Source organism: Helianthus annuus, chromosome 16, assembly GCF_002127325.2.
Source record: "Helianthus annuus cultivar XRQ/B chromosome 16, HanXRQr2.0-SUNRISE, whole genome shotgun sequence".
Classification (NCBI taxonomy): Eukaryota; Viridiplantae; Streptophyta; class Magnoliopsida; order Asterales; family Asteraceae; genus Helianthus; species Helianthus annuus.
Window position 1 is genome coordinate 198,459,859 of NC_035448.2, and position 72,089 is coordinate 198,531,947.

At 36.0% G+C, this 72,089-nt stretch overlaps 3 protein-coding genes across 3 annotated transcripts; all 3 read left to right on the forward strand.

Annotated features, from left to right (window-relative positions):
• The first annotated feature begins 20,878 nt into the window (after positions 1–20,878).
• Positions 20,879–22,114, forward strand: LOC118488043 (dehydrin Rab18-like). The gene is made up of 2 exons (XM_035985091.1): positions 20,879–21,548; positions 21,696–22,114. Exons 1-2 carry the CDS (start codon positions 20,976–20,978, stop codon positions 21,903–21,905), a joined length of 783 nt encoding a protein of 260 aa, XP_035840984.1. The 5' UTR covers positions 20,879–20,975; the 3' UTR covers positions 21,906–22,114.
• A 19,916-nt stretch (positions 22,115–42,030) lies between these two features.
• On the forward strand, positions 42,031–44,538 carry LOC110920350. Its single transcript, XM_022164563.1, has 2 exons — positions 42,031–43,026; positions 43,273–44,538. The coding sequence occupies exons 1-2, from the start codon at positions 42,031–42,033 to the stop codon at positions 44,536–44,538; spliced, it is 2,262 nt and encodes a 753-aa protein (XP_022020255.1).
• Positions 44,539–54,094: 9,556 nt separating this feature from the next.
• LOC110915367 (peroxidase 72-like) lies at positions 54,095–57,137 on the forward strand. Its single transcript, XM_022160046.2, has 4 exons — positions 54,095–54,346; positions 55,338–55,529; positions 55,611–55,776; positions 56,514–57,137. Exons 1-4 carry the CDS (start codon positions 54,137–54,139, stop codon positions 56,924–56,926), a joined length of 981 nt encoding a protein of 326 aa, XP_022015738.1. The 5' UTR covers positions 54,095–54,136; the 3' UTR covers positions 56,927–57,137.
• The last annotated feature ends 14,952 nt before the right edge of the window (positions 57,138–72,089 follow it).

Consider the following 72,089-nt stretch of genomic DNA (forward strand, 5'->3'; position numbering starts at 1 on the left):
TTTACGCATCAGTTTGCGTATAACTTTCTAGAAAGCGATATAGAGTTCAAAATCGATCAAAAGTCAAAACGTGCTAAATGTCAAACATAAATAACAAACATTGGGATCAAAACACATTGTTTTATTAATATTGAATTGTTCAGAGTTTATACAATGATTACACAAGCACAGATGTCATAGTCTCCCCTACTTTTGGAAATTTCGTCCCGAAATTTATTTAGAGGAAACTTGTGAGAATAAATGCGGATATTTCGCTTTCATCTGATCTTCACGTTCCCAAGTAAATTCTGGGCCACGTTTAGATTCCCAGTGAACTTTGACAATAGGTATGCGCTTGTGTTTGAGCTTTTTGACTTCACGGTCCATGATTTCCACAGGTTTCTCAATGAAGTGCATCGTGTTATCAACACGAATTTCATCAAGTGGTATGTTGAGATTCTCATCAGCTAAACACTTTTTGAGATTGGACACGTGGAAAGTTGGATGAACATTTCCAAGTTCAGGAGGTAGCTCAAGTCTGTAGGCTACTTTTCCGATTCTTTCAACGATCTTGAATGGTCTAACATAGCGTGGTGCAAGTTTTCCTTTCTTTCCAAATCTGATCACACATTTCTAAGGGGATACCTTGAGTAGGACGTGATCACCGACTTGAAATTCTAAGGGCTTGCGTCATCGATCCGCATAACTCTTTTGACGGCTTCTAGCTGTCTGAAGGTTATCACGAATCTTCTTGACCGTATCTGTAGTCTCTAGAATGATTTCAGGTCCAGTAAGCTGAGCTTCACCTATCTCATTCCAGCAGACCGGTGAACGACATTTTCGACCGTATAAAGCCTCGAAAGGAGCCATGTTAATGCTAGAGTGATAACTATTGTTGTAGGAGAATTCGATCAACGGTAGATGCGAATCCCAACTACCACCAAAATCAATCACACAAGCTCTAAGCATATCCTCCAGTGTCTGGATTGTTCTCTCAGATTGACCATCCGTATGCGGATGATATGCTGTGCTCAAATTAAGTTGGGTTCCCATGGCAGATTGCATGGTTCTCCAAAAGTGAGACGAGAATCGAGCATCTCTGTCAGATATGATATTCAAAGGAACACCATGTCGAGATACAACCTCATCAACGTATATCTTGGCAAGCTTGTCAGCGGATAGATCCTCACGGATTGGCAAGAAATGTGCTGACTTTGTAAGACGATCAGCAATAACCCAAATGGCATCATGACCTCTTTTAGTACGTGGCAGCTTGGTAATGAGATCCATAGCAATGTTTTCCCATTTCCAAACTAGTATCTCTGGTTGCTCCAATAATCCAGAGGGATGTTGATGTTCTGCCTTAACCTTGAGACAAGTAAGGCATTTGGAAACATATAAGGCAATGTCTTTCTTCATACCAGGCCACCAATACTGGGTTCGAAGATCCTTATACATTTTATCTGCACCAGGATGAATAGAATAACGAGACTTATGAGCTTCATCCATTAGCAAGGTGCGAAGATTGTCTATACTTGGAACCCACAAACGGCCCATGAAATAAAATATCCCAAAGTCCTTCAGTTCAAGCTCAGGTTTAAGATGATATGGTAATTCCTTACCCATCAAGCCTTGTGCAACACAAGTATGCTGAGCCTGCGAAATGTGGGTTTGAATATCAGATCGAACTTGAACACAGTGAAGCTTGACACGTTCCTTACGACTTAATGCATCAGCCACGACATTCGCTTTACCAGGATGGTAGCGAATTTCGCAATCGTAGTCGTTTAGAAGCTCAACCCAACGTCGTTGCCTCATGTTAAGTTCTTTCTGATTGAAAATATGCTGGAGACTATTGTGGTCAGTAAACACTACACACTTTGTACCATACAGGTAGTGTCTCCAGATTTTGAGAGCAAAAACTACTGCACCTAACTCAAGATCATGAGTCGTATAGTTTTTTTCGTGTACCTTCAGCTGTCTCGATGCATAAGCTATGACTTTGTTTCTTTGCATAAGAACGCAGCCAAGGCCTAAGTTGGATGCATCACAATACACAACAAAATCGTCGTTGCCCTCAGGTAAGGTTAAAATTGGTGCATCGCAGAGCTTCTGTTTCAAGGTCTGGAAAGCTTCTTCCTGTTTGGATCCCCACTCAAAAGGTTTATTCTTTTGAGTTAAAGCAGTGAGAGGAACCACAACCTTGGAGAAGTTTTCAATGAAACGGCGGTAATAACCCGCTAGACCAAGAAATGAACGAACCTCGGTAGGAGTAGTAGGTGTATCCCAATCCTTAATCGCACTAATTTTGGCGGGATCTACATGAATACCTTGTTCGTTGACGATGTGCCCTAGAAATTCAACTTCCTTAAGCCAGAATTCGCACTTGGAGAATTTGGCGAAAAGCTGTTCTTTCTTTAGGAGCTCCATTGTAAGACGGAGATGTTGCTCATGATCAGCTCGCGTCTTAGAATAGATCAGAATGTCATCAATGAAAACAATGATGAACTTGTCCAAATAAGGCTTATAAACCCTATTCATCAAGTCCACGAAAACAGCAGGAGCATTAGTTTAACCTAAAGGCATAACAGTGAATTTATAATGTCCATATCTTGTTCGAAAAGCTGTCTTGGGAATATCTTCTTCGATTACTCGAAGTTGATGATACCCAGAGCGTAGATCAATCTTTGAAAAGCAAGTAGCACCCTGTAGCTGAACAAAGAGATCATCAATGTGAGGTAGGGGATATCGATTCTTGATGGTAAGCTTGTTAAGCTCACGATAATCGATACACATCCTGAAAGATCCGTCTTTCTTTTTCACAAATAGGACAGGAGCCCCAAGGTGAAAATCTCGAACGAATGAATCCTTTGTCAGAAAGTTCCTGAAGCTGCTTAGACAACTCTTGCATCTCAGACGGTGCAAGACGATAAGGTGATTTAGCAACAGGATTTGCACAAGGTACGACATCAATACGAAACTTGTTAGTGCATTACGTCTATTGACTTCGTCTTGCATCATGTAATAGAATAGGATAGATTAGAATAATCAGTGCACGAGGTTCGAGAGTCGAAGATGAGTGGTTATACAAGAGGTTTCGCTCATATGGACAATGTCCATAAAAGCGAAACTACTTGTAACAGGTTTCGCTCATATGGACTTGTCCATATAATCGAAACTATCCCATCTATATATAGGTGCATGTTTAGTTCATTTGGCAATGGATCTGGAACTTGTAACGAAGTGCTGCCAAATTGCTTTCAGGTTGTAAACATTATCAAATCAATCAAAAAAGCATTATAATTAGTTTGAGCGTCCGTTTCACTGATTCCGCCTTTGAATCAGATTCACAACTCTTCTGATTGACTCATTCGGGTTCAACAACGATCCTACAAGTGGTATCAGAGCACAGGAGGAAGAGTTTAGCTCAATTGGATCTGTTTTCTGTCTTCTACACCTTTTTTTTCGACCTGAACAAGTTTCCACGGTTAAAATCGGCCAAAATTTTCACAGAATGTGTATTAGTGGACAATAACAAACCCTTGAAAGTTTCATATTAAAATTCGACCTAAAAATGGACCAAATTACATTCGGATGTGGTTCCGCTTATTCGGACATTGTATGGTTTCGCTTATAGATCCACATGGTTCCGCTCCAGTGAACAAAATTTCAAAGGGTTTCGCTCTTGTGACACTTAGTTCATTGAGGTTTCGCTTGAACGAACAGTGTAGTTCCGCTTATACATACATTGTAGTTCCGCTCCAACGTACATAGTTTCGCTCATTCGTACATAGGATAGCAGGAGGTTTCGCTTATTCGGTCCAATAAGGATTCGCTTATTTGGTCCAATAAGGTTTCGCTCATTTGGTTTAAGAAGGTTTCTCTTATAAGTTCTATCAGGTTTCGCTTTTACGGACACTAGAGTTTCGCTCATTTGTCCAACTTGGGTTTCGCTCATACGTTCAATCTGATTTCGCCCGTGTGTCATATTTCGCTCGATAGTGAACTTTTTCGTGTCAAAATCATTTCACGACAATCTGATTTCGATAGTGTGTTTAAACTGATTAAGGTTGTTTGTTTGCTTTCAGGTTATTGACTTTCAGGTGATTAAAGATGTCAAACAACGGTGAAGAGTTCTACAACACATTCTACAACGCGTTCACTTCCGAATCGACAGATAGAAGATCTGAGTTGAAAGAATATTCAAGAGAGATTTCGGAGAATTTGAAGTTTGAGAATATGTACGGAAGCCAACAGAAGCCACCAAAGTTAATGAAAGTTGAAGACTATAACTGGTGGAAAAACAGATTTGAGGGTTGGGTAAAAGCTTTCGCTCCTAAAAGCTGGTTAAAATTGACAAATGGATACATTGAACCAGTGAAAGAGGGAGGAGAGTTAATCGATCCAAAAGATTTTACAGACATAGACATAAAAAACATTGTGGCTGAATATAAAATGATCACATTAATCAAACAGTCAGTGAGAGAGGATATTATCTCGTTACTTGAACATGAGAAAACTTCAAAGAGTTTATGGGAAACGTTAGGGAAAAAGTGTACAGGGAGTAATGAAATTGTCAAAAACAAAAAGAAATTGTTGCGTAAAGAGTTTGATTTATTCTGTTGTATGAAAAATGAATCTGTTTGTAAAATGATCCAGAGATTTGGACATCTGAAAATGGAGCTGGCTAGATATGAAATCAAATATTCTGAAGAAGCGATGGTGGAGAAATTGTTTGATTCATTGCCCAATGATCAAGATTGGCAATACTTCGCTCTAATGTGAAAAATACAATCAAGCCTGATGATTTAAAAGTGGATTTGCTGATTGAAAGGCTTGAAAGCCATGAGTTGGAGATAAAAAGATCCAAAGTCAACAGTCCAGTTAATCAGCAGAATGTGGAACTTTACTACAGAGGAAGTGCACCACAGGCTGGATCGCCAAGAACAGCGTTTTCCGCAGAAAGTTCAAGCTCAGTAAACAATGAGAGTCGTCACAGTGGTTTTCACAGTGGATCTTCTTCAAACACTTCAGATCAATCTACTTCAAAGAATCTATTCCAGTGTAATATCGCAGTTGATTTGAAGAATGGGCAGAATTTTAGCGAAGAATCGGCGAAACAACAGATGGTTTTCTTGGCATCTGTACTTGAATCATATGAATGCCTCGTTGCAGGGAAGATTGGCAACACCAACTTGACAAAAGAAGATTATGATCAATTGGACCCCGAGGAGATGGAACTAATGGATATAAGATGGTGCATGGCCAGTGCGGTTCGTCGAGCACAGCGGCTCATGGAGATCACGGGGAGGAAGTCAATTGGTGGACCATCTACCAAACTGGGATTTGATAAATCCAAAGTGACATGCTTCAAATGCAAACAAAAAGGTCACTTCAAGCGCGAGTGCAGAAATGCGTATGCTGCTGATGATTCTGAAAACCCGTTCAACGAAGATTATTACAAGAAAGCGATTTACCATCAGAACAAGTCTGAACCACCAAGATTGAAACAGCCTGAATAAAAGTCAAGGGCTCTTGCAGTCATATATGATGATGAAGGTTACGACTGGAGTCAAGTTTGCCCAGAAAAAGATGCTGTTGGGTATGCATTTGTGGCTGATGCTGATCCTGATAGATGGTGGAAAGCAGACTATGCAAGATGGGAAATTGGAAAATTAAACGAACCTTTCAAAGAAGCCTAGAGAACCAAACGATGGAATGAAGAATTGGAATGTTACATGGATCCACGGGGTAATCCAGTTGCTGACCCATCAAAAGTGGATTTCAAAGCTGTAACAAATCTGCTTCCAACGCAAGCTACTTTCAACACACGAAGGTTATCTGATAAAGAGTATTTGCCTGATTTGAAGAAGAAGATAAGAGAGGTTTGTGAAGCAAGTCTACCGAAGGTGGTAGAGATGAAGAAGAGAAAAGAAGAAGAATTGAAGAAGATGATTGAAGAAGTAAAGACTGTCGCAAAGCTTGCTGCTGAAGAGGAACAGAGAGCTGAAGAAGAACAGAAGATCGAGGAAGCAATTAAAGAAGGAAAAGAGGAGAACAAAGAGGAAGTTCAGAAAGCTAAGATAGAAGAATCGGTGCTGGAAGAGAATGAGGTAAGAAAATCTTCTGACTTATCGAATGTTGATTTAGTTGATGAAAAAGAAAACAAGTGCAGGAATTGCATAGAAATGTGCAAAGCCTGTACTGAAAAAGAAGAAATAATAAAAGCAAAAGAAATTGAAGCAACCAAATTTGAAAAAGTTTTCAAAACGAAATGTAAAGAAATGGTTGAAACAGAAGAAATTTTGAAATTAAAAGTCGAAAAGCTAACACTAAAATGTCATGGTCTTGAAGAAGAAAATAAGGTTTTGAAAGAAAAGTGTATAGCTAAATGTGTTGATTGTATTGAAAAAGAATCTAAATTTCAGGATTTACAAAAACAGTATGATTCTTTAAAGTGGTCGAGTCAGAGAGTACAAGAAGCTTATGATACTTTGAAAAGCCAAGTCAAAAGTTTTGCTCAAAGATTGTCAGAAACTTTAGTCACTAAAGAAATGTATGAAAGAAAGTTTAAAGAAAAGCAAATTGAATTGAACAAGTGTGTTGATGAAATTGCTAATCTTAAACAAGTCTTGGCTGAAAAAGAAAAGATTGTTACAAAACTTCAAAGTTATCATAACTCTTCGTACATTCTCAAACGCATTTTCAACATCACACCAGATGACAAAGATACTGATAATTGCAAAAAAGGTATTGGTTCAGAATTTCATCAGGTACCACCACCATTGAGAAACAATTATACTTTTTATGATGAGGAAAAGGTGGCAAAGGGTTTGAACATAGCTGACCAATTACCTGAAAGTATCGATGTGACTTACACCAAATCTGATGATGCTGATGATTCAGAGGTGGTAAGTAAGGTTGTTGATAGCGTTTTGAAAGATGAGTCCACAAAAGGTAAGTCTGAATCACAGGATGAAGATGAAGGAAATCTGTATGATGGATATTTGAAAAACACTAAATCCAAGAAATTTGAATGATGATTCAAAGGGATTGGTTTATACCATGATTGGATCGGACAAATTGTTCTTAGATATTGTATTCCCGATTCAGAATGTGATTTCAGAAAAGGTTGATAAAGTTTTCAAAATGGTTGAGATTGAAAAGTCTGAGATTCCAAAGTTTGCTGGTAAAGGTCATAAATCTTTTTATAACAAACCTGGTTCTAAGATGAAAAACATGAAGGCTGGTTTGGGTTATAAAAGGAAACAGAATTGGAATCAAAGCAAAAAACAAAATTTGCAACAAAAGATGAATTTTGTTCATAGGAAAAGCTTGAAAGAAGAGGAAAAACTCAAATTTGGACAACAGTCTAATGAGGAGTTTGATGCTATGAAAAAGAAACAGCAACAGGCCAAGGAAGTTTCAAAGAAAGTGTGTTTTAAATGTGATCAAATTGGACATGTTGCACGAAAGTGTCAAAATCCAAAGCCTGTTGATGTTGAAAAACAGAAATCTGAGAGTGTGAAACCAAGGTCAACCAGATTTGATTCGAGACAAACTTGGAGGTATAATACAAACAAGTTTGCTTCAAATCAAAATTGGAAATCAAACCCGAACAGGTTCGATTCAAGACAGACCTGGAATTCTCACACACCTAGATTGAGAACAACACAAAGTTGAAAAACATCAGTTGATATGACAAAACCTCAACAGTTTTGGAAACCAATTGTTGTTCAAAATCAAAAGGTTCAAAAAGAAACAAACTTTTACAAAAGAGGTACTCCGAAAGGTCAAGTGTGGAGTGCTAAGAAACAAATGTTGTCGGTAAAAGATGTGAAAGTTGAGATCAAAGCTGATAAAGTTTTAAATGACATAGAATTTCCAAAATTGAATGAAAATTATTGTGTTGAAATGCCTAAGGTCCAACAGACCTGGGCTAAATTGTTCAAATGATTGATAAAGTTTGCATGTGCAGGTGCTCAATGAAGCTGAAGATTGTGAGAATGGTAGTTGGAGCAACCTGGCACAGGAAGAGGGTGCAGGACCCTGGTTTGGTTGAACAGGGAGTTTAGTTTGAGTGTTGTTTGTACATAAATAAACAATATTTTCATAAACCTAAAAATTTGAAAAATTAAAAACCAAAAATATGTTTGTTTTTAATTTTTGTTAGAATAAATGTTGATTGAATACGTCGAAACCCTCACGGATGAACAAACATGATTACATTCATCAGATTAAAAAACGGTTTTCAAACTGTAAAAATCAATGTGTTGTAAATCATGGGGGTATTTACTGCTTTTAGTGTAATCCAGTTCACAAGATGCAGAACATGGATGGCGAGACAAAGCTATCAGTATTGTGTTGTCAAATTTTTAATGATTTTGCATTTTAGGGGGAGAAAAATTGTCATTAGAAAATCCAAAAACATTAGAAAATTTGAAAAAGCCAAAAACATGATAAAATTAAAAAATTCTGAGTTTTGCGTAAAAAGAGGAAATGATAGTACATCAGTAGACAGTTACGGTATGCTAAAGAATTGTAATGATTAAATAGTGTTAAACAGTCTCACTGATGATATGTCGATAGGTTTTTATACATTTAGTAAACTTTTTCGGGATATAAACCTAAATTCAAACACTTGCTTATTTTGTGGGGAACACTACTTGGATAGATAGGTAACCCCTGAAATCTCGTTTGAAAGGTCCCATATTCTGAGATACTAGGTCTTTATACTCAGTGATATCTGGGGTATTATTCCGGGACTTCTGCTGTATGGAAGTACTGACCTAGTCCCCGAATAATACTTTCTGCAAATGCTTGAAACATAGCATCACCCTCAGCAAGCTGATGAAACAATAAAATTGATAGTCGCTGCTGTTGTAAATAAAAAGATCCTCTAAAGGGGACACACCAGAAAGTCGAAGCCGTCATCTCTCTGTTCGGAAGTATCGACCTGAGCTCTCACGGCCCTCGCATTTAACTCCTTACAGATATCATTTGTGGTATACTCACTTGTAAGACTGAATACCTGGGATTCTGGATACAGGAGTATATTCAAGAGGTGGGACACATGAATGAGCTAAGTTCCTAAAATATCTAATTCGTATCCTGAATCAGTTGAAATTTGTATGAAAATTTAAGTGGTTCAGTATATCGACAATCTAAGTGAATTGTTTAATTTTTAAAGTGAAATTAAGCTCAACGGTACTTGTAACTTGTCAAAAACTGATATGATCATCTGTCGCATACTCAAACAAAAATATTGTCTGTAAATATGTTTGTACATATTCTTTTACTGTTTTATATTTTTAGAAAATACAAAAAGATTTTGATTTCTGTTTTATTTTCGACAACCGATATCTGAGATGCTGAGTTTCAAAATCTGAGAAAGCTGATTGTGTTTCTAAAACTAAAACAGGTTCATTAATTTGAAACTTGATGTTAAAAATCAAAAATTTCAAAAAACAGTTTGTGATATCTCCAAGGTCATTAAGTTGGACTTGGATGATTAACTGTGGGGGATTTGGATGCTTATACTGTTAAAAATTAGTTTTGATCCTGTTTGATGAAATTGCAAAATAATTTGTAGTTTGATGATAGGGGGAGTGTTTAAAAGTTTGATTTGTCAGATTACGATATTTGGAAGTTTAAAATGTTGTTACTTATCAAGTGTATAAGTGTTTGCAGAAAAATCCAGACTACGATCCCGAGAGCAGAGTCTAAGGGGGAGTCTGAAGACAAGCTGGAAGTTAGAAAGAGCTTGTAGCTGAAAAGCTAGGTGTCGATCCCTAAAAGCACGGAAGCTTGACGAGAGGGGGAGCCTGCTAATGATGAAGCTGTTGATGATAAAATCAGTGATGAGATTCTGATGAAAGAGTCAAAGAGAGAAGCTGATCAAAGACAAAGATTGAAAGATGCTTACATTGTTACAACCTGTTTGAGAAGGCAAAATGATCAAGACTGAAGAGGTGTCATAACAGATATTAGTCACTGAAGACTTCGTCAATATCCGACGGGGAGTCTGTTAGTGCATTACGTCTATTGACTTCGTCTTGCATCATGTAATAGAATAGGATAGATTAGAATAATCAGTGCACGAGGTTCGAGAGTCGAAGATGAGTGGTTATACAAGAGGTTTCGCTCATATGGACAATGTCCATAAAAGCGAAACTACTGGTAACAGGTTTCGCTCATATGGACTTGTCCATATAACCGAAACTATCCCATCTATATATAGGTGCATGTTTAGTTCATTTGGCAACGGATCTGGAACTTGTAACGAAGTGCTGCCAAATTGCTTTCAGGTTGTAAACATTATCAAATCAATCAAAGAAGCATTATAATTAGTTTGAGCGTCCGTTTCACTGATTCCGCCTTTGAATCGGATTCACAACTCTTCTGATTGACTCATTCGGGTTCAACAATGATCCTACAAAACTCAACTTGGCGTACAGGGGGTAAACCAGGTAATTCTTCAGGAAATACCTCAGGATAATCCCGAACAACAGGGATATATTGGATAGTCTTACCCTTGCCTTTCTCCTCTACGACATGTGCCAAGAAAGCAACATATTTCTTTCGTAGGTATTTGCGGGCTTGGGTATAAGACATGAGTTTAAGGCTACTAGCAGGTTTCTCCCCATGAACTTCTAAGATCTCACCAGTCGAAAGCGGTATACGGACCAACTTCTCAAAACATACCACCTCAGCATGGTACTTGGATAACCAATCCATTCCTACTATTACATCGAAGCTCCCGAGTTGCATCGGTGTGAGGTCAATAGGAAAAAGATGGTTATTAAGGTTCAACTGTCAATTTTGAAGAACAGAGTCGAGTACAACAGGTTCACCACTAGCTACTTCTACTGTTAGGGGCTTCCCTAGTTTTGTTCTAGTCATCAAAAGCTAAGGACACAAAACTCTTATCGGCACCCTAATCAAATAGTACAGAAGCAGGATTGTTGTTAACAAAGAACGTACCGTTCACCACTTCGCTATCCGCACGCGCCTCATTTGCATTCAGGTTGAAAGCTCTACCACGAGCCTGTGCCTGATTTGCATTTGCCAACCTCGGGCAGTTTTTCCTGCAGTGGGTCAGATCCCCACAGTTGAAACATAAACCAGGCGGATAGTGAGGTCGTGCAAGATTTTGGGAAGGGTTTTGTGCTGCTTGGTTTTGAGCTGCCTAATTTTGATTCGGAGTAAAACGGCAGGTATTTGCAAGATGACCAGACTTGCCACAATTTGTGTAGATGCGGCATTGCACCTGTGGCTGGTGATGGCTGTTACACTTGTTGCACAGAGGTGCATTCCCAGCATACTGCCTCTTGGCGGTAGGTTGTGCAGGCTGATTAGGAGCAGCCTGATTTGCCTGAGTAGTAACAGCGTAGTTCTTGGAAGCCTTACGCTTCCTAGGTTTCTTTGAAGACCCAGCAGCCTTCTTACCCTTCTGCTCCTTGGTGCTATCAGACTGTTTCTGCTTCTTATCCCCCTTTCTGTGGAGTTTACCCTTCTTGACTTGAGAGTCAGTTAGGGTTGCAGCTAGCTTAATGGCCTGTCGGACGGTAGTAGGGTTGCTGCCAGTGACAATATCCTGAACAGGATCTGGCAAACCGTCTATGTACTTCTCAATAGCCTTATCCAAAGGCGTGACCATTGTAGGGCAGAGCAAGCTTAACTCCTCATATCTGTCTATATAAGCCCGGTGTTCACCACTGTCTTGCTTCAGATCATGGAACTCATTTTCAAGTGCCCCCTGCTCATGACAAGGGCAGAACTCTCTCATCATAAGAGCTCTAAGTTCCTCCCATGTCTGACCCAAAGCAACATCAGCACCTCTATCTCTCATTACCCCATTCCACCAGGTGAGAGCCCTCTTTTGGAATACACTCGAAGCAAACTCGACCTTACAATTGTTAGGACACTGAACATGGCGAAAGGTGCTCTCAAGACTCTCAAACCACTGTAGGAGCCCAATTGCTCCTTCAGCACCACTAAACTTGAGCGGTTTAGCCGAGTTAAAACTTTTGAAGTTGCACGGAGCAGGTGCATTATTGTTATTGTTGGCTTGGTTTATTTGAGTGATGAGATTAGGTGGCATAGCAGCCATCTGCTGTGCTATAATAGCTGCCTGTTCAGCATTGGGTTCCTGAACGTTACGTCAAGGAGGCATTCTATAAGAGGAAACATGAGAGAAAATGAGTGAGATGATGTGATGAAAAAAATGAGATATCATAAATATCAACAAAAATGAAAGGATAGTGGTCATTTGTTCATTACCTCGTAACAAACAGTCGACACACAGTGACAAATCAATGTAAATGAGTCATAATAATGTATCGCGAAGACATGCTCGCCTATAAGTGGATACTCACCCCAAGAGTTCCTAGGTAAGAGTGACTGGTCCGATACTGTGGATTTGTACGAACACTCTAGCCTTAGACAGAAAACTCAGGGTACAGGCACCCACCCTTCCAGTTTGCACGTGTTCACATAATTTAGACCCAAACTTTGACGAGATTTTGAAAATTTGGAAGGCATTAAGCCAAAAAGAAATCATCTAAGGATAGATGATTGATTTCAAAATCATTTTGGAAACTTGTGTTCATGTTTTGGTAATCACCTAAGGATAAGTGACGTGTATTGTTTTAAGATCTAAATACAAGAAAACTTGTGTTACGGTCCTAGAAAGTTATAGTCTAGGTCAAAGCATTACTAATAACCTAATTCCCTATAACCATTGGCTCTGATACCAACTCTTCTGTCACACCCCGACCGCGTAAAATAACAAACTACGGCGGAAACGTCGGGGAGTGGAGCGACAGAATTATTGTTTCAACAACCATGGTAATTAAAGTTTTGTATTATTAAGACTAAAGTTTACATTGTCTTAGAGTTCAAACAAATCATAACATAAATAACTGTCTTTTAAGTCACTAAAGCCCAAGTCCGCCTAAGTGAAGCACACACATCATCATTCATTAGCACCTGAAACACATGTAAAAATAGGTACTTCAGCATAAAAATGCCTGTGAGATACATAGGTTTTGTTTATGCAGGATTCATGACTTGTAGTTGAAAAAAGTGTTTAACAAAAATGTAGTCATGAACCTTGTAAAATGTTTTCCTTTATAAAATCATATGAAAATCGATGTGAAAATCAAATGATAATAAAAGGATAATGCATGGTTAAATGAATAACCAAGTGAAAGTGAATTTGTATAAAATATGTAATTTGTAAAACAATGTCGTGTCCTTGTATAAAATCTTTCATGTCTTTGTCGAAGTGCTTTAGATAACGCAACAATGTATAATATAATAAAAGCAATTATATATAGGAAGTACCAGCGGCGTATCCACCATGCTTTTATGATATAACACATAGCCTCGTTACATAAGTCACTTATCAATAACTAACCAAAATGTCTTGTTCAATGTCATAATTGTTTATGTGTAAACCATGTTTAATGTCATGTGTAAACTGTATCATGTAAACCCAAATGAAATGTATAGCAAGGAGAAAGTATCTACTCAAACTATATGATAATGTGAATGTGAAAACAATGTCATGTACGGTGAATAAAAGAATTTACTCAACCCCGTAGGCAAATGTACAAAACGAGATTTTGAATAAACCTAAGTTTAAATCAAATGGTATGTTTTGCAGAAAACAATGCTTTATGATTACAAACATTTATGCAGTAATGTTAATCGTATACATTCAAGCCTTGCGACTGTGGCGACAAACCCTTAAACAAATTAAAGGTTTATCTAAATTATGTACATCGGATTCTGTCATTCCCAACTTCCAAACAAACCTAGGAAGTCGAAAACGGGATTTGTCAACTCCTATGGTACCATTACATACTACCGAGCGGCGTGATCAATGTTAATGAATGTATTATTGTCCCGATTAAACATACCAAATGTCATAACCAATGTAGCATGTGAAAACCATGTACTAGGTATGCTAAGTAAACATGCATAGTAGAAATGATCATGTAAAACAATGTGCTAGCATGCTCAGTAAACATACATAGCAGAAATGTCATGTAAAACAATGCGTCCATATGCTGAGTAAACATATGCAACAAAAGTGTCTTATGAAATCAATGTGCTAACATGCTTAACATACATAGCAAAACATAGTTGAGATCATGTACTATATGTGCACTAGGTGAAACTAGCATATTTATGTCATAAAAGCATGAAAAGCACAAAAGTAACAAGTATGTACATGTGTATCACCCCAAAGTATTTGAAAGCGGTAAAAGAGGGGAACTATGTACTCACTTGGGATTGCTTGTTAGTCTTGAGAATAAGACCAATTTTAGCTCCAAGGATCACGGAATCAACAAGGCACCTAATATGGGTAACTATGTTAATAATCGGATCCTAAATCGGGAGATAGGATAGAATGAGGTTCTATAAATCAAATGAGTATTTAAACTCATATGGCATGATTCAATAGTCCCAACATTCTGATTTTAAAAGTCTACCTAAGTGCTTTTGACCCGTTTCGACCCATTATGGTAGTATAAGCTACTATAATGCGTCGTTTGCGTAAAACTATGATTGGATGGTTAACTATGTGCTATGTCAAGTCTTACATGCCCAATTATGCCTAAACATGTTACTAAATCAGATTATATGTCAAAAAGTTGATCACATAGGCAAAATACGGATTTATGCTTCAAAAGGGCATTTTGGTCATTTCCTATTGGCATATAAGCTAATTAACAAATAACTAACCAATCCTATGTGATCATAAGGTATAACCTCAGAGGTTATTCCCTATGCAACTATGATCACTAAACATGCTTTGTCGGATCCTAATGATCGACCAAACAGGTCGGGTTCGAAAGTCTAAGCGGTTGTTTAGACCGCTTAACTTACGACCCTAAACAAGCACTAAACTAGTAGTGATGAGTTAAACATGTCAAAACATGTTTAACTAACCTAGCAAACTGATTTGGTATCAAAACAAAGTGTTTTGATACCTAAAAGTAGTTCCGTCGCAAAATGCGCGCAAGTGCGCATTTTGACCGATACTTTGACTCGTCACTACACCTAGTTAACGTGGTAATCAGTAGGCATAATCGCTAAGGATTATAACCATCGTGATTACAATCACGTTGCAAAGTTAAATTGAACTTTGACTTGACCAATAGATGGCCAAAATCGAAAGTCAAACTGTTGGTCAAACAGTTTGACTTTCAACTCTATAAAGCTGAAAATCACTACTTAAGCCATGAAAGAACACTTACTTGGTGTTCAAAGGCTAGAAGGATGATCTTAGAACTCAGGTAGGTTGCTCCTTTGCAGGGATTCCTCCACTTAGAGTTCCAAAATGTGAATGAGCAAGGAAATCAATTGAATGGCCATGCTATTTATACTTGTTGTGAACTTGTGAGATCATTACAAGTGGTTATTTGGCCAACAAGTAATAGATCACAGCCATACAAGTGTTAAGGGCCAGCTAAAATTCCTTGGAGAGGTGTTACCTTGAAGATTAAGGTGTTAAAACAATTAAACAAAACCAACGACTTCAGCTGTATTGCCAAAACAACATTCTGTCCAGATCTGATGGTGGCGTGGCGCCATAGCACAGCCTCTAGGCTGTGGCGCGACGCGACGGGTAGGCCAGATGTTTCAAAGTTTGGCAGAAATGGTCCCTGCACGTGTTTAAACTTGTTTTCGATGTTTTTAACCTCCGTTAAGCCATTTTCAAGCTCTACAAGGTTTTCAAAGTGTAGGGGACCTGAAATATGCTTGGAAATATCACGGATGTCGGTTCGTTTGGTCGTATGGTCATGTTGTTTGGTTATTTACGACGAAACTCGAACGGACGCGAAAACGAACCAAATTAAACGACGAATGGTATTTTTTCATTCCGATCACTAAAATAAAAATATTTTAGTGTCTACAAAAATTTTGGATGTCCAGATGTGGTCAGATCGTAAGATATGCGCGTAAATGCAAACTTACGTCGGTTTTGACACTTTTAGTCCTTGCATGATCAATTAAGCATATTTTCGAACATCGAACCACTCAAAGCTTATTTCTAAGCTATGTTTAGGTTATTTATGGTATGTTTAGCTTTTGATCATGTTCCGGACTGTACGTTGCCATACTAAACGACATACTTTTGCAGTTGACGCAAATAGTCCCTGTAAGCGAACAAACTTATTTTTGCCATACCAAACCATTCAAAACTTATTTCTAAGTTATGTAAAGGTTATTTAAGGTATGTTAATCTTAGGTTGCTGTTCCGGAGTGTTTATCGCGTTAAACTGATTACGTTTACGCATCAGTTTGCGTATAACTTTCCAAAAAGCGATATAGAGTTCAAAATCGATCAAAAGTCAAAACGTGCTAAATGTCAAACATAAATAACAAACATTGGGATCAAAACAAATTGTTTTATTAATATTGAATTGTTCAGCGTTTATACAATGATTACACAAGCACAGATGTCACATATTCGATTTATGTTATTGATAAATTATGATGAGTACAAATCTAGGAAAAAATCCTAGATGAAAAATTAATGATTTCATGTTATAACTTAGTGAATTAAAGATTTATCATATGTGGGTTATATGGGTTTTGTGATAAATACTTGAATCATTGTGATAATTGATGTTATTTGATTATTATGATGCAAGTTCAAGTGTTGTTTATGATATTCTTGTCATATGAGTATGAAAATGATGCTTTGATATGTTTAACTAGTTAATCATGAACATGATAATGGTATTATAATGAATACGCCCTTAAGATGATCGACAAAATGTGTAAGTGATTTTGAAATATTGATTAATATGAAAGAAACACTTAAATTGATTAGCCATAGGCATTGATGTCGAATATTGAATTATGAATTCTAGGCGATATGTTCGGATTGGATTCTATAGGCAATTTGGGTGGATCGTCAAGTAATCAAGGCGGAACGGATAATCGGTTGAAATTTAAAGGTACGCGACTCTATGCTTCGTAATATTTCGTTAGTATCTTATGTTTAGTTACTTGAATGATAATTGAGTTGTTATGAAGTTTGGTTAATACTAAAACGGAGGATTCCGTATGTGTTAACCGATGAAAATAACCAGAGTATAGCGATAAGAAAAAAAAACATAGAAGTGGTGGATTCCACTATGATGTTCAAACGGGTCAAAATGACTCAAATAACGAATGTTTGGTAGTACAAAAGCGATGGGCTTTGCTAGTAAAGCTAAACTGGTCAAAACAACTAAAGTTATGATATTTTGGTTGTATAAAAGCGACGGACATCGCTAAAAAGACCGAATGGGACAATTGTGAGTCTTAATGTAAACCGGAAAGGTTTCATGTTAAACGACTCCGAAATCATTGGTGGCTATGGATAAAAAGTCATAATATGCATTATCTGAGAATAGGAAATGCAGGTTTAAAGTCAAAAACTCAGGTTGAGTATGACTAAAATTTCAGTAATTCGTAGAAAGGAAATGAGGAAATGAAGGTTCAATTAGTTGTAGTTGAATGGGTCAAATAAGTATCGTACTTATTCCAAAACGGGCGCATAAAGTTATGATTAACGCCTTAGAGATAGGAAATATCCATTGTTGTAATATTAGTGTAAAAATGAAAGTTATTTGGACTAAATGAACTTGAACATCAAAACGGGTCAAAATAAAGTAAAACGCAAATCGGGTATTGGGAGCGTAAACTATATGAATTATGGATCCGTGCAATGAATTACAACTTAGATATGTTAAGAAATGAACCCCAAGCGATTAAAATGAGTTTGGATATGTTTGGATGTAAAATGGGTGAAGAATAAACGTGCAGAGGTGACACGGCCGGGTGGACACTTGACACGGCCGGGTGAAGGTTCTGTGAAAAATATATGTTTAGCTGACACGGCCGGGTGGAAACCTAACCCGGCCGGGTGGAAACCTGATTCGGCTGGGTGAAGGGGCTAAAAAAAATAATTTCTTGTGTTTAATTCTTTTGTTCAAATGCTTTGATTTCTAATCGTTTGAATGAAATTGTATGGTAACTATGCACTTTAGACCTCGGAGGATGATCAAGCCATGTCAAGAACCGAACACACAATCTAACGAAGCTTCCGCTACTTTAATAGTCTCTTTTGTTACCAAACTTATGTAAAACTATTATAACCATCTTTTGGATGTTTTTAACTTTTGTAAATATCGTTTGAAGGTTTTGAACTTTATGTAAACATCCTTCATCGATGTTTTATTAAAAACGGCGTTTAAAATGCACTATATATTATATGAAATATTCAATAAATGTAAAGGTCTTACAAATTATATCAAATAAGGTATAAAAACAACCCTCTTAGTACTAATGTTGGGTAAAGTGCGTTTCTTTGCATACTTTTGATTTTCAGGATTAAAAGAGCTTAAATGTACAAAAGGAACAAATTAACAGCGAAAACCAACATAAATACGAAGAAGGGAAGTTGATACACTATACCAACCCTCTGAGCTTCACCCCAAGACCAAAAACAACAAGAGACACGAGGCTGTGTCTCATGGACACGGGCCGTGGTCAACTCCCAGATTTGCAAATCCGGGTTCGTACAGCAAGTACAAGGGCCACGGGGTCGTGCCGTTGACACACGGGAGCCGTGTTAGCATCTGGACTGACAAGTGCATTAAATGAAGACGTAGAAGGATAAGGACATGGGGTCGTGCCTACTAGGCACAGGGCCATGTAAACCCACTGTTTTCAGCTATAAATAGAGATGCTTGGTTCACTTGCAACTCATCACTTGGCAAATCACTTCTCTCACACCTGTCACCACTCCACCACCACATTACCACCATCATCCATCATCCATACTTAGAGTGTGTAGTAGTAGTCTCGTGATCCAAGATTGATCGTAAGAGTTTTTGTCAAACAAAGGTCATGCTTGGTTAATCTCTTACATTACTTGGTGAAAACAGATCATTTATGTATTACTTTTGATTTCCAAAAGCTTTGATAACTTTTTAATTAGTTATGTATTAATGACTTTAATAACTAGTTTTTTATATTGAAAGTAAACTTTATTCTATTATCTCTTCATGTTTTGTTGATTTACTCATTCGTGTCTTTACGGTCTATATAAAGCGCGTTAACTACCTGGAAGGGGGCTAGAAGGGTGGTTTGGGTAAAGTTCTTGCCTCGTTCAGTGTATAGATCCTGCGAGGAGTTGATTCAAACTTATTAGGACTTTCTTTGAGCCAGATAACATCAAATCGGGGGAAGTAAGAATGGCTAGAGTTCCTTATAAATAAACTACTATTAAAACTTTAAACCGGCCTTCCGAGACTGTATCCCTGCTGACTCAGACCAATATGGACGAGGGTATCGTTGCCTCCAAAAGAGGGGCATGCCACATTTTGCATTGATAACTTACTTAATTATCTTTCAATAATCCGGCCTTGCGGGACTCTATCCCTGCTGACTCAGACCAATATGGCTGAGGGTAGCGTTGCCTCCAAAAGAGGGACATGCCACTATAACTAAGATAATCTCTTAAAAAACCCAAAGTGCAGAAATTATCAAAGGATACATAAATTACGAGTCGGAACCAAGTGATTCTATCTTGTCTATCTGTTATTTATGTATTTAGTTTCTTTTGTTTTACTTGTTAAAAATCTTTACTCAAAATTTGGTTAGATTAGACGTCGACTATATTCCGGTATTAAAAGCTCTTGTGTACTTGGACGACCACGGTATCTTACCACATCACTATACTCGCCAACGATGGGTGCACTTGCTCTAGCGTTTTGTAGAGAGTGATAGTGATACATCGTGTTTTATAAATTTAAAACTTGATAAAAGAGTAAAAAAGAGTACTTATAAATATAGCAAAAATCCGTACATACTCCGACACACGTCAGACACCATACATTAATGTAATTATCATACACTATAACTGCAACGCTTATATTGATTTTACCGAGTTAGATCTGATACGTCGAAACACGCGTTTACATATAGTTAATAGATCAGATAACGTGTCACCAGCTATAAACAAATCAGACGTCGCCTTCGCAAGACGCTTAGGACAACAATCTTGTTTTACTTATATTTAAAAGGTTATAAGAACTCAAAGACAGACATGTATCATTCACTCTATTTGGGTACGTGTTTGGTGGCTTGTTCTGCCGACACCACCCGACGGAACATTGACCATGTGCCACAGCCTTATCTACACTTATGATAGGCTTTCGACTCCACAAAATGGATAGCACCGTTATTTTTTAATAAAAATATAAGGTTATTTTTGTAGAGAAAAAAGCTTATTCGTTAGTTTACCTTCAAAATGAAATGTATTCTTATTCTGATTTTGTCATATGCTTTACATATCTGTAAGACATAGCATAACCTTATACTAGTAAATGTGTAACCAAATATAAAAAAAATATAAAGTTGGTAAAACAAAATATCTGCTTCTACTTGATTTTACTTCTAAACAGATTTTTCAAATAGAGTTTACTTCTTACCAGATAATATGTAACCAAATAATTTATAATTACTTTAATTATTAAGATACACTTTTAAATATTTTCTTTCATTTAATTGTATAGTTATGCTCTTCATTCTATATGAATTAATAATTAGGTTTTCCAAATATAAATCACATCCCATTTTTAATACGAGAGATGGTTCTTTGCCGCTACAATTACCGTCAAAAAAAAAAGTTTTTAGAGTTTGTAGAAAATATCAGCCGACCTACAAGACACGTGGCCTCCTTTTAATACAATAGCATTTAATTCTGGTTTGCAAAATGTAACGTTCTGCCACGTGTATTGATATCTCACATGCAATCCATATCTATTCACCACGTATACCACCTTTTGATCATCTCACGTTCTCCTATATAAACCATTAGAATCTCATCATATTCACCACACAAACAATATAAAGTAACGAGTGATCAAGTGTACGTTTTGCAGCGATTGTTGTACTTTTCTGAATCATTTTCGACCGAAAATATGGCAAACTACGGAGGAGATAAGCAGTACGGACGTGAAACTCGCCACACCGGCGACTACGAGAGCCCAATTCACTCCACCGGTGGTCAGTACGAACAGGAAGTTCTCCAAACCGACGAGTACGGCAACCCGGTTAGGAGAACCGGCCAAACCGACGAGTACGGCAACCCGGTTAGAAGAACTGACGAGTATGGAAACCCTGTCCATTCTACGACCGGTGGGACCATGGGTGATTATGGTTCCACGGGGTTAGGTCAAGGAACAGGAACAGGAGGGATTGGGACAGGTGGTTATGGTACCACCGGTCACCATGGGTTGGGAACTGGCGTAGGTCATACCACCGGAGGTACAGGAACCGACTATACCTCCGGTGGTCGTTCCACCGGACAGACCGGTTACCAAGGTTTAGGTACCGAGTCTGAGTTCGGTGGAAAAACTGGAACCTTCCAAAACCAACCCAGTGCCACACCTGTAGGCGGTGTTGGGTTGAGCTCAGGAACTGGGGCCGGTGTTGGAGGTACAGGAACTGGAACAGGCATTCTGCATCGTTCTGGAAGTAGCAGCTCAAGCTCGGTAAGTATACAAAAAAACAAACTTGCCTATTATTTTTTATATACAAGGAGATAGAGAGGCTGCTTTTAGTTAAATATTTTTAATAGTTTTGAAAAAAAAACCGTTTATGTTTTTGTTTAATTTATGATCTCATTGATTGATATGTAGTCGGAGGATGATGGGCAAGGAGGAAGGAGGAAGAAGAAAGGTGTGATGCAAAAGATCAAAGAGAAGCTTCCCGGTGGTCACAGACAAGAGGAGCAGTATCAGAGCCAGACGACTACTACTACGACGGGTGGCGGGGCGGGTTATGGTGAAACCCACGAGAAGAAAGGGATGATGGAGAAGATCAAAGAAAAGCTTCCGGGACATCACTGAAGGAATTGTGTGAGGCGTATATACACACACAGAATAAAGATATAGAAAGAATAAAAGTTTGCATGGCTCCTGTTGTATCACCCGTGTGTGTTGTGATGGTAGATCTAGTGTGTGCTTCTGTTTTAATTTTCTTTTGTTTTGTATGTGGTTTCACTGTGGTTGTTTTTCGATATGGTCATGTGAAATATATACCTAGCTTTGTTACAAAATATGCAATTTATTGACTATGAAATACATACCTAGCTTTTAACTAAAACAAAACTAGATGAGGTTTCAGCTCATCCAGCGTAATCGACATTAAATAATGCCCTTGTGCATTTACAGATATCATTTGCGAGTTGCAAAATATGGATGAGTTGTGAATATTTAATGAACAAATGAAACAACACTTGAATCGTGTATGAAATCCATTGCGAGTTGTGAATTGACCCAATTACGAGAAATCATACCGTTTTACTATGTTAGAAATTAAGTTGTACAGAGAAAAGAAAAATTAAGTATAAGAAATATTTTACAAATAGGTGAAATCAGATGAAACGGATAATTTTTTTAACAAAAGTGACTCGTGATTCAGTGACTCATTATTTATTCTGGATATGAGTGGTTTAGTGAATAATGTATTCACTTCTATCTTTGGGCGTTATGTGTCATGTGGCAGTCCAGTCAGCATGGGGCATTATTGGGCGCTATTATAAAAGTGGCGTAGTGGGAATAATGCCTAATAACGCCCATTCCAATCATTGAACAATTATTTTTTTAATTAAAAACTTAAAATACTTCATTAAATTAAAAAAATACAATACTAGAAATAAAAAAAATAAAATCCGACTAAATGAAAAAAAATACATTAGTTTTCGTCTTCGCTTTCTTCACCCTCGCCAACTTCGTCTTCCTCGTCCTCCGTTTCTTCTTCACCCTTATGTGGCACTACAAGAAAACTGGGTTTTTAGTACGTGCAAAAGCGTCCTAAAATGCTATTTTATAGGACCTTTCATTTAATAGGACCGACGGTAAAAGCGTTTCATGTAAAGGGGTCGTAATAAGTCACGGAACTAAAAAAGCGTCCTAACATCTCAAATAAGATTATGAAACCAATTTTATGGTCCCGTAATATGTCTTTGAACAACCAAATTAGTGTGCTAATAAAAACATATTAGAACACTTTTACGATGTTCTAACATGTGCTTACATACTTTTAATTTTTTGATACACTTACAAGCGTCCTTAGAAATTAATTGATAGGACCCTTATAATGTAACATTATAGATAATTTATTACCAAGAAAAGGGTCCTAATATACCAAATAAGATTATGAAACCAATTTTATGGTCGCATAATATGTCTATAGACAACTTAAATAACGTCCTAAAAAGAACATATTAGGACACTTTTACAATGTTCTAATATGTGATTACCTACTTTTAATCTTTTGATACACATACAAGCGTCCTTAAAAATTAATTTATAGGACCCTTATGATGTAACGTTATAGCTACTTTAATATCAAAAAAATGGTCCTAATATCCCAAATAAGATTATAAAACTAACTTTATAAACAGACCATCTACATATAACATCCTAATAGTTATTGTATAACATCAACTAATGAAAGAATCATTATATTTCAAATAAATATGTAATCATAAAAGAACAAATGATGGTTCACGCATGTAATAGGTTCATATTACTAAGAACCAAAAACATAACTAAGAACCAAAGATAGGTTTGCATCAGGGATATGTTCTTGGATGATGATAGGCGCCATAGCATTCACAACACTCTTCATATGATGAATAGTTTGTGAATCCATCGAAGAAGCACCCTTTACTTTTTGGCTGGCATCTTTCCTGCAAAATGAAACAATAATTCTTTATTCAATATCAATTTAGACTAATCAGTCTCTTTGTAATCATTTCAAATCCAATCATCAGTTCACATATAATAAATAAATATTCATTATAAGCCCAAGCCTAAAATCAGGTTTGTTTAGTTAACAAGCCCATGCTTCGCTTATCGAGCTCTAACCAACTAACGAGCCTAAACGAGCCTACTATTTATATAATATATTAATTATATATAAATAATGATAGTTACTACTTATAAACTTATGAATAATAACTAAATTATATATAAAGTGATAATCATAATTAATATTAAATAACTAATAAATACAAAATGAGCCGAGCTCAAGCTTTAGAAACAAAGATCGAATCGAGCCGAGCTCGAGTTCGAACTTTAATAGCTCGAGCTTGAGCCTAGTCTAGTTCAAGCTCAACTCGGCTTGTTTGCACCCCTACTTATAAGTAGACCGCCTTGGGTTATGCTTTGACCTATCAGACGGAATATAACTATTTTAAAAGAAAATGGATCAAAAAACGATTAACACGCATATAAAATCAGTTGATATCACATACAATAACATTGAGTTGATATTACCATAGCACATCTGCTTCTAACTGAAACAAATTATAAAACAGTTTGGTTGTAGGAAATCATACCTTGGGCTACTTGCACAATCTCTACGGCAAAACCAATTAAAACAAACTTATTTCCTTTGTCAATGACAAGGAGTGAGATTCATGCTTTGTAAATTTTACCATCCGCTTCAAGTATCTCATCCTTCAAATATTACACAACAAAACTAATCAATATCCTATGTTTATTTGGTACATGTTACTATTTATATAACAAAGCGTAAATAATGAAATAACCTTCAACTCTTGAGAAGAAAGCTTGTGTGCATCTGAAGCATTAAAAATGCCAAAAAAATACTTGCAATATAAAAAACCAAATCATCATTCTTGGCAAAATGCCAAACCGTCATTCCTGCAACATATTATAACTTTCATTTTACCATTCATCTTGGTTTTACATTACAAACTAAATCATCATTCTTGGCAAAATGCCAAAAGACATTGCAATATAAAAAAATATTAGGCAAAAAGCATTTAAAATACATTGCAAAACAAAAGCAACTTCATTTTGCAAACTACAGTTATCTTTTTAGCATATTAGCAAATACAATGGACCAATGGTTACCTTGCACTATAGAAAACCTATCATGGTGAGTTAGAAATTTAATTATTCTACAAGACAATATGAAAACTACAAATAATTTCTATTTTCTAACGACCTTCATATATATCAGGGGATGGTAAAGTTGTCAAAAATAAAAGATAGTGGAGAACAAGGAAGTAATGAAAACCAGCTTCTTAAGTTAACCTGTTGCAGTACAAACTCCAGGTAGGTAGGATTTATACATCAAACTTTTATGATCTTGAAATCTTGTATGGACCCTTTAAATTGAAGTGACAACCTACAAAAAAAAAAATAACTTAGAATCACTTATACATTCAATGACACTCTTTGTAATGTAGTATGATAACGTTTTCCATTTTCCAAATTGGCTAAGGGTATTAAGCGCAAGGTACTTATCGAACTCTAAACAAATAAAATAGCCAGTTCATAACAAATAAAATAGCCAGTTCATCACAATATGTCCTCTAGGACCTGACATCCGTATATGTAGAAAAAATAATGAAGGTGTGACCTAACCCTAACCCTAACATAATTTCCTTTCAGTTCTTCTCAGATAAAGCAGATTATAATTCATTGACGACATATCAGTGATTGCTATATACAGACTTGTATCAAAGAATTTAACACGCAATTAGAACGATAATTGGTCATTTCACAAGCTGCAAATCAGTTACCACAAGCAAAACCAATTAGAACGATAATTGGTCATTTCACATTGTTCACTCTTTCTTCCATTGACGCCTGTGGATGCTCCTCTTGAACGGCTTCTGGCACATAATTCTGGCATATCGCCTTTCATTCGTCTTCCAAAATCATGTTGTGCATGATTATACAAGCGTACATAGCATCTCTCATTTTTTGCTTGGTCCATGCACGACATGGATTTCTCAAATATTGGCATCGTTGTTTAAGAACCCCAAAGCATCTATCAATGTCTTTTCGTGAAGACTCTTGAACCTTTTTAAAGTATGCTCTTTTTTCATCAATAGGATCACTAAACGTCTTAACGACAATCGAATACCTAGGATAAATTCCGTCGCACAAATAATATCCATGAGGGTAGTAGTTTCCATTTGCGTAAAACGACGAAGTGTTATTTAAAAAACGCCAAATACAAATTTCTCCAAAATAACGCCCAAAAACGCCGGGGTGTAGTGGCGAACGGGCGTGATTGGGCGTTTTCTTCAAATTTTTTTATAAAACACACCCCATTACGGGCGGTCTTAATAGATGTAAGTCTGACACATGAGAAATAAGATAACGATTTTTTTTTAACAAAACTGACTCATGATTCAGTTACTCATGATCTAGTGGTCAAGAGAAATTATTTCTTGTAGAAAGAGCAATGTTCAATCTTTGGAATGTGCAAATATTTAAAGATTAACAAAAGTGTGACATGAGAAATAAAATAACAAACTTTTTTTTTAACAAAAGTGAATCATGATCTAGTGGTCAAGAGAAACTATTTCTTGTGTAAAGAGGAAGGTTCAATCCTTAAAAGATGTAAGTATTTAAAGAGAGAAATTAGCAGTTTAAAAAAGAAAAATATTTATTTATTAGGACTTAGGTTATTTATTAGTGGTTAATAAATATTACTTATTTATTAGGACTTTGGATATAGGTTATTAACGGGCTTAACGCCTTAACCCTGAATCGTGGATGGAACCCTTCGAGGCCTTGAGTCCATTGCAAGTTGCGAATTAACCCAATAAGGATAAATCATTACTTTCAATTGACCCAATAAAGGACCCAACAAGAAAAAATCATCTCTCTATATAATATTATCCAAATTAACCCAATAAGGAAAAATAGTATGTGTATTAGTATATCTAATTTTATTTTCAAATTAGTAGAGACTAGAGAGCGTTTCGGTGTGCTAAATTGCAAAAAAAGTTCTCACGTACTTACATAAATATACTATTTAAGATATTGAAAGAAACACTATTGCGAATATAAATCTGCTACTAACAAAATGTATACTGAAACATGGTACCAATATTGTTTGGATATATAGGTTTGGATTGTGATGGTACAAAAAATCAATTATATTCGACAGGTTTGATTTTGAACAATTTTTTTTATTGAAACATAGATAAGATAAACATGTCGTAAAGATATATTTGAAATACTATAACACGTTTAAAGCTATATATATATATATATATATATATATATATATATATATATATATATATATATATATATATATATATATATATTAAAATATTGAAAACTACGGGGCTGTTTGGCAACTTCTGAATGGTTAAGTGCTGAACCAGTAAGAGGTCTGAACCATTAAGTGCTAAATCAGTAAGAGGTCTGAACCATTAAGAGCTAGTATAATGCTTAACCATTCAGAGGTAAATGTCTGACCAATTCAGATTAGAGGTCTTAACCATTCAGACTCTGTATAATTCTTAACCATTCAGACATTTGCTCGCGAAACAAACAGTCTGAACCATTAGGAACCTCGTTAAGAGGTAAACAAACAGCCCCTAAGATCAAGTGAGCTAAATATTCATATATATATATATATATATATATATATAGGGAGGGGCTCATGCGAGAACCACCCTTATTGTGAGAACCTTGAGAACCAATGTGAACACAACCTAAAATAGCTAAAAAACAAGTTTTTTGAATTTTTTAATATTTTTATGTAATCGCTACTTTTAGAAGCCAAAAAAAAATTAAAAAAAAATTAAATTTTTTTTTTTGGCTTCGAAAAGTAGCGATTTTTTTATAAACAATATTAAAAAATCCAAAAAAAAATTTTTTTGTGTGATTTTTAGCTATTTTTAGGCATTTTTGGTGTGTTCACATTGGTTCTCACGGTTCTCACAATAAGAGGTGGTTCTCGCATGATCTTCTCCCTATATACATATATATATATATATATATATATATATATATATATAGGTTATATTGGAAACTCTTAGTTATTGAGAAAACCCAAGAAACTCTAACCTCCAAACATTTTTTTTGAAAAAAAATCGCATGTAATATACATGTTTTTAAGAATTTTAAGCAAAAATAAAAAAAAAAATCAAAAAAGCGCCAACCAAATTTAAAAAAATATAACAAGATTTTCTGTAACATACGTAACACTCATGTGTAACATATGTTATAGTCGAGTTACACAAAACTTGTTTAATTTTTTAAAAAATATCCTCTCGGCGCATTTTTGTTTTTGTTTTTTTTTTGCTCAAAACTCTTAAAAACATGTATATTACATGTATTATTTTTCCAAAAGAAAAAAATGTTGGGAGGTTAGAGTTTCTAGGTATTCTCAATAACTATGGTTTTATTCTAATATTGACGTGCGCTCTCTCTCTCTCTTTCTATGGATATATATATATATATATATATATATATATATATATATATATATATATATATAGAGAGAGAGAGAGAGAGAGAGAGAATATAATGTACAAAACGGCTTAACCTACATTAACGTACGTGACAAAAAAGATAACGTGCGTGATAATTTTTTTGATCAACTTAACGTGCGTGATTTTGTATCCCATGCGTGATTATAAAAAAAAACTGAATCCATGCGTGATTATATGTTCCCATACGTGATTATATGTTCCATGCGTGATTATAGCCCTGATCTGACGGTTACCATTGTCGCGTACGTGAAGTATGATAAGGGCTTTTGTATGTTAACCTAACCCTATATATATATATATATATATATATATATATATATATATATATATATATATATATATAGTGGCCTGTTAACGTACAATACCACTTATCCTACATTACGTACGCGATATTCTCAGCCGTAGGATCTTCAATCCATCAAACCAATTTAAATCATTAAATCAATCATATTAATGTATTCAAATCTTAAAAAAAAGGTTAAAATCGTCATTACGATATCTTAATCTCTGTAACTGACGGAGATTGGAATCTTATATTCCAAAATCGTATTCGAAAATCCAACCATTAATAAAAAATCGAACCCTAAATCAAATACAACAACGTAAGATTGTTATTCACCAACCTCCTTCTCCCTTCTGCGATTTCATATTTGCTGATTTTGGAAGTTCTGACCTGAAACAACGTCGATAGACAGTCTATCGAAGAAGATGATCCAGGATGAAAATTGTAGTATGCGAAGTACATATTGAACGTGCGAAAAACCATTGAAAAACAAAAAGAAAGGTTGTGTTTTTTTATAGTGTGCGAATTCTTGTTTTAGACATATGCGATTTTAAAAAAGGTGATATTGTTTGAGGTTTGTTGTCGTGTGTGAATTCTTGTTTTATACACATGCGATTTTAAAAAAAGGTAATAATGTTTAAGATATACTATGGTGTGCGAATTCTTGTTTTATACACATGCGATTAAAAAAAAGGTAATAATGTTTGAGATTTCTTAAAGTGTGCGAATTCTTGTTTTAGACACATGCGATTTTAAAAAATGATCTTGTCTGTGGTTTCTTAAAGTGTGCGAATTCGTTTTCGAATCACGTGCGATTTAAAAAAAATGCTCTTGATGATTTTAAAAAATTCTTGTTATACATAATTCATACATACTTGTTATACATGCAAATTCAGTTTATACATTTCACTCACACGCTTAAAACACTTAAAATCGGCTGAAATACGCGAAAATGAAAAACTTGGGTCTTCGAGCAAAGGGACCATACCCTTCGCACGAAGGGACCATACCCTTCGCCCGAAAGGCTTAGCCCAGTTAACTCGAAGCCCCTTTCGCCCAAGGCCCAGGCGCTCGAACGTCTCTTTCAGCTTATAAATAAGACCCTTCACCCTATTTTCTCACCTTCCACACTCAGAAATTCTCTCTAACTTCCTAAGTTCATGCATTATCAGCTGAGATTTTCCAGAATCATCTACGTGAGTTTTAACTCACTAACTTATGTTTTTATCTTATTTCTTCTACTTTTCTTTTATCTTTTATACATTTATTCACATCTTTATAAGCTTGGTTATCCTCTAGGGAGCATTCACAAGCCTGCCATGGCAGTCTGAGCAATGAAGTTCACCATCCTGAGGTTCAAGTTTAAGCTTGAAGTTCTTTTATTTCAAAACTTTTATAAAACAATTTTCTGATATTGAAACTTGGCCGAATCAAGAACCCACCGAGCTCATAAGCTAAGTCTATAGCTGGGGGTTAGTGTTGAGGTTGATTCCAGCCAAGAATATGAGCTGTTAAAACAAAACTGAATTGTTTCGTCTCTAAAACAGATCCATTCGCACTCTAAAACAGATCCATTCGCACGAAGAATTAGCCCATTCGCGCGAAGGGTCTTCCCACTCGCGTGAAGGGTATTGTTTTGCTCGAAGGGTCTGTTTTGCTCCCGTTCCGGTATTTTTCTAAGAGTTGAATGTAACTCAGATCCAAATTTGTAACACCCCAAATCTCGTTTGACATAATGAAATAGTCTAAATGGGAAGTGTTAATAATAAAGAATGGTGAAATATAAATTCTTACCATTTCGAAAGTTTTACAAGTAATAATAAATTAGAACTCCTTATGTAAATAAAAGGAATCAAGTTAGTATGAGAAATAACCATTTGGACACACTTTAATAGTTAAGGGACTAAAAGTGAAAATGTGTAATTAGATTTTGATAAAAAAAAGGGGTCAGAACTTGTTTCCTGGCTGGTACGTTCGAACGAGAGAGAGAGACCAAGGGAACCCTAGTTCTCCAAAATTCCACAAAATTGAAGGAGTAAAAGTCTGAATTTTTGATGCATGAGTTAGGAATCATGACCCTTTAAGTGTTACAAGTATCAAGTAAGTCGAATTTCATGTTTTAATGCTAGTTGATGAATTGTGTTATGTGAAATCAGTGATTTTATGGGAAATTTGATGTGAATACATGATGTAATAGCATATGGGAGTCGAAATTATGCTTGAAATTGTAAGCATTAATGATTTGAAATAAAAACCCATTTGCATATCATAGGATGATTAGATATTGTGAAACCCTATATTCAAACTAGCATGGTGTTAATGATTTAGGCAATGTGTTGATGAAATATTGATAAGTAATTGTTGTTAAAACTATGTGTTCATAGTTAGGATGGCAAGATATGGAATTATGGATGTTTATGTTAATCAATGAGTGACCTATGGAAATTGTGCTTAAGATGCTTGTACATTATGCTAAACTTGTGATACGCACACAATGTGTTCGATGAAATGCCTAAGTGAGTTTAGTTATGGCTTTTACATGAATACTTGTTACGTCGATGCAACTTCTTTATGATAATGGCGTATGTGATTAGTAGACACCATAATGTACTATAAGGATTGTGAAAGTAATGTTTTTGAAAGCTAAAGTATGGGATTATGACATATAGGCACGAAGAAGGAAGAAGGCGCAAGTCACTCGAAGGCACAAGTATCTCAAGATCGCGGTAAGTTCTTTTGAACTTTAATTACTCTACTAGTAGATTTATGAATGATATTGAATGTTATTATTTATAATACGATTAGTGCAATTCCGTTATGGATAAAGATTGGTTAGATGTAAGAGTTTATGTCAAAAAAAAGGTTTTAGAAGTTATGTTGTAGTGGATGCGAAATAGCAAATCCCTTGCGGATTTGGTTATGCTAACAAAGGGTATGATAAGCTATGCAAGTCGACCGGTTCAAGTTGAACAAGTCGAGTAAGGATAAGGTACCATCCGTTTTGAACGGGTGGTCGTGAATGCAATAACGAATGTATGGAGTTCAATCCGTTATACGGGTAGAACGAAAGATTTATGTTGAAAGCAATTAACCCGATGTTACCGGGTCATAAGTGGTATGCTTGAATCTCATTATGAGAGTATATGCCGTTACCCAATTAATTGGGTAGTTGAATGCGTAAAAGAAATGAAAGTATGTAAGTGAATGGAACTAAAATGTTAGTATTGTAAGCGAAATAGATTTTTATGACTAACTTTATAAAGCTTGTTGTTGAATGTAGGTAATCCTCGATTTAGGCGACTTGGAGAAACGGAGCGAGCACATGTTCATGATATGTCATACCAAGCGCTTCCGCTAGTTGCACTAATGTTTTGGGTCAAAGTTTTTATTTTGTACAACTTGTTAGTAGACATATACTTTAACGCTTGATGTCTAGGTTTTTAGTCGTGTCTTGTCGAACAAGTCGTAGAATGTTATTTGTCTTTCTTATGTTTAAAACAGGGGTATATCCGCTTTACGGGCGGGTCATGCCCAATTTTTGTCAAAAGTATGCATTAATGTTATTATTTTGAAGTCCTCCAATTACCCTTGTAAGTTAATTTATTAAGACGAAAAAGCGGTCGTTACAAGTTGGTATCAGAGCCTAGGTTTGAGGGATTCGAGCAAGAGTAATAGTGCTTGAACTCAAACCGACGGCTCGTGTAAAAGTGTGCTCGCTCCGAGATCGCCAGTGAGGTAAAATTTTAAGTTTTTATTTAATATAAGTATGTATAGTGTGTTTATGATAAATATTTAAGTTAAGTGTGTGAAATAGTAATAATGGGAGTTAAACATTAGGTTATATCAGATCTGGCGTCGCACACAGTTGTGTCGTTAAGTGACACAGCTGTGCCGACCATTGATGCTTGTTACTGAGATCAGGGTGTATAGCAAGGCTGACACAGCTGTGTGACATTTATTCAGATAATCAACACAGCTGTGTCTGGGCAAAAATTTTTTTTCCAGTATTTCAACAAAGGAAGGGCCGTCGCCGACGGGCTTCCATGCCGTCGCTGACGCCCCCCATTGATCCGATGCACTAACTCGCTGTCTACGGACAAAATGGGCGACGGCCACTTTTTAGAACCCGTCGCCGATGGAAGTTAAAGTCGTCGCCGACGGCTGTTAGAAATGCGATTTGCTGAAAATTGTTGTTTTGCTTGTTTTTCATGATTAGGAATTTTGTATGATCTAAAAGACATTTAGATAATGATATAAGATCCTTATAAACATAGGGATAAGATACTTATGATCACAATCCGTAATCACAACGAAAAAGAATTCGTAAAGAATTAAAGGTAACGATGTGAATAACATAAGTTGAATAATGAGACTTAGGTGATCAAGATTTTGAATTGTACGATTACAAGTGTAGTAAACAAAAGTCGAAGTATGTGTTATATGGAAAGCTTAAGATTTGTATTAAACGGAAACATGATGTTGTGTTAAGCTGGTCCGCCAAATTTTTATGTTTTTCATGTTTTAGCCAAAAGTACTTTCTGAAAGCCACTTCAATGTTTATTTAGGGTCCATGTAAGACCTAACATGATATATGTAACCACAATTAGTGGTTATGATGGAAAGAAATTTGTAAAGGTAAGTAAAGTGTCGAATGACACGAATGAATGCTGAAAGTTTAAAAAGTGAGTAAAGTCTAAAATATGAGAATGCGAATGAAGTAAATACAGACTAATGAACTATGATGTACTGAAGCTTGTAAATTATGATTTAGGTTCCCATACTTCTCAGAAATGCCCGTTTTATGTTTCTGTCAAGTTATAAGAAGATATAATAAGTTATGTAAAGTTATGTAGATCTTCGGCGATAAGGTAGAATTTATAAAAGTCGAACGTAACATATGGAATAGCATGAAATGAATGACGAATGTATAAAGTGGAGCAGGAATTCGTATGAAAATTCGGATGAATGTATGCTTTGATAAAATTATGCATTAGAGGCTTGTACCTTGTACATGAATGGTGTGATGTTTATGTGTATTTAATGATTTGCTTTAGTATGACTAAGGGGCGAATATGTGCTAAATGTGAATCATACGAGCTAATTAGTAAAGGATATGTTCAAATTATGTTATATAGATGTTCCGAATGAAATTGCTAATTGTAGAATCATGGAGCATTAGCATGTGAAAATACATGTATGTGAATGTATATATATGTATTGTTTAGAGGATCACATAAACTGTACCTGTCGTACAATACAAGTATGAGATACGCAAGATATTATTATTATTATGACCTACCATATTTAGATGAATACATGTTCAAAGGTTTGAAGTGTGTAAACAAGACAGTTGACTTTCTGAAGGTCAACAGTATAGGGATATCATGAGATGACCATTAGACACAATCGTTTAAGTAAAGAGTTAATGTGTTACATACTAGGTGAATTACGTGTTATGACGGATGATAGTTAGTTGTATGGAATTGAAATGAGATAACTATTAATGAACGACTCACTTATACAAAATTCTACTAACGAAAGTCGATTAACGTATGAATAGAAAGAAAGTGAACAGTCATATATATGCTCACATAAACTAATGATATTATGAAAGTACTGATATGTAAGGATGGGAATCCGTCAATTTACTTGAGCATGGATGGCAAAAAGGGTTAAGAGGAAGTAATAAAGTAAGCATGAACATGGACGCTATAGGAAGGTGAAATTGCAATCGCTTCGAATGTATTTGCATAAAGATGTATGAGTGTTAGAATAATTGAAATTAAGTGGAACGTATAAATAAATGAGAACTTGGTAATGTTAATGAAAGGTATGGAAAGGATAATAGTTCAGATGTTAGCTAAAGGCGCTTTGTAAGTGTGTTCGAATTGAAAATAAGAACAACCCGTACTACAATACTTATATACAAAAGTACTGGGCGGTGGTTGACCTTAAAAGGTTATATTGTAGAAGTCAGTGAATAATAATCACTTACAAATACTGGAAGTATTACGTAAGAATTACAACGTGTAAAGTAGAATACTCATTAGTAAAAGACATGTTAGAGAACGTAGGTGAATTAACACCTATTACGGTGAACAAACAAATGGAAATTGTATATTAAGCAATGGACATGTATTGACCGAAGCTCGAGAAAAACATGAGAATCACCTCACTTATGTCCGGTCAAGCTAGCAAAAGGGGTCTAATGATTCTTAAAGGAACGGATCAATATAAGAAAGAAAGAAGGATAAGAATGAAAAGTTGAATCCGTAAGCAATCACGGATCAAACCAGTAAGAATGAAGGGTAATGAATTAAAAGTTCGAATCCGTAAATGAAGATGGATTAAACGAATAAGAATAGAAACTAGAAACGAAACTCAAATGAGTCATACGGGTCAAATGGCGATCACCATTTGAACCCGGTATTTAATGTTCGATTTGTCAAGTTTATTACTTATAGGTGAGCATAATGTATGGGCATGCATTGTCACAGTTTGGGAAGTACTAACCGTCGCAAAGTATGAATGACGAGTCAGGGGTTCTGACTCACGCCAGATAGGTATAAAAAGATTATATTTTTAATAGAAGCATAGGGCTCGACTAGAGAATGGTGTGTCAGAATAGGATAACTGATACCCATATGTGAGAATGTATTTACAATTAGACTTCCGAAAGGTCAAACGAAATAAATGAAGTACTTGCAAGTATGCAAGTATAAAGTGCGAACGTGTACCTCGATACGACCACAATAAGTAAGGGGTGTTAGGCTGACCTTGAAAGGTCAAACTGCGAAAGTTGGTAAAATGACCTATAAATATGAAGGAATTCTTAGAGAGGTGATAGTAGTAAAGCTAGTGGAAGGATGCTCACGAGTGAGAGCATATTTCATGAATGGATGAGACCAACTCTGGTACGGAAGATACATATAAAGAAGTGGATCGATCCGGCTCACGGATAACTAATTTATGCAATAGAGTCGAGGTTAGTATAATAAGTAGTTCATGCAAAGAGCTAATAATAAAGTGTTGCGAAGGATTAAATTTGAGGCTAAACTCAAAAGGTTTAATTAGTTCAAGTAACAGTAGTAACCATAGAACGATACCTTATGCTCATAATAAGCATGAAAAAGTAATTAGGAAGATGGTAGTTTTGTTTTAATACTACTAAGTCATTAAATGTTTATAGTATGCGTATAATGATATGCTAAGCCCTCATATGAATAAGAAAGTAATTAGAAGAATGTTAGTAATGGGATGATAGGGTTTCCTTATGGTTACAATAATGAATTATATTGTGTATGATACGTAAGTGGAATGAAAAAAATCAAATTATTTTTGTTAGCAAATTTATGAATATGTTATGTTGAGTTAGAAAGATAGAAACGAGCCGTAAACATAGGCGTGTACGACCAATAGTATACACTTGAAATAAATTTCAATGAACGAACCGCTAATAATGATGTACGCTAGGAACTAGCATTATAAGGTGAAAACGACACTAATAAGAGCTTTGGATCAGATTCTGACTTATATGCGATTATGAAAGTAATTTACTTAATTTAAGAACGGAGGGACAATGCGTACAAATATGTGTGCATAAATGAAACTTTTTGCCAAGATCCCGAATGTATCTAGGTCGTAGTAAGCATCGTGAATGAATAGATGAAAAAGTAATGGTAGAATTGGTCTAGTTGGAATGAGAAAGGTTTCGGGGACGAAACCTCTTTTAAGGGGGGTAGACTTGTAACACCCCAAATCTCGTTTGACATAATGAAATAGTCTAAATGGGAAGTGTTAATAATAAAGAATGGTGAAATATAAATTCTTACCATTTCGAAAGTTTTACAAGTAATAATAAATTAGAACTCCTTATGTAAATAAAAGGAATCAAGTTAGTATGAGAAATAACCATTTGGACACACTTTAATAGTTAAGGGACTAAAAGTGAAAATGTGTAATTAGATTTTGATAAAAAAAAAAGGGGCAAGAACTTGTTTCCTGGCTGGTACGTTCGAACGAGAGAGAGAGAGACCAAGGGAACCCTAGTTCTCCAAAATTCCACAAAATTGAAGGAGTAAAAGTCTGAATTTTCGATGCATGAGTTAGAAATCATGACCCTTTAAGTGTTACAAGTATCAAGTAAGTCGAATTTCATGTTTTAATGCTAGTTGATGAATTGTGTTATGTGAAATCATTGATTTTTATGTGAAATTTGATGTGAATACATGATGTAATAGCATATGGGAGTCGAAATTATGCTTGAAATTGTAAGCATTAATGATTTGAAATAAAAACCCATTTGCATATCATAGGATGATTAGATATTGTGAAACCCTATATTCAAACTAGCATGGTGTTAATGATTTAGGCAATGTGTTGATGAAATATTGATAAGTAATTGTTGTTAAAACTATGTGTTCATAGTTAGGATGGCAAGATATGGAATTATGGATGTTTATGTTAATCAATGAGTGACCTATGGAAATTGTGCTTAAGATGCTTGTACATTATGCTAAACTTGTGATACGCACACAATGTGTTTGATGAAATGCCTAAGTGAGTTTAGTTATGGCTTTTACATGAATACTTGTTAAGTCGATGCAACTTCTTTATGATAATGGCGTATGTGATTAGTAGACACCATAATGTACTATAAGGATTGTGAAAGTAATGTTTTTGAAAGCTAAAGTATGGGATTATGACATATAGGCACGAAAAAGGAAGAAGGCGCAAGTCACTCGAAGGCACAAGTATCTCAAGATCGCGGTAAGTTCTTTTGAACTTTAATTACTCTACTAGTAGATTTATGAATGATATTGAATGTTATTATTTGATAATACGATTCGTGCAATTCCGTTATGGATAAAGATTGGTTAGATGTAAGAGTTTATGTCAAAAAAAAGGTTTTAGAAGTTATGTTGTAGTGGATGCGAAATAGCAAATCCCTTGCGGATTTGGTTATGCTAACAAAGGGTATGATAAGCTATGCAAGTCGACCGGTTCAAGTTGAACAAGTCGAGTAAGGATAAGGTACCATCCGTTTTGAACGGGTGGTCGTGAATGCAATAACGAATGTATGGAGTTCAATCCGTTATACGGGTAGAACAAAAGATTTATGTTGAAAGCAATTAACCCGATGTTACCGGGTCGTAAGTGGTATGCTTGAATCTCATTATGAGAGTATATGCCGTTACCCAATTAATTGGGTAGTTGAATGCGTAAAAGAAATGAAAGTATGTAAGTGAATGGAACTAAAATGTTAGTATTGTAAGCGAAATAGATTTTTATGACTAACTTTATAAAGCTTGTTGTTGAATGTAGGTAATCCTCGATTTAGGCGACTTGGAGAAACGGAGCGAGCACATGTTCATGATATGTCATACCAAGCGCTTCCGCTAGTTGCACTAATGTTTTGGGTCAAGGTTTTTATTTTGTACAACTTGTTAGTAGACATATACTTTAAAGCTTGATGTCTATGTTTTTAGTCGTGTCACGTCGAACAAGTCGTAGAATGGTATTTGTCTTTCTTATGTTTAAAACAGGGGTATATCCGCTTTACGGACGGGCCATGCCCAATTTTTGTCAAAGGTATGCATTAATGTTATTATTTTGAAGTCCTCCAATTACCCTTGTAAGTTAATTTATTAAGACGAAAAAGCGGTCGTTACACCATTCTCGATATGGACGATTCTGTGTTAACAGAGTGTGAACCATGGAAGCCTTGGCTTCCAATCTAGTTCCGCCGCCTCACTTGAACTTGCAAACGAACACCCAAACAGTCTCCTAGACCTAGAATGAGTAAACCCCGTCCAGCCTCCAACACTTGGTTCGTACCTTCTATGTTGAGACGACACACCTAGGTTGTCCTTGTTCAGCTGTTTGGCGTTTACATCCTGTCATTTACTTTCTGTTATTCATGACCAACTGGTTTGTTAACTAAGTTAACGAATTTGAGCTTTGGTGAAACATATAATGAGGCTATTACCTCCACACATGACTTTTGTGAACTACATGACATTTTGGACTACTACTATACTATATAATGTAATGTATAACATAATCGGACTCACAACGTAACCAACTGATGGTTAAAAAGTTCAAGACAAAGTTCTGTTCCCACCAACAGACCCCATTCGCGCGAAGGGTACCTTCTGTTCGTGCGAACCGTCCCTTCGCCTGAACGGAGTTGTGACGTTTCGTTTTTCGTTTATTTCAGTTCTACGTTCCTCGTTACTGATTCTAACGGGCAAATCAGGACCCGTGAAATCACAGTAATTTAGCGTCGTAACGAGTGCCTAAATGAAACATAATTTCCGTTTAATCATACTTTATACTTATATACTTGTGTGCTTTATATTCCAAATTCGAATCCTCTGTCCCACTCCATAAACTCCGTATGACCATACACCTTCGTTTCCCCATTCTCAACAACTCATCAATTCACGGATAATCAGAAAGCTTTGCAAAATTGTGAGTATACTCGAACACCCTTTTTACGTTTTACACTTTTGGGTGCAATATGTTTACTTATCAAACCTCACAATCACTTATACTTTACGCAATCACACAAACAATCTAATCATACATGCTTAAATACGTTTTACTTGATTTGTATTCTCTAGATTATTCTTATGTGATTTACTTGTCATTAACTTCGTACGAGCCTCCCCTTAACATGTATAGCGCTATAGGAGTAACGCACCACCCGTAGTCTTGTGGTAATGTTAAGTCTTCAAAACAGAACGGTCCTATTGTTGCTACAATAGGATTACGCTAGCGGTAATCAAAGGGTTGACATGTTTAGTTGCATGTCAGGTTTACATTAATCTAGTTAACTATTTTGCCATTTAGATTCGTTTAAACATTTTTATTATCCTTACGCTATTATTAAACTTGTATACTCGCCAATACATTGTGTATTGAACTATAGTTTAATATGTATTGTAGGATTTGATGATGATGATGATGATGATGCACGGAATCTAGTAGCATGCCTAGAAACGCACTTTAAACTTTAATACTTGTATCGTATTTTGTTTTAAACTTGTCATTCTTTTTCGAACAATGTACTTGATGTTAGCAATGAAATGATTTTTTTTTATTAAATACTTGTCACATTTAGTGTTATGAAGTCTCTTGCAATCTCGTTTTCGTCTCACTTCGATGTTTCCGTCATCGGTTGGGGTGTGACAATATACTGACTTTTAGTTTTGTTAAAACAAAATTACACATTGACCCTCCTAATTTGATGTCTTTTCCAATTTAATCCAAACTTTTTTTTTCTATTTAACACACCTATTAACTAAGTTATTTAAAACACATTTGGGTTTTGGGGCGTTACAATTTAATCATCCCAATCCCTCTAATAGACAGACTGTTTCCGGATTATCTAGTTTCACCACCAAAGGATTTTTTTTATCTTATGAAAGTGACTAAGAATACCCACGATCTGGTTTTGAAACTTAATATTAACATACTAGACATCGTTCCAACAACCTTGTTCTGTTCCGCTAACAATGTATTCATCCGTATAATCATCACTTTCCCGCACTCGCCTTGTTCAAGTGTCGATGGCCTCTCAGATCAGTAAGATCGTCTCATCTCTTTCTTTCACATTGCAACACTGTATTATATGCCCTAGTTCTCCACAATAGTAGCATATTCTATGATCTTGACTCCTATGTAACTCTCTATTTCCCGTCATATTTACCGAACTGTTTTGCAGAAGATTGAGTTGTGGTGTATTAGATGTTTGAACCTTGCCCTGATACCAAATGATGGCCCACAACTTGAATCAAAACAATACAATACATATTGAATATGAAACTTGTGGTGATGATCGATAAGATTACAGAGAATGTGTGGATTATACAAGCAATATGAATCATCTTGGTTATTTGTTATTGCAACCGAAACACATATATATACATTTGAGTCTTGACTGTTATTCAATACAGTCATATGGCGGCAAACATCAACTCCCAATGGAGTTAATAACCACCAACGATAAACCGCATATCCGGTCATAGTCACAATATTATTTAACATAACATAGATTCTGGGTCTAATAAAATTATAATCTAATAAAATGTACCACCCTTGGTCGCTCAAGTTAGCATATCCGTAATAGATCTAAACTTGTATCTATGTATGTATAATATATGAGTATATTGAAAGATAAAGATAACATTAAAAACATACATCTTAAAAGTCACGGGCGTAGTTATAACTTAAAAGTAATATGATAATTATAATATGTGTAAGGACTAAATACAAATGGGTCTTAACATACTAAATATGAGAAGTAAAGAAAGAATTTATTTTTTTCCAGCACAATGTTTAGTCGTAAAATGTAAAAAAAAGATCTTATATTTGTTGTAGAAGTGCATGTGATTGAGGGAACATTGACCATGCATTATTGCTATTTAATTCAAGTCTTTGCACCAAATCTGTAAATAACTTGACTCCCAACAAACTTCTATCACAACAAATTTCTGTAAGAATCTGAATTTGACTCTAAGAAGTAGATAATAACACCATTTGAGTATGCCAAGCCCAAGTCTGCCCCATATAGAAAGGTTAAATAGACACAATAATAGCAGAAAAAAAGGAGCCGGTAACTAACTGTTGATGTGGTTGACCTAATTCTAAAACACATATTTTTGTTGCATAGTTATCCAACAATATTCCTATTATAATTTGAGAAAATTACCATTTTAGCCAAGAAAATAGTCAACTTACCATTTCAGCCAAGTCATGAGTCTTTGGAAAGACCATCTCTATTCCCAATGCGGCTGATGCCTCTTTTTCTTGATTTTTTCTGTCAGCCAATCATCCATCGACACGTGTAACAGTAATGATTACTTCCAGAGTGACTCAGCCAGACTCATCCAAAGCCTCTAACTAGAGGCAAGCCGGATGGCTTGCGTCTGGCTCAAGAGGTAACACATTATTTTATGCGTCCGTCCCGGACCCGTCGGATGAGTTTGTAACGCAACAAAAAGTCAGGTCCGAGACGCATCACTTGAGTCGGCCGACGCAAGGCAGGCGTTTGGGTCAGAGCAATCACATCAGTCACATCACAGTCGCTGTCAAAAATTTTGTGGAGGATCTTGAGTGATTTGCGACGCTTGCCATGCGTCGCAAACGCATCAGCTTAACTACTTGCGACGGACTCATACCTCCTCACATCCTGTCGCTGTCATACAATCATTAAGTATTTGCGACGCTTACTGTGTCGCTAACGCATATCACATCAGTTTATTAAATACAGGTTTTATTAAATACCGGTTCATTAAATACCGGTTACTTAAAGTTTTACTCATCTTAAAGTTTTACTTACTCATCTTAAAGTTTTACTACTGAGTGAATTTTACTCTACTTTGAACTGTTACTTTCGTGTATTATGGCGGTTAGATTTGTGGTTTACACCGGTGGCAAGTGGGAATTCGTTGACGGTAGGCGTGAGTACGTAATGCAAGCTGATTCTCTTATACGTGGGTTTGAAACTAATTTTGACAAAATTTCGTATGATAACTTTTTTAAAAATGTGTGCGACTTTTGTGGTTTTCGAAATATCACACGGTTATCCTACAAGATGTCTGATTATTCTGAACCTATAGATATTATAGATGATTCAGATCTTTTATTTTTTTTCAAACTGTGGGAAAATAATCCTACAGAACTTTTTAAACTATACGTGGTGCAAGAAGTTGGTGTGGGTTCTTCTTCTTGTTCTCCTACGTTTGAATATAAATGCCCCGATTTAAATGATTGTGTTTTTTCAAAGGATGATTTTAAGGCCAACGATAAACTAGAATTTATTGATAATAAAGATAAATGTCGATTTTATGAAGGTTACACCTTTCGTAACAAGCAGGAAATGAAAATCGAACTAGGAAAGATGTGCTTATCCGAATCTTTTTCGTATAAAGTAGACAGGTCATCAAAGACTCGTTATGAAGTATCATGTGTTGTTGAAAATTGTGAGTGGAGTTTCAAATCCGCTAGTCGGCAATCTTGTGATGTTTTCTACGTTAAATCTTTTAACAACAAACATACGTGTTCTAAGACGCAGACACATCCACACATGCGTCAGGCTAACCCAATGGTTGTGGGTAGCATGTTAAAAGAACAATTTCAAAATTCTGGTCGAATTTACCGTTGCCCAGAAATAGTCAAAGATCTTAGAATTAAAGAAGGAGTCAATATAACTTATATGCAAGCGTGGCGAGGAAAAAACAATGCATTACAACTTTTGCATGGAAATTCAGCAAGTTCTTTTGCTGAACTTCCAATTTACTGCTACAATTTGGAGAAGGCTAATCCAGGAACAGTGACGCACATATTGACTGATTCGGAGGATCGTTTTGAAATGGTATTTGTCGCCCTAGGTGCCGCGGTAAGTGACGCCTTAAATTTTCTAGTAATAACCTAACTAAAATGTTAATTTATTCTATGTTACAAAACTGTTAACGTTAATAAAATGTTAATTTATTCTATGTTACAAAACTGTTAACGTTAATAAAATGTTAATTTTCATCTATCTAACAATTTGTTAATGTTAATATTTATTCATGTTTATTTTCATCTATCTTATAAAATGTTAATTTTTATCTATCTAACAAATTGTTAATGTTAATGTTAGATTCGTGCCTTTGTAAGAACCTTAAGACCGGTCATTATCATAGACGCGGCCCATTTGAAAGGCGAGTTTAAAGGAACATTGTTTTTGGCTGTGGGCATGGACGGAAACAATCAGATTTTGCCTGTTGGTTACGGGATTGGTAAATCTGAAGACGGTAATTCGTGGACTTGGTTCCTTTCAAAACTTAAAGATTGTATTGGCGATCATCCAGAGTTGGCAATCATTTCTGACCGAGCACCTTCTATACAATTAGCCGTAAGGGCCGTGTTTCCACAAGCGTTTCACGGGTTGTGTTGTCGTCATTTAATGGTTAACCTTAAATTACCCAAAAAAAAAAAAAAGGAAAACGAGTCTCTATGGTGGCAGACTTGCAAATCTTACCGGCTTTCCGATTTTGAGGAATCTTTCAACGCGTTATGTGCCGCAGTTCCGAGACTAAGGAACACTCTTACGACAATTGGGTTTGAGAAGTGGTCAAGAGCACATTGTCCTGTTAAAAGATACCATTATATGACTTCTAATAGTGCCGAGTCGATGAACGCTCTATCAAAACATTCCCGAAAATTGCCGGTGACGCAACTTATTGAATTTTTCCGGCAATCTGTTCAAAAATGGTTTTATGATCGTCGCAACCAGGGAATCCATGGTGAACACTTACTAACAGAGTGGGCTGTAAATAAGATCCAACACAAAATTGAAAACTCTAGGACTTGGACGGTCACCGGCGTTCGTGTTAACAGTTTTGAAGTTGAAGATGGTAAAAAAAGAGGGTTCGTTGATTTAGCTAACGGCACATGCACTTGTCGGGTATGGCAATTATCTGGTTTGCCATGTGGTCACGTTATTGCTGTATCAAGATTTTTAGGTGAAAGTGACTGTGGTCATTATTCTATGTCATGTTACAGTAACGAAGTTTATAAAGCAACGTATGCAGAAGAGATAAATCCTCTCCCGCATAAATCTGAGTGGGAAAAACCGGACGGTTTATTAAATCTGCAACCACCGAATATTACCAAACGTCAATCCGGTCGGCCAAAGGAAAACAAGCGAATCCTGTCACGAGGGGAGGAACCCACTCCCATATTCTGTGGCCGGTGCCGAAGTCACGGCCATCACCGGGAAAGTTGTAGACACCCCACATATTCCCAGAGTACCTCCCGGGGCATCTCAACGGCGCATGTACGAAGCGTAGAAGTCGAACCAGAGGATTTCAGGGATTACGTATCGCAACATACAATCCCCACGTACAATTTAGGAGAGGATTAAAACCCCGTAAATGTTATAGCCTATCAGGTTATTAGTTTTAGGGAGTTTTATGTGAAACCGTCTTTATGTGAAATGCACAATTACTGTTATCATGCGTTTTATATTTTTATGTCCATATTTTTAACAAAAACAAATTAAACATTTAAAGGATGCATTTAGTTTCTAAAACTAAATTAAACAGTTAAAGTATATTTTTAAAGGATGCATATTTTATCAATTCTATTACTGTTAAAAAAAAAGGCATAACAATCTAATTTTAAAGATACTAAATTACAAGGACTAACAGTTAAAAGATAATAGTTCCATCCGATCAGAGATTAACCAAGCATGGTAGTAAAAAAAAAGGCCTAACAATCTACTTCCAATGAGCATCATCACAAGACCATTCTGAGTCGGAAGAATGCTCCCCCGGGTAGAAATCATGGCACACATCATCACAAGACCAATCTGGTTGATGGAGGTCATTCCAAAAAGATTCCAACACCTCTGGGTCGTAGTCCAACTCTGGATCTGGAAGAGACGCCTCAAACTCTTGTTTCAACACTTCAATCACCGCGTCATGGTCATCAAACCAATCCTGCACCAGATACCGCACTATGTCTAACTCATTGTCTGCCACTTCCTCAACAAATTGGTTTTTCTACACATCGGACATCATGAAAGATTAATATAAACTAGAGATAGCTTCTTCAAATTTTAATTTAATTTAAAATTAAAATTCATTATCAAATTTTATTTAAAAATACATATAAACTACAACAATCATCAACCAACTAAACAATAAACACATCTTTAAAAACATTGCCTCCTTAGCTTTCTTAATCGCGAAATCATCCTTGCTTTCCATGCTTCTTAGAAGTACCGGTATTACCTTGTCACAACCGTTGCACGAGGACGAAGGTGCAGATGAAGAGGAAGGTGTATCGGCCCACCTAATAAAACCACATTCTTGCTTCTGTTAAAAAAAAGAGCCATTATGAAATACCCATAAAATCCGGCATAAGAACATATAAAATCCGGCATAAGAGGCATTACAAAAGTGACTTACACAGCATAAGAACTTTCGATTTGGATTAGCCTCCGTCCTTGAAAGCTTGTAGCAGGTTGCCGCTCCACACGAACATATGAAATTAGAAGGTTCCACGAACGACATCGATTTGTTGGATGAGGAAGAAGCTGATTTTTGAGACATTTATTCGGTTGGTTTAAACAGTTTTGGGAAAGAAGCTCGGTTGGTGGTAGCAGGTTTTGGGAGGAATGCATACATATATAGGTGATGACAAAATACATGACCTGTTTCACAAAACAAGGTACCGGCCCACAAACAAGGTACTGGCCCACAAACAAAGTACCTGTTTCATTAAAACAAACAAAATACCTGTTTCATTAAAACATGGTACCGGCCCACAAACAAAATACATGACCGGCCCACCATCAAAAAACTTGACCAGCCCACAAACAAATACATTAACCGGCCCTTTCTACCTTTAACAGGAACCGGCCCACCATCAAAATACTAAAAAAAAAACAAAGTAGCATACATATTCAACAAATACACTAACCGGCCCTTTCTACCTTTAACATGACCTGTTCCATAACCCAAAAAATCATCAACATTAACCATCAACGGAAGGCGAGTCGTTTTGCATTTTGTTGCTAGTGGACACGATATCAAAATTTTCTGGTAAGAGACTTTCGTAGAATAACACCGTTAGCCTTTGCCTCATTTGCTTCGCAACCACAGCCGTGTCTTCGTCTTGAAATATTGGTTGTTTCTTGATTAACCTTTCTTGGAAAATGCAAACCCAAATCCCGCAATCTCCGAGACCGCCTGATTGTTGGGGCACTTTGTCTGGGTAGATCGTTTTGAACGGGAGAGACATCTTCAATGGCTTGTCCGCGTAGTAGCCGTTGATGCGTAGCCATACGTCGAAGGCAACATTCATTTTACAGACAACCTCTGTTCTTCTCATGGCCATACTTGCACACTCCGAAAGACTGCACAAGTTACAATTTTTTTATAGAATTATAAAGCCTGTTGAACTATTGCACAAGTACAAATAAGAGAACTGCTTATTCAAAAACATGTCCAATTACCTGTCATATATCGTAAAGGTTTCATCTCGAAGGTTGAATACCCCTAAAAACCAATGCAATCTTGGAATATTCAACGGTACATAAACCTGTTTCATTCACAAACATAGCGAGACATAAAACATAGCATTAATACGCTTGGATGATTACAATAACAACATAACACTTACCTCGTCGACATCGGCGATTGGAGGCACAGGCTCCAAGGAGCCATCGAAATAACACCTCGCCTTCCGTTTCGACTCACATTCAAATAAGGTCATTTGAAAGTAAGGCGGTAGAATGCTCCACCGGTCGGTTGGTTTCCTCGTCTCATACATCGTAATCATCCAAGCGTATAAATGCTGTTTTTTATGATGATTAAATACTAAGTTTTTTTTTAAACATAAATAACATAAGAAACAAAACATTATCATTCTTACATCATCGGATAACCAACCGTTTCCTTTGTCGCCCATCAAAGACATCCAAAAATCAGGACCAACTTCACCGCCCATCAACGTCCCAAGCCGCCGCAATCTTAAATCTGTTTTGCAAACTTTAGCAAATTCACTTTCATACCAACTCTTGATTTTTTCAAGAGTACTTTCGTTTGCATCTCTTTCGTTTGCATCGGCACTATCTTCCGTTTGCATCTCTTTCTTCGTTTTCTTTTTTTTCTTTGACACCCTCTTCATAACAACATAAGGTGATAGCGTACATGCAGACGGTTTCCATAACCTTTCCGACCGCCGCAATAATGCAATCTCGGCGGCATCATCCTAACAAAATAATTTTTTTAAAAAAAATCACACTCCGTTGGCTTCATCAGCCCAACTTTACCAAAACAATAACATCTTGCTAATTAACAAACAAGTTGGCTTACAGGAGGGTTAGACGGTTGCATTTTGTCTGTTGGCACATGATAAACAGGAGCATCGTTGTCGTTTTCGAACAGGTCGTCTTCCACCTGAATACATAAACTGTAATTAACTATATGATAATTAGCATTAAACCACAACATTACCTTTTCATCGGCATGACCAGAACGGTTTTCACCCGTCATGCTAGTGAGCTGTATAAGATGAAATTCATTATTGACATATATAAACATCAAAAAAACATAAAACAGTTGTAATTGAACCCCTACCAATGATTAATGAACAAATGGGTATCATAACTAGCAGTAAACCACAACATTACCTTTTCATCGTCATCACCAGTACGGTTTTCACCCTTCTGACTAGTGAGCTGCATAAGATGAAAGTAATTATTGACATATTTAAACATCAAAAAAAACATAAAACAGTTGTAATTGAACACCTACATCGGACTTTATTAGCTGACTAAGCCTCGGGTTATTTGCATGAAGCCGATTGTCCAGAATTGATTTAAATTCTTCCACCAAGAATGTCTGTATTTCATCAGGAATTGAATATTGTAATCCCGAAATAGTCACAGATCTTCTTTTCTTTGATTCTTTGGCATCTTTCATGTTGACACCAATAGTGTGTATTGTCTGGAAACTGGGCTGCCTGGTAATCACCGGTTGATTCAATATGCCAACAGCACGTAAATACTGTTCACTATCTCTGTACCATTCACACTGCCTTTCATCGCTAGTGGCGCTTACATCTAGTATTGGACGGTATAAATCATTCTGCAAGTTAAATCAGATAGTATTAATCAAAAGAATATACACCTCAAAAATAGTACAAATATATCGTAATACCGTCTTTGCTGTTTCCAAAATTCGCTCGACAGTTGTAATCGTAAGCCGTGTCCCCGGGCCCCAACTTAGAAATCTAGGAATTCTGGGTGATTTATAAAATTTTTCCATCTGTTTAAATTCTGGGAAAATTTCTAAAATCCACATCTGCACATATAAACGATAATCATTAACCAGTACGTGACGAGAGGATTGTTTATCCAACACAGAAATCATTACCTTGAATGGCCAAACGCATCCAGGCAAATTGAAACCTGCGTTACCGGGTACGTGACGTCGAGTCATATCGTAGACATGTGAATAGGTGCTCTCCCAAAGATAACTGCCCCACGGGAAATGGTTCCATGCTTCTAAGTCATCAACAAGATTCATCAACTTCATATCTATGGTTTCGTGACTTTGAGTGCCTTTAAAAGCTAACCCTACTATCATCAAAAGGCAGATACGGAGACAATCATCCTCCGAAAAGTTTGACCAGTCTGAAGTGAAAATCTCGTTCAAGTCGCGTTGTTTAACCACCCTTTTCCCTGGAAATATCCTAGATTTGAAAGAATTGGCTGACTCGTTGAATATGACATTTGGGTACTCCCCAAATCTTAACCCGGTGATAACACAAAACTGTAAGGGGGTGAACAAGACTGAATCATTGCCGAACATGTAACATATTCCATGACTAGGGTTTTCAGTGAAAGCCTGATGTCGGGCAACACAGAACAACAATGGGCTTTCACAAATCACAGACTCAATATCCAAATAGTGCCCGAAGACACTATCCCTCAACCTAAGTTGTATCCTTGCAGTGACTGTTTTCTTGATCCTATCGATGATTGTCCAAACAGCTCTAACTCTAATTCTAGGATTCTTAACCTAAACAATCATAATGAAATGCAGAAAAATTATAAAGGCAAGATTATAACCAAAATAATAATAAATCTATAAGAACACATGGTTTGCTTACCGGTTTGGCGGAAGGAGCGGCATTGTCCACGAATGCAGTGGCAGAATGCATGAGCTCATCTGCATTGTTGATGGGTGGTAAAGGGAAATCATCCCAACAATTCCAGTCCATTGTGGTCCCCGAGAGAGAAACGATGGCGGTTTGACGGGTCGGGTCGGATCGTCTTCAACAAACTTACATCGGTTCGGGTCACACCTCTTCGGGTCAGAATCCCTAATCGTGTAGATGAGCACTAAATGGAACCAGGGTATGACGGATCAGAGTAAGAAAGGTGGGATCTTCTTCAAAAGAATGACTGATCTGAATTTGAACGGCCGGATCTCCGACACACCACCGCCGGATAGAACTTGAAGGGTCGGATCTCCGTCAAGAGGTGGGAACCAGTAACCCGATTGTGATGCGTCCACGTGAGCACTGAACGTTGACTTTGAATATTTAAGAGTTTGCACGTGTTTTGATGAGTTTGGGACGCATCGAATGAGTTTGCACATGGTTTGATGAGTTTGAAACCTATCTAATGAGTTTGGAACCTATCTAATGAGTTTGCCACAATTTCTTATGCGTCTCTACAGTAAAAGTACTATTGTTTTTGTTTTGGCAAAAGTTTTATATAAATCGCCATATTAATGATAAAAAAAATAACGTACACTAAAAAATTCATCACATTTGCAAAGATTTTTAGAAAGAAATTATTTATTTATGTCGAATCGGAGAGGAAAAGATTTAGCGAGTGACGAATACTGCTCTCAACCCGCTAAAAAGGCATCAAGTTGGATACTAAGTCGATGGAGAAGGCCGGCAAATGCAGACGAAAGCGGGAAATCTACTAAGGAAATTGAAAATCGACGTGATATTGATGAAGGTGACTATGTACATAATAGACATAGCTTACACCAGCACAACAGAGGTAGGTGGGCGATACCAGACGACGAAAACGAGAATTGGTCTAAAGATGTGGTAGAATTCTATCGTAGCGGAGACGCTCCGTTTTGTTATTCGGCGGTTTTTACTAGATACGTTCAGCTCGACAAAAACTTTTGGGGAACTTTGTTGGGATTTCGTTCTAACGGCAACCTCAACGAAACAGTAAAATATATAAACTACTATGTTAAAAAAATTGTTTTTATTAAATGCATCTGTAACTAAATTAAACTTTTTTTTACAGCATATTGAAGGCTGGGTTGGTAGACTGATGTCTTGGAGAACTAGAAAAATTTTGAAAGACCCTATGTTAAATCTTCGTTGGACAATTCTACCACCAAAGTTTTATGAGTGTTTATTGGACTCCGTTCCAAAAAACGTGGCAACTTATTGCAATGGTAAGTTCAAGCCGTACCCATCCTTTTTTGACGTTGATTACGTTTTTTTTCCTATACCGCTAGAAAATAAGGAATGGCTAATGCTACGACTCGACCTGGCGACCCAACAACTGTTAATGTATCCCTGTGCAGACATTTGCGAAGGCGAGAAATACCGACAAGTTGTCATTCCCAAGCTTACAAAAATTGCGGTATATCTAGGAGCAGTATTGGTTGACATGCAATACTGGAAAAAATCAGGAAAACAGGAAAAAATAATGTCATTTGAGATGAATGACGACTACGTCGTGTCTCGCAGCTCCCTGTTTGGTAACGAAGCAGTTTATCTATGTATGATAATGGAACATCTGCTCACGGATAAACCGATCAGTCTCACTAGTGATATGAAGGAAAAATTTATGACATATAGAAGGTTTATGGCAGATAAATTGTATTTTTGGCGTTGCTTACCGCGTCCAAATATTGTTTAATGTGAAATTTGTTTCGACGAACGTTTGTTTAACTATAAATCTAAGTACTTTTTAATGTTGTTTTGTTTTATTTCGCCGAACGTTTGTATTTTTTTAACGCTTACAACGTTACAATAAACGTTTATTATCAACGTTTATTATCAAGGTGACCGTTCAAAGTAAAGTTAGTAAAACTTTAAGATAAACCGGCATACTTAAAAAAAAAATTAACTTGCATTCGTTAGCGACGGATGGATAGCGTCGCAAAAAAATTAACTTGCATTCAAGATCTTATATTATTTGTGACAGCAAAGCTGATGCGTTTGCGACGCATGGCAAGCGTCGCAAATCACTCAAGATCCTCCACGAAATTTTTGACAGCGACTGTGATGTGACTGATGTGACTGATGTGATTGCTCTAACCCAAACGCCTGCCTTGCGTCGGCCGACTCAAGTGATGCGTCTCGGACCTGACTTTTTGTTGCGTTACAAACTCATCCGACGGGTCTTGAACGGACGCATAAAATAATGTGTTACCTCTTGAGCCAGACGCAAGCCATCCGGCTTGCCTCTATTTAAAGGCTTTGGATGAGTCTGGCTGAGTCACTCTGGAAGTAATCATTACTGTTACACGTGTCGATGGATGATTGGCTGGCAGAAAAAAGCAAGAAAAAGAGGCATCAGCCGCATTGGGAATAGAGATGGTCTTTCCAAAGACTCATGACTTGGCTGAAATGGTAAATTGACTATTTTCTTGGCTAAAATGGTAATTTTCTCTTATAATTTCATTTATTCCATGATACTTCCATAAATATAGAAATTAAATGTTTTTAACCATATTAGACCAGAAGGTATGGGGGCCGGCTTAGGCCCGGCGTGGCCGGCGCCGCACCCCCACACCGCCCCCCATAGGGACGTCGCGTCCTCTCCGGCTCCCACACGACGTGTACGACTGGCCTCCTCCACATACATACATACATACATACATACATACATACATACATACATACATACATACATACATACATACATACATACATACATACATACATACATACATACATACATACATACATACATACATACATACATACATACATACATACATACATACATACATACATACATACATACATACATACATACATACATACATACATACATACATACATACATACATACATACATACATACATACATACATACATACATACATACATACATACATACATACATACATACATACATACATACATACATACATACATACATACATACATACATACATACATATATATATATATATATATATATTTAGCCACATCCTCCATCCCCTTGCTCCATCCCCTTTAGGCCCATCCTCATTTCCGATGACGTGGCAGCCCATCCTCCATCACCATACCTTCCAGTCTTATATTAAGGCGATATATTAAAATAGTAAAGTAAATAACGAGGACTTTGTATAATGTTATAATACTATTTGGGGTATTATATATACATTAGTTATTGATCACACAAATTTATATACATTGGTTTCCAGTTATAAATAATTATTATGATTTGAACACTCATTCATATATACTTAAAAAGATAACTAACTTAATATACAAATAATTCTATGTATATAATGATTAAAATTAGTAATTTATGGGTGTGTGTTTTCTATGTTAAAAGCTTTATAGCGAGCTAAGATCTATTCAAAGTGAACTTAATATGAATGAAATATTAATACATACGAGTAAGGTGTTTAAATCATAATTTGATATAAAAATTGGGTAACAGTTGTCCTACCATACATCGGTTGGTGAACAAATTTAAAGTGGTTTATAAATAACAAATCAAGATCTTCGGCAAGCTCCCTCCCTTAAGTTTTACTACCACTCATGCATGCATACATACATACATAGGATGCAAATTTACCTTCGAATAACTATAAAAATTCTAACATGTGCATGTTTGCACATAAGAATATCGGACTAAAGATCCTGGGCTTGCTTCTGCAGATAACAATATTAATTAAGCCATCTTAGTACAACTAGTTTGTTTATTACAAGATTAATATGCGTGTCGGGCTTTTTCCGGCTACAAAATGAACAAGTTGGCTCATTTTATTGACAAAAGTATTGGAGTTTAAACAAATATAAAGACATGCTAGTTTACTTGTCATTCGAGTAGAGGTAAGAACTCTTATATTTTTTTTCCGTTTCACGACACTGCTAGAAAAATTGGCATTCGTGACCACCTTCTCAATCATAAACCGACCGCAACATCAATTTGAGACCAAATAAGCGGTGACAAAAACATTGCGCAATCGATTTTAGTGATCGGCCTGGTTCAAAGTCATAAAACTTGTTCACACAAACGTTATTATTGCATTGTTCACATAAAATTATATAACTAACATATGAAAAGTAGGCAGTAAAACTAGTGTATGTTTATATGTATGTATGCATATAAAGAATTAACTTGTTAAACAAACCTTTAAATAAAAAATGTTTCTTTTCTAGTGTCAACGAAATGACAAGTGAGTACTTAGGTCATATTTGTCAACATAGTAGGTAGCCCTACTCCAGTTTCATCACTTCCAACAAAATTCGATTTGAGGTATTGGTTAACGACTCCTATCAATCATCACATGATTGCACCAATTGATATGAATTTTGAATTTGATAATTTTGTTTTTATTTTATTAAATTACTGTAGTGGTTAATGCATGCATGCAAAGTTAACTAATTTCATCCAAATCAATCAAATAAGCCAAACTACACACACAATTTGACATATTTTGCTAACATATAGATTAAAATAATAAATGTACTTTTTATTGTAATAAATTTTTAAAATTGAACACCTAATGTATATGAAGTGTTATAACATGTTAACTGATAAATATACTATCTTCTTTCATATGCAAAATATTTTATATAATATTGTATATAAATTATCAAAGTAACCAACTCTTCTTGTGTCGAGTCTATAAATACTTCCATCCAATTGTTCACTTCCATCACAAAACCACAAGCAGTGCTAGCCTTTCATTAGCCATAGTGAGCTAACCCATCACAATAATATGGCTCGGTCGTCAATCACCATGCTCATGTTTCTGATCATCTCTATCCTGGCTATAGCCAATGGCTCTTACCTCTACCCTCAGTTTTACGACCACTCATGTCCGCAAGCTAAAGACATAGTCCAGTCTGTCGTTGCGAAAGCTGTTGCAAAAGAGGCTCGTATGGCTGCTTCTTTGCTCAGACTCCATTTCCACGATTGTTTTGTCAAGGTTTGTTCTTAATAAGTATCGTCACTACTAAACTCTGCTATTGTTATGGACAAATTAAATATCAACTTGTCACAAGTTTTAGGTGTCACCACTCACCATATATCTACTTACACCGAAAGTTACCCGAATTTTTCCTTTTGGGCTTTAATATTTGTAAAACGAAGTTTAATTAATTCTATGTTTTTAAACATTTAAAAAATATAAATTTTAATAATCTAAATTTGTAATTATATATATATTACTTTAAGATTTTATTATAATGTCTAGGACGCAATATTTTTGCGCTGGTATGACGCAAGCAGAAATCGTGTCATTGTTTTAGTGCACATAAATCTAGATAAATATGAAAGTCAAATGGCTATTTTTGTTAAAGGGAATATGTCACAGAATAGTAACCAAGTTTCAAAAGTGTTTTAATTAGGTCACTCGTATCGTTTTTATCCCATTTAGATAACTTAACATTCAAATCGAGTCATGCCCTTTTTTCTATGTGTCAAGAAAAAAATGAAGAATAAGATGTTGGGGTCGGATTATTTTAATATATGAAATTATATTTATTAAAAATAAAAAACTTTAATTACATTAAAAATTAAAAAAAAAACAAGTTACAATTCACGTTATCATTCAAAGTTAGCATCAAATAAAAGGGAAAAGAGAAACAAAAATCCACATCACCATGGTTACTTATGAAATGGATGAAAAAACCCTTAATTTTAATGAAAAATGAATGTTGAGTGACCTGATTGAAACACTTTTGAAACTTGAGTGACCTAATTGGAACACTTTTAAAACTTGGTTACTATTCTACAAAGTTACCCCTTTGTTAAACGTATTGGTCAAGTGGCTCTATAAATTGGTAAAATATTTATATAAACATGAAAGTCAAATAGCTATTTTTGTGAAACGTATTGATTAAATGGTTCTAAAAGTTAGTAAAATGTTGTTATGGTGATCAGAAACTTACTCTATGTGCATTCAAATAATCATTTAGGGGTGCGATGCTTCGATACTTCTTGACAACAGTGGAAGCATAATCAGCGAGAAGGGGTCCGTCCCAAACCGCAACTCGGCTCGTGGGTTCGAAGTCATTGACCAAATCAAAGCTGCATTGGAGGAGGCGTGCCCTCAAACCGTCTCGTGTGCTGATATTATGGCTCTAGCAGCTAGAGACTCTACCGTTCTGGTATCATATCCTAACACACCCATGGCACATAACTTATTATTTGAACCTTAAATCATGAATGCATGTTTTAAATTTGTGCAGACTGGTGGACCAAGTTGGGAAGTCCCATTAGGCAGAAGGGATTCATTAGGTGCAAGCTTGAGTGGTTCTAACCAAAACATTCCTGCTCCCAACAACACTTTTCAGACCATTCTCACCAAATTCAAGCTTAAGGGTCTTGACATTGTTGATTTTGTAGCACTATCAGGTAAGATTTAAACATGGTTGATTAAAAAAGGCTAATATCTAAAAAAAGAAAATTGGTATTTAATAAACCAACCTTTAACCAGTTGGTAAATAATAATCCAACCTTCAAAATTGGTAAATAATAATCTCACCTATCAACATGTTGGTACTCAATGAACTTTCGTTAATTTTTTTTAACTGAAGTTAGTTTTTATGTTTTATTTATTACACAAACAGTCCCTGTAGTTGTAATTTACTAGTTTTAACTATTTTATGAAACAAAAAAACCACTCGAAAATCCTCCTTTTCCTCGATTTGAGGTTTATAAAATAGTTAAAACTAGTAAATTACAACTACATGGACTGTTTGTGTAATAAATAAAACTTAAAAACTAACTTCAGTTAAAAAAAATTAACGGAAGTTCATTGAGTACCAACATGTTGATAGGTAGGATTATTATATACCAATTCTGTAGGTTGGATTATTATTTACCAACTGGTTAAAGGTTGGTTTATTAAATACCAATTTTCCCTAAAAAAAAGTTAAATAGTGTAACACTTTTAAGTTTTTAAATATTTTAAAACAATTAATAAAGATTGAAAGTTAAGTTTTTAAATATGCATGGTTTTTAATAATAAACTACTTATTTTTTTATTTTTCTTTAATTTTGTCATGTTAATATTCAAGAAAATTTTGAAAAATCTATTATAGTTCAAGAAAAATGATAATCTCTTGGTCTTAAAACATTTCTCTTTGCAGGAAGTCACACTATTGGAAATGCTAGGTGTACCAGTTTCAGGCAAAGGTTATACAACAACACCGGCAACGGGCGGCCCGACTTTTCGCTAGACCAATCATACGCCGCGAAGCTTCGCCAAAACTGTCCAAGATCCGGTGGTGATCAGAACCTGTTTTTCTTGGATCCGGTGTCACCCACAAAATTCGATAACAATTATTACAAGAACTTAATTGCTAAAAAGGGTCTTCTAAGCTCTGATGAAATACTTTTTACTCAAAACCAACAAACAATGGAGTTTGTGAAGCAGTATGCTGCAAATCAAGAGCTTTTCTTCCAGCAGTTTGCAAAGTCTATGGTTAAAATGGGAAACATTGCTCCTTTGACCGGCAAAAGTGGTCAAATCAGAAAGATTTGCAGAAAAATCAATAGTTAAAAAGGAGGGTATCATGCAATCATCAATCATGATCAAAATTTAGAAATTATAATGTTTTGATGTAATATTCTGCTGTTCAATTTGATTTATCTTATTTTGTCCAATTAAAGAACTCTTGTGAAGTTGTTATTGATGTCCTGAAAGTTGTACCATGTCTTGGAACTTTTGGCCATCATGTGGAATGTGAGATATATTATACGCGTTTTTTAAACATTCAAGCTTAATGACCAATTTGGTGTTAGATCTAATAATTAATATGAATAAAGCAATAAATCATCACTATATAATTCTTATGTTGTTCTTAAATAAATTAATATATTATGCTTAAGGTGTAAGGAGTGGTTAAACACTTTGGAGTGGCAAACCAAAAAACCGACCAATCAGAGCGCGTCATGTCAATCAGTCAAAAGTGTTTAAACTTTGGTGAAAATTGTTGGCAATGGTTTAGACACTTGGTGAAGTGGTAAACTAATTAAAAAAAAAGGAAAAACTTGTGATTGGTTGAGATAGGAATGGATCCCACCCACAATGCCCTCTCTCTCTCTCTCTCTCAATCACCTTCCCCGCATCGGTGATCCTCCCCCGATTCTTGAGTTGTTCGGCAACGGCAAAACCTCGGTGGCGGTGTTTGCCGATCGGCAAAAGGGTTTGTCGAGGTTTGCCGCGTCCCACTCCGCACACCCTTAAGAAAATAAATAGATTGAACATTAATCTAGACTAGATAATTATTACTAATATATTGTTTAGGCTGCAGATGGCTGTTGATACGTTTCACGCCGCTCACAAATTAATAGGGGAAGCAATCAGGATTGGGTTTGTCTAGTCCCAAATAAACAAGATGAGTTGTCCCTTGACGGACACCCGCTGACGTCTCTCTGGCGGCTGTAGATGTAACATCTGTCAAAATGGGCTCCCAAAATCCGACCCGTTTGAAAACCTGAATCCTAACCTTTGAAACCTCGGAATTTTTCGCGAAATAAATAACCATAGAAGGAATTATTCTCTAATTTAATCCCATATCGATTTAGCTATTTAATTACTTGTTTAATTTATTAAATTGATATTTCAATTAAAACTATTAATATTGTAATATAAGCCGGTTAGTTCGGTTGAGTTTCAAAGAAGAGTTTGTTAGTCAAGTTAAATCGTTATTAAAGTTGAGGGACTATTTGTGTATTTACTTCAAAGTGTAAAAGAAACTTGGATTCAAAAATAAAATATGAACATCAGGGACTGTTTGTGCAATTAGTTTTAAGTGTAAAACAAACTTTGTTATATTTATATTTGTGATTAGTTTGTTTAGTATTGCCACTTGCTAGTCAACTAACTGTGTTTAAATTACCTAATGGAACACAAATATAAGTAATTATTTTTAGTATAATATTTTAGATGTCTTCTGATCAAATTATAACCTTGTTAAGTTTTATGTAAATTTTCAAATCATATTAATTGTGATAACACAGTTATGAAAACTAAATCATATGTGATGTACATATGCAATAAAATAAAATATATACAAATGATAACTAATAATTATATATATAATTAAAAAAGTTGTTTAATTTTTTTAAAGATAAGAACATGAATGATCGACAAATTATTATAATTCTTTCATGTCAATTAAATGTAATGAGGAGAGAAATTGTAATATCTAAAAATCGACTATAAATCCTAAATGTTAAGGAATTTATTAAACCATCTCTCGTGTGGTACTTCCATATTTAGGATACTCGCTCCCACTTGTTCGGCTTTCCAATTTTTACTCGTGCGTTACTTTACGAGGAATCGCAAACACAACCACTGTGAGTAGATCTTACTTCTTCCCCCTTTTTGTCACTTTAACTTTTTGGGGTGTATCATATGTCACGTGTTCATAAGTGTTTCATATCATTTTCCCAACATGCAAACTTAAATGTCATATGTGTTCATGATTGGTATCGCATTGTTACGCTATTTGTTTCACATACATGTATTATGTGTTTACTTCTTTGTGTCTCTGTTTCTCTGTTTCGCGTGGATCCACCACCGGTTGACCAGTTCCCCCACGACCATGGGGCGAACTCGGTATCACCATCATTGTTTCATGGTTTCGCTTTTCGCCTCTCGGGGCTTGAATCGCATCATTTGTTTCACTGATTATGTTTCATTATGTCTTGTTACATTACTTGTTGATGTGGATTGATTGATGAATTATTTGTTGATGTCACTATTACATTTAATATTGCATGTTACATAATTTTTATTAAATAAATTCAACTAATCTTTTAAGGTTAAATAAAAACAAATAAAGATCTACTCGCCAACTTTTGTTGACCCAAAAACCATTTTTACACATGATACAGGTGAACAGGTACGAAGAGAAGATTGGACATAGGATGTGCCTTAGTTAACAAGAAAACGGATTAGTGTAGTTTATTTATGTCTCGCGTTTGTAATTATTTGAATAAATTGTTTTGTGAAACATTTGTTATGAATAAATTATTATTTAAAACACGCAATAGCAAGTCATAAGCTCTCGAGTTAACCCGATCATGCCCCGATCACCTATTCCGCTGCGGGTTGGGGTGTGACAGATTGGTATCAGAGCTATTGACTTTAGGGATATAGGATAGGTTATTAGACCCTTAGAACCTATACTTTAGTCATCTAGGAACCATGTGCTTATGTGATTTTGTGTTATGCTTAACTTATGATTTGCTATTGCTCATGCATTTAAATTCCTTTCATTTCACACACAAACACATGCAAGCACTTTATTTGCTACTTAATTACACGATACATGTAATGGTTATAATTATATCATGAAGTCTACATATGTGTTACATATATATCACTCTAAAATACCATACAAAACTTATAAAATCTTATTTATAAGTTCTCAATTTCACTGAATTTTCAAAACATTTCTCTCCATTTTCCAAATACTCATTTCATGCTATTCAAACTCTTGTGATTTTTTGTTTTCAAATCTCATCAAAGTGAGTTCATGTGACTGGCATGTAGTAAGTGGAAGGGTTCGAGTACGGGTAATCGGGACGTCCTGTCTAGGATTGACATTCGTATAAATCCTCACTAACGGACCAGTTTGCCTACCTGGGGACTAACGATGAGAGTACGAAGGACCTATTAGGCCAAAGCATGCCACACCAAACGTTGTGTGAACTAACACCACTTTGAGTTGTCCCCGTGTCCAACCAAGGATACCCTCCGACTTTCATACATTACATTCATGTTTCTCGATTTTCTTCGGGTTTTGTTATACGTTACCAGGCTAACACATGCGAACCATACGAAAGCCCGGTAATCATGGGGGCCCACATGATTATGAAGGTGAAGTATGGCGGCATTCAAGGCCCAATTACGAGCAAAGCCCAAGAACACTTTAAAAGTGTTATCATGAGTTTTTGTTTTTAAATACACCCCAAACGTTTTTATTTTATCATATGTTTATATTTTTCTTATGTCTACTAGCAAATCCATCAAAAATCTCACAACCTCGTTTGCGTTGATTCTAAAAAACTCCAACAAACGCATGGCTACCCAAATTGCCAAGCAAATGGCTGCCGTGATTCCTAACATTGTGATCCAAGCCCAACAAGCCGTACCCCTTCGAGCCTTCCTAGTCACCCAAGTGGCACCCAACCCAGCTTACCCAAACAAGAAGCCCTACACTAGTCCTCTCCCTCAATGCAACACTTGCCACTATCATCATCAACCCACCGTATCTTGTCGACTGTGTGCCAATTGTGGACGATATGGTCATCCGAGTAACACTTGTCGTACCCCTCAAAACCAAGCTCCACCACCTGCCCAAAACATGATCCAACCCAATCAACAACCACAATATCCCATGGCACCCTATATTAGAGCCTGCCTCAATTTTGGTGACCCTACCCATTCAGAAACACGTGCCCTAGACTGTTTAATATCATCAACGCTCAAGCCAAGCAAACCCAGTTAACCAAGCGAATCAGGCTAACCCAGCACCCCCACCAGCAAGACGTAGGGCCTAGAACATCAACGCCAACCCAGCTGAGGTCAACAACAACGGCGCGAATGAGCAACCCAACTAGCCTTATTCCACCATGAAAACTCAAGGATCCGCTCTAGTTGCTTTTCTTAATTCCATTCCAAGCTTTTACCAATTACATTTCTTGTTTTGAGTACTCACGTTACAATTGCTTTCAATTTGAGTATTAACATTTCAAGATTTCATTAATTCATATCGTTGCAAACAATACCATGTTACGCCATTTGTTTTCAATAAAAATGCATATCATGTCATTTCACATCAATTAAATTTCATGTCATTTCATGTCATCATACAACACGGTGGACCTCGTTTCATAACTTAGGGAAAGTGGGTCACGTCTCACTTTTTCATAGGCTGGCCACTTCCTTATAACACCAGAAAGAGGTACCACCATCATTAGTCTTGTTTTCTTCGGATTCGAGACTCAAGCATTGGTTGTTGTGATTGGCTATGTTTGGTAGAATTTAGGATGAGTCGCATAGAACTAATCATGACTTAATAACAAAGCCAATGAAAATTTGACAACGACATGGTGGATACGCCGCTGGTACTTCCTATACATAAGTGTTCTTGTCAAAGGATCAAAAGCATTATTAAAGAGTCATGAGAGGTTCTAAGTAAGTTGTGTCAATCTCAGTTTGGATAATGATATGTTTGGAGATTCTTTTTTTTATTTCATATGTAACCCAATCATTATGACGTTTTGATTTCCGCAAAACCCCTTGCCATGATTGAAAATTCCAATTAGACATCAAAATTATGACTCAGTAGTAAATCCTTGTTGTGCTAAGAGCCATCTCCATGTTATGACGCTTGTCACTTCTACACCACTGGCAACAAAGAGCGATTCCTTTACTAGGAACGTTACCGTCACAATCGAACCTAAACCCTACTTTGATTCTATGTGAACTCCTAGAGAATACGCTAAAACAGTTACTGATTTCGGTTTCCTCTTAATTTCGGGACGAAATTCCTAAAAGTAGGGGAGATTGTAACATCCGTCAAAATGGGCTCCCAAAATCCGACCCGTTTGAAAACCTGAATTCTAACCTTTGAAACCTCGGAATTTTTAGCGAAATAAATAACCATAGAAGGAATTATTCTCTAATTTAATCCCATATCGATTTAGCTATTTAATTACTTGTTTAATTTATTAAATTGATATTTCAATTAAAACTATTAATATTGTAACATAACCCGGTTAGTTCGGTTGAGTTTCAAAGAAGAGTTTGTTAGTCAAGTTAAATCGTTATTAAAGTTGAGGGACTATTTGTGTATTTACTTCAAAGTGTAAAAGAAACTTGGATTCAAAAATAAAATATGAACATCAGGGACTGTTTGTGCAATTAGTTTTAAGTGTAAAATAAACTTTGTTTTAAAACAAAAAAACGAGAACCACGGGACTCGAACCCGGGTTCACCGGTTCCATAACAACACAATACACCACAGCCTCTTCTCATTCAAACAAAACCCACCATCTATCTATCTTGAAACCTTGCAGCTTTCAAAATAAGTCTCCAAGATTGCCGCCAAACACATAACGTGTACAGCTTCACCTTCCAACTTTACCTTCGCTGATTTTTCGGTGATTAAACCCATCTCCGCGTTTCCGTTTTTGAAGCTCACCTCGAACCTGGACGTTATCTTGGCCACACACACCTTCAGTCCATTCCTTTTCCGTATTCGGAAACTTGGAAATATACGGGAACAAGGTTTGAAAGGTGTATATTAATAGCATCAGCCATCTCGACACCCTCACAACTCCACAACATTTTTCATATCCTTACACCCTTGCCGGAGAAGCTGGTCGTCGCCGCGGACATCACCGGAGTCGTACGGAGAGCACCAGGGGGACCGGTTTATCTTCGTTTCGGTATACTATCTTTCTTATCATTTGTTTTCTGGATTAATCCTTGTATAAATCTCACTTTTTCGACGTTAATAACCACACAAATAAACTGAATGTATGGGAAATTATATAACAGCATGTCATCGGTTTACACTAAATAAAGAAGATGAACATGCACACTTAAACAACTAAATCATAACACAAACAGAAAGGTTGAAGGATGTTAATCAGTAGCATAGGACATGGGTTCGACCCGGGTCCTGGCTTTTCGCTTTTTTTTTCCCTTTATTTTTTTTGTGTATTAGTGGGTTCAGTTAATTTTTAATTAACAAACTATGGGTTAGATGATTTCTTAAATAACCTAATGGATATTCTTTACAAACTGTCACAGTGGATTTCTTAAATAACCTAATAGATATTCTTTACAAACTCATCGGATTACTATTTCACTTATGTTTTTACTATACCTTTTTTTTCATACAAATTGGATGTTATATTTATATTTGTGATTAGTTTGTTTAGTATTGCCACTTGCTAGTCAACTAACTGTGTTTAAATTACCTAATGGAACACAAATATAAATAATTATTTTTAGTATAATATTTTAGATGTCTTCTGATCGAATTATAACCTTGCTAAGTTTTATGTAAATTTTCAAATCATATTAATTGTGATAACACAGTTATGAAAACTAAATCATATGTGATGTACATATGCAATAAAATAAAATATATACAAATGATAACTAATAATTATATATATAATTAAAAAAGTTGTTTAATTTTTTTAAAGATAAGAACATGAATGATCGACAAATTATTATAATTCTTTCATGTCAATTAAATGTAATGAGGAGAGAAATTGTAATATCTAAAAATCGACTATAAATCCTAAATGTTAAGGAATTTATTAAACCATCTCTCGTGTGGTACTTCCATATTTAGGATACTCGCTCCCACTTGTTCGGCTTTCCAATTTTTACTCGTGCGTTACTTTACGAGGAATCGCAAACGCAACCACTGTGAGTAGATCTTACTTCTTCCCCCCTTTTTGTCACTTTAACTTTTTGGGGTGTATCATGTGTCACGTGTTCATAAGTGTTTCATATTATTTTCCCAACATGCAAACTTAAATGTCATATGTGTTCATGATTGGTATCGCATTGTTACGCTATTTGTTTCGCATACATGTATTATGTGTTTACCGCTTTGTGTCTCTGTTTCTCTGTTTCGCGTGGATCCACCACCGGTTGACCAGTTCCCCCACGACCATGGGGCGAACTCGGTATCACCATCATTGTTTCATGGTTTCGCTTTTCGCCTCTCGAGGCTTGAATCGCATCATTTGTTTCACTGATTATGTTTCATGTCTTGTTACATTACTTGTTGATGTGGATTGATTGATGAATTATTTGTTGATGTCACTATTACATTTAATATTGCATGTTACATAATTTTTATTAAATAAATTCAACTAATCTTTTAAGGTTAAATAAAAACAAATAAAGATCTACTCGCCAACTTTTGTTGACCCAAAAACCATTTTTACACATGATACAGGTGAACAGGTACGAAGAGAAGATTGGACATAGGATGTGCCTTAGTTAACAAGAAATCGGATTAGTGTAGTTTATTTATGTCTCGCGTTTGTAATTATTTGAATAAATTGTTTTGTGAAACATTTGTTATGAATAAATTATTATTTAAAACACGCAATAGCAAGTCATAAGCTCTCGAGTTAACCCAATCATGCCCCGATCACCTATTCCGATGCGGGTTGGGGTGTGACAGTAGAAACCTGCAAAAGAGAACACTGTTAGCCTCGTCACGGAGAGCACGAGGGGTTATCTATGACCAAACTCCGTCGTGAGAATAAGCGACCGTTTTCCCAGGAGAATAATGAATTTAATGTGAATATTGAAGTGGTCAGAGTGTTCTTGGTGTGTTTATTATATTGAATGCAAGTATTTAATGAGAGAATTTGCTTAGTGTTTGTGTATGTGTTGGATAGCCCAAGTCCTCTTGAAAGTGATTCTTACCCATGCGTATATGCCCTTGGGTCGTAGTACAAGGTGGATTGCTTCCAGGGGGCATTGGAATGCTCTTCTTGGTGGTGATATTGCCCGGATAATTTTCATGACCTTGTCCCCTTGGTAGGATCCTCGATATCCTCACATTTAATGTTGCCTTCGTTGTTAAGCAAATACCTAATCTCCGTCCGAGATGGAGAAGTATGAGTCGGCGGTGCTCAGGAGGCATTCAATGAAGAGGATGAGTCACATTGTCGTTGGTCTGTCGAAATAGTGTCTAGCCTGCAGGGTCCTTCAGCGGGAAAGTCTTTTCTTTGACTTGGTCATCTCCTTTTGGGCCTTGGTCTTTCTTAATTTATCAGAGAAAGTCCTCACGGGCTTGGGCCTAGTCAACGATTAGAAAGAATTAGCCAGATAGTGAAACGCCTCGCGTTTTGTAACTTTCCTTATTTAGCAAGTTCATTGTACTTTCCATATATGGAAACTTGTATACCTTTGTTGTTGGACCCAGTATGGCCTAAACAACTTCTTTTCACGTAATATGGCAAGTGATTTCAGTAGATGTGAAAAAGATGTGCGGAAATGGAAATCAGACTTTCAAAAACAAGACCTACAGAATTATCAAGTTTATATCACTTTGAAACAAAATAGTTTACAAGGTGATTGTAAGATTATTATCTAATACAAATGAATCTTGAATTCTGTAGGTGAGAAGGGCAATGGAGTTCGTGTGTTGTATATGAATGCTAAGCTTCAAACTCAATTGTCTTCTGTTGGTTGAACCTTCTATTTATAGAAGGCTGGGTACATGAATAAACAATAGTTTATTCATGCAATAAGTCCTGCAAAAAGTAGCAATTTGACATATTCATTAAATCCAACGTTCAAGATGCCTTTGTAATCATGATATCCAATAATGTCAAGTTGCTTCGGTCATGGTGGCAGGATAGAGCTTGGTTTAATCAAATGGGGTATTTATCAGAATTTCTGATAAACCACTTCATCAGAAATTCTGTTGAACAAATCATCAGAAAATCTGATGATCAGAATCGTCAGAAACTGATGATATTTCATCAGAAATATCATCAGATCCATCAGAAATGACCTTCTCTGATAATCCAAATCAGCTCTTGATCAAGTTGTGATTCTTTGAAGTAGATGCTGTGCATTTCAGTTGTCCTATCTGATCTTCTTCTTCTTGTTGTGATCTTCAGGACCGTTATCTCTTCATAGATCCAGTTGATTGTGATTTTCTTCAATACTTACAAATAAAGTTTCCTAACAGTTTTCCCGGTATTGTAAGAAAATGAACTATCTATATCAACATAAACAACTTTCAACTAATCCTTGAAAAGAAAAATCAAACAACTAAGTTCAGAAACATAAAACATAATCAAACCAGCCATTGTTCAAAACAGAAAAAAACTTAAAATATTGTTCAAACACAGCAGTTTAATCTCATCAATTCATTAATTGATCTTCACTCCACTTCTGTACTTATCCCCTGGTTTCAGCCTTTTCTTGTGATCAACTGCTCTTTGAGTTTCCTTGTACATTTCTTTGTACCATCCTTTTGAATCCATCCAGTTTTCAATGCAATCTTCAATTGTTTTTCTCAGCTGTTCATTGTTCTTTCCCTTCCTTTTGAGCTGCTCTTGTTTCTCATTCATGCAGTTTCTTATATATTTCAGAGTTTGATTTGAATACCTGCATATTTCACTAATTCTGAACAGAGCCTTCTCATCATTAGCATCTTTCAAGACCACACACATTTCTGGTTTGTCAAAGATTGCTCCAGTTCTCACTAGTTTAGAAGGAATTTCAGCTGGAATTGTGGTGTTGGGAGGAGGTATTAGCACTTTGTTGCTATACTCAAAATTGATACATAGATCAAAGTCTACCAGTGCAGCCCTGTTGTATAACTTTGCTCCTGCACTTTTGAGACTATCAAGAGCTCTTCTGATCACAACTGCACTCCCTTTCTCTTTATCAATGAGATTCTTCATTTTGACTATGCCCATTGGATGAATATCATAGCCAGATTTGCATCATTAACCTTTTGTTCACATTTATCCTTTCTGATCAAGGTATACTTGTTTTGTCCTTCATTACCTAATATGCCTCCTCCAGTGGTCAAAGTATCGATTCTTGCAATTGATACTATTGGATTGGTCATATGTTTGTGCAAAATTACCCAGCTTCCATTGTTTCTTTCTTCAACAATACCTTTACTCAATGGAGAGAGTGGCCTTTTTGGGTTGTCTTCTGGACTTTTCCAGTAGTAGTGCTTTAGATGTTCTTCAGGGTACATGATTGTGTGTAAATCACCTTTCAGCACTTCTACTTCTTTGATGTTTCCTTCTGAATCTCCTCTCATTACTTTTCTTGCCCTTTTTGAGGAGGTCACTTCATGCTCCATTCTTCTCTTTTCTTTTGTATCCATCCTTATGCTAAAATCTGTTTCTCCTGTGATGGCTGTAGAAGATGACTGAACTGGAACATGTTCTTTCTGTTGGACCCTTGAGGTGTCTGGCTTTGGGACGTTTGGTGGAGGACCCATGAGTAACTTTTGTTTATCTGGAGGTGGACCCATGGGCTGCTTTTGTTTTTGAGCTGTTGGAGTTTCTGTTTGTTTAGTTTGATTTTGCTGAATGTTTTCTGGTTGTTGTTGAGGGGTTTCTGATCCTCTTGCTTGTCTTTCTTGAGGAATTTGAGTTTTCAGTTCATGAAGGTCAACTTTTGCTAGTCTGGCAACATTATACTACAATCTCTTTACTAAAAAATGAACATTAGTAAGAGCTTGAGTACTTGTTTCTTCTTGTTTCTTCATTTTCTGAAAACTCCTGGTTTTCTTGATTTCTTTGTGCAGTTAGATCCATCAACAGCTTCTCAAAAGCCTCAGTCATGTTGCTGTTGTTGGCTCTGAGGAACTGTATTTCTTCAAGAATTCTTCCTGAACTTGAGCTTTCTCCTGCAGTTGCAACTACATCCATCTGTTTCTTGATATCTTATAGTTCATTGAGAGCTTTCTTGAATTCTGATGAGCTCTCTCTGTTTTCTGATGACTCTTGTAGTTTGTTGAGAGCTGCAGTGTATCTTCTGTCTGCTTCTGCACAACTTTGACAGTTTCTGATAAAGCATTGATCTCTGATTTTTGATTTCTGATTTCTTCCAGTATCAGATCAAGTTTTCTTTCTGTAGCTGTTTTCTCAGTGGCAGTTGTATCTTCAAGTTCCTTGTGAAGTTGTTCAGTGGACATAGATTGATGTCCTTGGTAAATAGGAGAAACAACAGATGTTCCACCTCTAACACCAACAGAAAACATATTCTCTGCTGTTCTGAGGTTAAGAGGATGGAAATATTCCATATTCTCTGTTCCCTCACCAGAAAACTGAAACATATTCAAGTCCTGGTTTTCCTCATATCCTTGAACCCTTTCAGGTTCTCTATGAGTTGTTGAGAAACTCTTAGTTTTCTCATCCAGGTTTCCTTGATCAGTAGACTGATCTCCACCTGTTGCCACCACATTTTCCTCCTCAGAATCTGATTCAGAAAATGGGTCTTTGGTTTCACTCACATTCTGTTTTGTAGAAACAGTGCCTCTATGTAAAATTTCATACTTTCCTTGAATTGACTCATCAAAATCACTCTCAGAATTATGAAATATATTGAGTTTAGAATGTTGTGCACCTGTTTCTCCCATATGTGAGATTTCAGCATTATGTTCTTCTGCCACAGGACTCATATTCACATCTTCATCAGCTGGATGAGGATCAGATTCACCCTGCTGCTCCATTCTTTGTGTGCTTGACTCTTGTGCATCATGCTCCATGGGGGAAACATTTTTAAAACCTTCTTTGTTTTCTGGCTTTTTGCTTAACATCTTCAGGTATTCTGTTCTGTATGGTGAATCTTCTGGTATCAGATACATCATTCTTTATGACAGAACAGGTACATCATAATCTGACTTCCAAGTCCCTACAGCAGTCCAAGGTCTCATGATTTCTGTTTTCCACATATTTTCTGATGCTGGAATTTCTAGGTTCCTTTCAGAAAATGCATCAGAAATTATGATTGACAGAAATCTGGGAATGGGTAGATGTGAATCTATCCTTCCAGTTTTAGTCAGAATTGGTATTCTGGTCAGATTAAATATTTCTGTTCCAAAATCAATATTCAACCCACTAATGAGACTGAATATGATTGTCAGAACATTCATATTTATCTGATCTGTACCTCCAATTTTTGATGATAAACACTTGTTCAGAATCTCCATTAACACTTGCCAGAAGGCAGGTAGCTTGTTTCTCTTGAATTCATTGATTTTTGAAACCTTTGTCTTGTAACTCATTACAGCATCAAGTTGAGAGAACATATCTTCTTTTTCTGGTGCTTCTTCATAGCTTTGGCTTAAGGGTAGTTCCAAACATTCCCTTACTTTCTCCGGTGAGATTGTAATAAAGATATTTCCCCACACATGTGTTGTCTCAATCTGATTTGAGACTTTGAGAGTTTTTACAGCTTGTTGTAAGAGTTTTTCTGGTACCTCTCTGGTCTTTGTTAAAGCTTGAGCTATCGGGCTTCTGATCAGAAATTCAATGAGAATTTGACACTTTATATCATATTCTTCAATATTGTCATTCATTGCTTCATTGTTGCTCTTTAATGGAAGAAATTCAGCTTCGGAGATTAAAGGAACAGAGTGTTCGATTGGTGGCATGTTGATATTGATAGCTGCCATTGAGAATTTGGGTTTTTGTTTCAGAAAAGGGTTTTAGGGTTTTGAGTTTGAAGGTTGAAGATGGAAGTCTCTGTTTTCGAATGATGTATTTATAGTGAACAAAGACAGAGATTTTTGAGTGTTTTTCATAGGTTGTTTGTATTCAAGGTGGTTAATGACACCTTAATGATGTTTTAATCCATTTAGGAAACAACCGTTTTTGAAAAACCTTTGGTTTATCTCTAATTTAATTTAAATCTTTTAATGAAAAATCAGAGATACCAAGGTTTTAGCAGATAAACACTAATGTCCAACTTGCACCTTTTCTCTGTGTGGGACCTCTTTTGTTTCAAAAAGGTCCAATAAAAACCTTTTTCTGAGATTATGTATCTTCCCAAGTTTTCCTCTTGATGATATATATCAGAAAAACTTTGAGTAATGCTTTTGAGAGATGAATTTCCTTTACATATCACCAGAATGCACTTGATTCATTTACAGAAATTGAATCAGCATTTTTTTTTTTTTTGAGATGAGAGGGAATAAGTAGAGTTTGAAGATTTTTACTTACATTGTAGTTTTGAACTCCACACTTTTGTTCTGATTTTCAGGAAGTATATCATATAGCTTGTTCCAGTCCTCAGAAAAAATATTTTGAAGAAACTTATTTCAAAAATTTAGATGGTCATAAGTTTCTTTGAATCTGGTTCAAGACAGTATTTTCCGATGCTTCTTTCTGTTGACTTATCAAACTTCCTGGTTATCAAGAGATTTTTTTTTTGATAAAAAATTGATTATCTGATATATTATCAGATTTTCAGTTTATCTTGAGAATTTTGTGGTGTATGAATAGATTCTGATGGCTTGATGGGTGTTCTGAAAAATTATCAGAATTTCTGATTGATCATCAGATTTTCTGAGCTTCACTAAATTCTATCAGATTTCATTTGATTTCACCAGATTTTCCTTGTTTTTATCAGGCATGTGGTCTAAGATCCCCCTAGATCTATTGACATGTTTTTTGTTTTTTTTTTAAGTAGAAGAAAATAAGGCAAACTTAATATATAACAAACAACAAAAAAAAATTAAACACACCTAAAAAAACAAATAAAACAAACAAACACCAACTACTCCTCCTCCTCATCCAGCACGTTATACATGCACTTCACATATAACCAGAGACTGGTTATTCGTCCAGTGTGATTCGTTGATGGAACCAGGGTAGGATCTCTTATGTTTTCTTGAAGTGCCAGCTCAGCCCTTGGATACCAGCTCCTTACTCCTCCAAAGTCCAGCTGACTGGTGATCACCTTGGTTACGAATCGAGGGTAGATCAAAAAAGGTTGACGGTCATGAATGTTTGCTTCTAAGTCTCTCATGAGAAACTTAGTGTAGTTGTAAGGTTTTTTCTGTACAACAGCATGAATCACTTCCATCATCCTATGGGACAACTCGTTGAAGTGCCCAATCTTTTTAGAAAAACAGACACTAAGTTGTGTCACCAGATACTGGAAAGGTGGTATAAACCCAGATTTGCTAACCTGCCTTGACACGTTGTTTGAATGATAGCCCATTTCTGTCAAGGTTTGTTGCACATCTGCCTTATCCAGGAAGGTGTTTTCTTGATCAACACCCAATCGGAGGACATCTCTGAGTGTTTCCTCCTTTAGGGTGATTTTTACCCCCATAATCTCACTATCAATCCACATGGAAGTGCCACTTAAAATGATTTGAGCATTCCACAAGAATTCTTGAAGGAGTTCTGGATATATAGTGACATGTGTTGATACTGCAAAGCCCAAGGGACTTCGCATGATCATATTATACACATACCTGCAGTCCTCCCATGCAGGTCCTTCCAAGTTAGATCTTAGTCTAAGATTATGATGTCCGTGAAAAGGGAGAGGGAATTGTGTAACTTTCATTGATTTTGGGCGACCCATCTTAAAATAAGAAGTTTATGATGAAGGGCTTTTGAAGAGATGATTTTGGTATGAAGAAAGTTCTTTTCAGGTTGTTAATATTTATAGATGAAAGTGATAGTTCCTCATAAATGATATTAACAGCAAAAGGTTTTATTTTCATATCTTCAATTAAGACGATATCTGTTGCAGTGAATATGACAATCTACTAAGCCCCATGTGTGAGTAAGCATTAAATAGCTAGGTGGCTACTTTCATAGCTCCTAATCATTTTAGTGCCTACGTGTCTCTTAAACTTCTTATGGAAAAATGACGTTGCATGCATTGGTATTGTAAGAATAATTCAATTTTCTGCAAAAATTTTCTTGTGACGGTTGATTTTTCTCTGCTGTATTGAATTTTATCTTAATGCATGTTGCTTTTCCCCCCTTTTTTTGTTTTTTTTTAATAAAATACAAAAAAATACAACAAAAAAAAAAAACTATTCACAACTATGAATTTATACATATGGGATATGCATGAAGATAGGAATTCTTGATGATTAATAAACATCCTGATGTTTAAACAAAGTTTCAGATGTTGTATAAGAATTTCTGATGATTTCATCAGATTT

Excerpts from the sequence above, each read along its gene's own strand:
- LOC118488043 (XM_035985091.1), top strand. The coding sequence starts at position 20,976 with ATGGCAAACTACGGAGGAGATAAGCAGTACGGACGTGAAACTCGCCAC. Across the intron at positions 21,549-21,695 it reads GAAGTAGCAGCTCAAGCTCG|TCGGAGGATGATGGGCAAGG; the intron begins GTAAGTATACAA and ends ATTGATATGTAG.
- LOC110920350 (XM_022164563.1), top strand. The coding sequence starts at position 42,031 with ATGGCGGTTAGATTTGTGGTTTACACCGGTGGCAAGTGGGAATTCGTT. Across the intron at positions 43,027-43,272 it reads TTGTCGCCCTAGGTGCCGCG|ATTCGTGCCTTTGTAAGAAC; the intron begins GTAAGTGACGCC and ends TGTTAATGTTAG.
- LOC110915367 (XM_022160046.2), top strand. The coding sequence starts at position 54,137 with ATGGCTCGGTCGTCAATCACCATGCTCATGTTTCTGATCATCTCTATC. Across the intron at positions 54,347-55,337 it reads TCCACGATTGTTTTGTCAAG|GGGTGCGATGCTTCGATACT; the intron begins GTTTGTTCTTAA and ends ATAATCATTTAG. Across the intron at positions 55,530-55,610 it reads CTAGAGACTCTACCGTTCTG|ACTGGTGGACCAAGTTGGGA; the intron begins GTATCATATCCT and ends AAATTTGTGCAG.